Below are 72,089 nucleotides of genomic sequence, written 5' to 3' on the forward strand. Positions count from 1 at the left end.
GCGCTCGCCGCCGCCGCGCGAGGAGAATCGAGGAGGAAAGCGCGGCGCGGAGGAGAGTGTCGCTATTTTCAAATTATCAAGGGATTTTAGGACGGCGGCACGCAGGCCTGCCGCGTCAGGACCAATCAGCGCGTGAACAGGCGTGAGCACGGGAGCCATCGGGAGAGCTTACGGGTTACGGTGGCTGATCGCATCATTACTAAAACATTTTTTAGAACAGCTTGGCTCACAGCGTTGGCCAACCGGACTGATAAAGCAGCATCTTCACGGTTCATTTGTTCAACATTCCTATCAGTTGACATTTCCTGCGCGTCAACCCACCAAGCTTTCGTGGCTGCTGCTGATTCCTGCTTCGTCGCATGAGTCGCAGGCGAGCGGGTCGGGATTAAAGTGCCCGGCAATGTTAGTAACATCCACGCTACTGGGCAAAACAACCTCGCAGTACTAATTATGCTACGCTGAAGCGCTGCTCGACGACGATATTTTCGTGCACGTGCGACAGCAAGCAGACGAAAAACGCGACCCGAATGCGTCATCAGATTTTGTGTTTACGCAGTCACCAACCTTGCCAGCAGGGAGCGCTCGTGTGGCGTTTTCTTATCTTTGACGTCATCGCGCGCTCGTGTCCTGAGAGATCGAAACCGAAACTGGCCCTGATAAATGCACTGATAACAAATTAATTGATGTGTGCTGGGGCTTTTTGGGTCGCAGTCCCTCTGTTTTGGACCACTGTGGATCGATTAAAGCAAAAATACCGGAACAGAAAATGCACGTAACAATTGCAGATCACAACCGCCGCTACCAACGGATACAACGAATTGAGGAGTGAAAGCTGAGAAATTAATGACAATCGCCCCATACTGTGTATGTGCCAGAATTTTTAGGCCAACCAGCTAATCATTTGGGATATAATACAATTCGCTATCTCAGGGGCCAAATGGAAGTTGTAAACCTAATTGGATTTCCCATTGGAATCTTGAGCACCATTTGGAAAATCCGAATGGAATTTTACACGCAGTTGGAAATATTTGGAATGCCCAATTGGTATTTGCAGAGCCATTTGGTTAATCCAACTAGACTAATCCATTGGAGAGGTGGTGTCCAATATTGGGTCCAGATGTAACCATTTGCAGATCCCAATTGGCCCCAATGTTTTTTTTTTGACTGGGCAGGACACATCTCGAGCATTGGAGACAAGTGTGAATGTTGAAACAGAATTTTTTCAGCAAGGAAATATATGTCCTGGAAACACACTCGTCCGTACGTACATCGGACGTACACCTCGTCTCTCATGCGGATATACAAAAACGGACGTAGTCTGTACCTCCGACGGACGTACGAATACGGATGTTCGAAACCGGAGGTCGTACGTATGTCCAACGGACGTACAATTTCGACGAAGGACGTTCGGCTCTAGCTCGGACGTCGGTGGTCGAAATTACCCCGTAGCCCTCCACTATATGGCTCCTCTTTCTCTTTTTCCACTGTTACTCCCACCTTCCTCCCTACCCTTACGGCGCGGTCAGGTGTCCACAGAAACAAGTGTGACAGAGCTGCGCGCCTTTCCTTTCCTGTGAACCATTATTAAGGCGAAAGCCAATGGCTCATGTGGTGTTTGCCTGCCTGTGAAAAGGATTGCAATGTTGACACAGCCGCTATATTACAAACTAGCAAAACGTTTCGCTTAAATGTTTGTTCTTAGAGGTTGACACATATTTCGCGAAAGCCTTTAACAGCTAGCTGGACAAAATGTGTCCCGCTCTGTGACGGCTGTCGCGTGGCGTGGGATATTGCAGATGGCAGGAACGCTAGACAAGATGAGACTTCTGGAGAAAAATTAGAGGGTCTTTGATATGTCGAATGATATTGATATGAGAATGGCGAAATTGCAACCCTTCCCATCCTACTTGCCTGCCATGTTAACCTCTTAATTGTCAGCATTTGTTGCAGTGCTACATATAATTATAATTGGTTTACAGGAAAGGAAAGGCGCAGTATCTATCACACTTTCTCCGGCAAGTGTGAGTTTGGACGGTACATCGCTCCTGTCGCGTGGCGTTCCTTGGCGCGCGTTCAAATGTGACATTGCAGATGGCAGGGACGCGTCCCGCCTGGGGCAATCAGAACGCCGCAAAAGCGGGACACGCTTTGTCCACGACCGCATGAGCCATTAAATGCTTTCGCCTTAAAAAACGCAGTATCTGTCACACTTTCTCCGACAAGTATGCGTTGGATGTTACGCCATTTCTCCTGTCGCATGGCGTTCCTTGGCGCGCGTTATGTGTGGAATTGCAGATGGCAGGAACGCTAGGCAAGATGAGACTTCTAAGGCTTTCGCATTTCACTACTTTAGGCGCTAAAACCCCTCGTAATTTTTTGTAATTAATTATTTAATCGGTTTAATGCTCCGTGGGTCGTCATCCGCTGTGCTCGCTGCTCGCGACGCTCATCTCTCTATCTGTGCTCGGCCGGTTTCGTTCTCCCAGAGTTCCTGTTCCCCCGCTAGGGAATCACGTTGACGTCAAGATGGCGCTCTTCTTCGAGCAAGCTGTCAAAACTGCTTTCCAAAATTACCCCAAATCCACTGTAAAGCCTCTTCATTATGGAACAGCCGGGATCCGCGACAAGTAAGTGCTGGAGTCAGACTCAGCGTTTCAGCAGCTTCGCGAAAAGAACGTTTCGCGTAGCAATGCTGTCGTATATCTTGAGAACCGGTCCCTTTAAAGACGTGGCAGTGCTCTGCCGTCGGTTGGTGAATTAATCGCAGTATTTGCGCCTGGAACGGCCACAACATAAATTTCAGCACAGGTAATGTTCTGACATATAAAAATTGGATGCAATACATTATTTTGAGCATATTTGCTCTACCTGATCAGACTGGTGTGTTTGTTCCATATCCTCAGGATCATAGTATCTAGGGAAGTAACTTGCGAGCATAATTTTCACGTAGCTTTCGCTTAGACCGTATTATGGTATTATAGCCGCCTTAGGTGCCTAAGGCTGCCTATATTGGTTTGCGAACGCGGTTGCGCTGTCATTAGCCAATTGTAGGCCGGCGTAGTTCCACCTGCTGAAGCTTTTCTTCTAAACTGACGCCTTACATTAGCCGCCGTTCCGCCTATCTTCAACATTAAGAAAAAAATGAGTCCTTATTTATGTACTAGCTGCTTGGTTTAGCGATGGTTCTGCAGACAGCGCGGAATGTCTGAGCGCCGAGGCCGAGAAATCAGCCGACATGTATCGTTTCATTTTATTGGATTTCTATTACGCTATTGAACACATTTTGTATTCATGAACTTTATTCGAAAACGAAACTTGAGGCCTTGTTATCTCCACGGTTTGTGGACAGCTTGCTTGCAGCTTCGCAGCTCAAGTGTGAGACATTTGAATGGTTTTTGTTCTTGGAAGTGTAAAATTATAGTGAACGTTATGCTCTTGATATTTATTACTAGATATTATTCGTCGTTTTTTGACCTCATAAAACCACGTTTCATCCACTAGCCCATCGTGATTTTCTCTAATTGTGTTTTTAGACTGTAAGTGTTGTGTTGAATATATTCTATTTGACATAAATGAGGACATTGTTGAAATACCTGCTTGCTCTTGCAGAGGAGAAATTTTGGGATCATGTATGTTTCGCATGGGCATCCTTGCTGCGTTACGCGCAAAATACAAGAAAGGTATGCAGCCGTTTTTTAAGCTCTGCCTGCAGATATTGTTGATGTTATTGGCTCTGCATGAGGAGTCGTTCCCGTGTGCTTGCCTGCTCAGTTTGCATTCCGAGCTACCAAAAAGCGCAGCAAGCAGTGCTTTTATAACAGCTTTTTTCTTTTTAGGTTGAAGCACAGTGGAAATCTGGATAGCTTGAAGCTTTGAACATAGGAAAAATAACCATTTAATGTTTTTGTTGAAGCTGCTTAAGTCTTGCTTTTGTGCAGTGTGCTAAATATTATCCCTGTCTGACCTGAGTAATATGGAATCCACATCTTATCTGTTTTTGAAGCCAATAACAAGTGTTGTCACCTGTTTATCATGGTGTAAGGGCTGATAAAACCAGCACTACCATCTGGGTATTTTTGCCTTACCCCGCTGTGTACTCATGTGGCATGTGCTAATGGTGTACTCATTATGTCACCTGAGTTTGCATAGCAGGTCTTGTGCAACTGTCTTGTGTCTATCAGTTTCAGGCATTTAATCATCTCTACCAGCTTGCTATGTAATTTACATGCTATTGTAATTTACAGGCTTGTTTTGTGGTGAGTGTAAAAAAAATATGAACTGTATCTGACAAAAAAGAAATTCTATTTAGCACTTGTGTTATTGCACAGTAGCACCAGAGTGCTGTTTTTTATATTTGACCACATTGAATTTGATAGTGGTTGTCAGTGCATTTTTGCATGTTGTATTTCAGCCATAGTTGGTGTCATGATAACTGCATCCCACAATCCAGAAGATGACAATGGTGTCAAGCTTATTGACCCAATGGGTGAAATGATGGAGACCGACTGGGAAATTTTGGCAACAGAATTGGCCAATGCTGCGTGAGCTTCAATATATATGTTTATTGTTTCTGATTTTGACATTCTTTTTGTTTGCAGTACATATTACAGTGTTATCTGTTCTGTAACTGTTTAGTGTTATTTGAAATATCAGCACAAGTAAACTGGATTCAAGAAAGATAGGACAGTACTGGTATTCCGTTTGCTTGTGCTAATATTTTATGCAATGCAGTTGTGAACCAACTAACCCATCCTTATGCTTTGTTTTTCAGTGGCAGAGTCCTTCATTTTTGTCTTCCTCTGCACTGCATTTCAACCATGGAGGCAGCTAATTTTGATAAATGTAAACCGTTGTGTCCAACTAGCCTAGTTCACTACTTTGTTGCAGTAATTGGACTTTGATGCATGTATGGCCATCGACATACCTAGGTTTATGTGATGAGGGGGCACCTTTATTCACTTTGCATGTATCGATTTATCTTTTTGGCGAATACATTGTGCGTTTAACGTTTTTGTGCAGCACATTCACAGTCGATACCAGACAAATTGAACTCGGAGGGGATTGCAAAATAGTTTACTGTATCGATAATTTGATATTGTCAGGCATGCGAACAGAAGAGAACAAGGAATTGCAAAAGGAGGCTCTCCGGAATAGAAGGGGAAGAAGAGGAAGCTCACTATGTCTTGGTTAGCACATCAGGCTAAGGGGCAGAACCACTTTGTAAATAAACCTTAACAGTGTGGTGGAAGGTGCTGAAAGATCACCACGGATTCCTCTCTACCTTGTTCGAGCCGACGGCTCGCTGGGCTCCCCTCTTTGACACCCACAATGATTCAAGACGGCGATGCAAGGCAGCCAGGTCCAGCTGCACCCGCATGGCAGCATTACCATGAGCTGCGGACCTTTTCTGGCAAGGCTGGTGAAGACGTGGACGACTGGCTCACCAATTACCAGCGGGTGAGCAAGTACAATCGCTGGGATGCCACTGTAATGCTGGCAAAAGTTTTTTTTTTCTTGGACTCCACAGCCCTGACATGGTTTGAGAACCATGAAGCGTCCTTAACGAGCTTGGAGCGTTTTGAAGAGGAGATTCGAAATTGTTTCGGGGATACCACGGCAAAACGGAAATGCGCTGAGCTGACTTTATTCCAGCGAGCCCAAGGGCCTGGTGAAACATGCACAATGTACATAGAAGAGGTCCTGAAACTCTGCAAAGCGGTGAATCCGAGCATGTCTGATGAAGACAGAGTTGACCACCTCTTAAAGGGCATCGCGGTGGACGTATATAACTTTTTAATTACAAAAGAAAACTTAGATTCACCCACGGCCGTGATCAAGCACTGTCGTACGTTCGAAACTTTAAAGCTGCATCGCATAACCCCGAAATTCGGCCGTTTGCCTAACGTGACCACTGTTGCAAGCGTGGATTCCCACGAGCATTCACATGAGCCTCCGCATTTGGCCGACATGATTTGCCAAATTGTCCGTGATGAGCTCTCCCGCCATCAAGATGGGAACCGCGGTGCAATCTCCTGTGATAGCTGCTCCCTGCAGGCAGCTCTCATCCAGTGCTCTTCTTGGCGTTCTACCGCTCCTCCTCCCGTCCGTGACCACCGAAAAGACTCATATGGCCCTGCTCCCCCAGCTCGTACCCACTACAGGGCGCCACCTCCTCCGCAACAACCCCAGCGGCTGGACTTTGCTGATCGCTTCGATCCTGTTACCGAGGGCTATTATTTGGACCGTGCTCGTGAACCACCCGTCTGTTACCGCTGTGGTATGCTTGGCCACATATCCAGATTCTGCCGCCGCCGGAACCTGCCACCACGCTACCAGCGCCAATGGTGGAATCGCCGTTCTACTGTGAGTCCAGAAGTCCGTGACCCGGCCTATCTCCCTCCTTCGGGCTCCTACTGCTACGTACCACCACGCAACGACTCACCAGTTTCTGATCGCAGCCAGACTCCTCCTGCCCGCCGCTCCCGACAATCGCCTTCTCCCTGCCGTTCTTCTCCGCCACCGGGAAACTAGCCTGTGCGGCCGATGGAGGTGCGGTCGCCAGGTCATCGATATTGCCAATTCCTCTACCGGTCGTTATGCTGAAGAACCGCTTGGAAGTGTTAGTGGATGGTGTTTGTGTTATGGCCTTAGTGGATACGGGTGCTACAGTTTCCGTGATGAGCTTTAAGAACCGTCTCGGCCGCAAAATTATGTTTGGCTGGGATAGAACTGTCATATTTCGAGGTGTAGGGGGAGAATCGTTGCTTCCGCTTGGTATTTGTTATGTAAATGTAGCGATGGCTGGACACGAGTTTCGAACTGAATTTACGGTGCTCCCTCGCTCTACACACGACGTTATTCTAGGAGTTGACTTTTTACAGCAGTGTGGCGCAACTTTCGACTTCAACAGTGGCGAGATATCAATAAGCCCCAGCCTTCGATCGGCCCTCATAGAAGAATCGCCACGGGCGGTCCAAGTGTTTTCTGTCTTCGAGGATACCGTCGTTCCGGCGATGTCCGCCATCTTCGTCCCAGTTGTGTCTTCGGGTGCGGTTCCCGATGCATCCGATGCATCTGAAAGACAAGGAGAAGACGGCATTCGGGACTCCCGATGGGCTATATGAATTTAACGTGATGCCTTTCGGCCTATGCAACGCTCCGGCTACCTTTGAAAGATTTATGGACACTCTTTTGCGTGGACTGAAGTGGCAAATTTGCATGTGTTACCTAGATGACGTAGTGATTTTCGGGAGGACCTTCGCCGAGCATAACAGCCGTTTAGCTGTGGTCCTTAACTGCATGGAGAAAGGGGTCTCGTGCTGAACTCTAAGAAGTGCCACTTCGGTGAACGCCAGATCGTTGTGCTTGGGCATTTGGTTGACAAAGACGGTGTTAGGCCTGACCCACAGAAGATTGAAGCTGTCAGCTGTGTCAAAGAGCCCAAGTCTGTGAAAGAACTCAGGAGCTTCCTGGGACTTTGCTCTTACTTTCGACGCTTCATCCCTAAGTTTGCTGACATAGCCTACCCCCTCACATGCCTCTTGCAGAAAGATATTTTTTTCAAACGGACTCCTGAATGTGATTCTGCGTTTCGCCAGCTCAAATTTCTTCTTACCTCGCGGCCCATACTGCGTCATTTCAGTCCGACAGCTCCCACTGAACTCCACACTGACGCAAGTGGCATCGGCGTGGGTGCTGTGCTCATACAACGGCATGACGGAGACCAACACGTCGCTTATGCAAGTCACACCCTTAGCAAGTCCGAACGCAACTATACTGTGACGGAGCAAGAGTGCCTTGCCGTCGTTTTTGGCGTACAGCGGTTTCGCTCGTACCTTTATGGACGTTCCTTTACAGTCATCACCGATCATCATTCACTTTGCTGGCTGGTGAATCTACGCGACCCCTGCGGTCGGTTGGCCCGCTGGGCATTACGCCTTCAGGAGTTCAACTTTACAGTGTCGTACAAAAGTGGCCGCCAACACGCTGACGCTGACTGCCTCTCGCGGCTGCCTCTCGCAACTACCCTCTGCGATGACAACTTTGACGACTATCTTGCCGCCGTTTCCGTACAATTTCCGGATCTTGCCACTTTTCAGCGAGAACAACGAAAAGATCAAGACTTGGTATCACTTTTTGAAAAAGCTCGTGATCCGGCATCTGCGAACCCTTTCTGCATTCGCGATGGTTTGCTGTATCGAAAAAATTACTCGTCTGGCAGTGCACGCTTTCTGCTAGTCGTTCCGGCTAGCCTCTACTCCTCTGTTCTACAGTCTATGCACGATGACGTTACAGCTGGGCACTTGGGGTTTGCCAGGACTCTTACGCAAATTAAGGAACGTTTCTACTGGCCAAATATGCGTCGAATGACTCAGCGTTACGTGAACTCCTGCGTGCAGTGCCAGCGGTTCAAGCTCCCCACGACTTCTCCGCCGGGCCACTTACATCCGGTGACACCACTGACCACACCATATGAGCAAGTGGGTGTTGACCTCATAGGCCCGTTTCCCTGCTCGTCCAAAGGCAATCGCTGGGTCATCGTGTGCGTTGATCATCTCACGCGTTACTGTGAAACTGCCGCCATCCCTTCCGCCACCGCCGCTGACGTCTCGTTCTTCTCCACGCTGTCGTCCTCTGTCATGGGCCTCCTTGTGTAATTATCAGTGACCGAGGCCGCCAGTTTACGGCAGATGTTGTGGAGCAGCTTCTGCGCTATTGTACTTGCCAGTTGCGTCACTCTACGCCGTACCATCCCCAGACAAATGGCCTAGTCGAACGTACAAACCGGACACTGACGAACATGCTTGCGATGTATGTTGACTCGTGGCACAAGAACTGGGATGACGTGCTTCCTTTCATTACTTACGCCTATAACACCTCGAAGCATGAGACAACTTCCTATAGTCCATTTTCCTCCTCTACGCCCGTCCGCCTCGACATTCTCTTGACACCATTTTGCCGTTCTCTCTCGACACCGAGCCATCTGTTTCGAGCACCCTCTGCCACGCTGAAGAGGCTCGTCGGGTCGCCCGATTACGCACTCTGGCCTCGCAGGACCGCTTTAAGCAGCGCTACGATCGTTGGCATCAGGATGTCTCCTACCTTCCCGGCGACTTAAGGTGGCTCTGGACACCTCTCCGCAAGCGTGGTTTGTCCCAGAAGCTGTTGTCGCACTACACAGGCCCATTTATTGTGCTCAAGCGCATCAATGAGTTGAACTACGTCGTGTCTCGCCAATGTTCCCAAGGTCGCCCCTCTTGGAAAACACAGGTAGTTCATGTCGCAAGAATGAAGCGCTGCCACTCTCGCTCGGGACTCTGACTGACAGCCCAGGGGCTTCGTCTGTGAAGGGGGAAATGTCAGGCATGCGAACAGAAGAGAACAAGGAAGTGCAAAAAGAGGCTCTCCGGAATAGAAGGGGAAGAAGAGGAATCTTGGTTAGCACATCAGGCTAAGGGGCAGAACCACTTTGTAAATAAACCTTAACAATATATACAACATACCAATAGATGAGCTCCTTTGTAACCTAGAAGCATGAATACGGTGCATTAAGCTAGCGGTGCCCTTTATGAAGTGATGGGCTGACCGTTGCCACAATTGCAGCCTACCACTCACTGCTGTTGCTGCAACTTCTCCCCTGGTGTCACCTCACTCTAGTTGTGGGCGCAAGCATGCACTCCAAATATTTGGAAAGGCTAGATCGTAGCATTCAAGTTCACACTGCTTGCACCTTGTGTCTCTCGTCACGTTTGCAAAACTGTTGTTAGGGTTGAGTTCACATCAAAGCCACAGTGGACAATGCTTTGTGAAAAGCCATTGCTGACCTTAAGAAGTCTAATTTTGTTACTTCCACACTATAAACACAATAATGACTAAATTAAAATAGTGTACAGTTGATTTCTTCGTTCCTTCAGCAGCGGGGGAGGCCACATGAAAGCTCCCACAAGCCTTCGGTCAGCTAGGTTGGCTTCACCGCACAACCCGTACACTGAACTCTGGCTGTGCTGCATGACAGCAGTGTTGCAATTCACGCTAGACTGAAGGCCACTTTCAATCCGAATCCACGTTCACCTTGCCAAGTGGTTTAGCAGCGTTAGCCTTAGCAACAGAAGTCCAAGGCTGCGCAGCTGTCCCAAAATGATTGTGGGAATGCCATTAGGGGAAGTGCCCTTTGCAGGGGCACGGCACACAGTCCTGTATAGACCCTATTCGCTATCAGATTTAGTGGGCAGCAGTTGTGAAAACCCTATATTGCGGCAGCCACCGTAGCGTTGTGCGGTTCGAGGCTAAAAGCACTAGAAAAAAAATACCGACGTACCAGCACCGGCCTGTCGGCCGCTATGTGACTTGAGTAATTCGACTTCTCCCTACTGAGCGCTGCTCGCTTGTCGAACACTCGAGATGCTTTGCAGCGCTATCCAGCAGTGCAACCAGAGCTCTGATTTCACCAATGCCAGCATCAATGCTGGCATTATCTCTCTCTCTGATATTGCGTGTTGCCTGCCATGGTCGTCAGTAAAGCCACAATGACGTTGAGCTAATAACTTCTATATCGAATGTTCCACTAAACTGGAGTTTATAAACACGAACACCACTACTCTGTACTTTTGCATGGAATTTTCAAAGGGATATGCTGTGAGTTTGATATAAGCAATAATTCAATATGTCCAGTTTTGTTATATCTAGGGTTGACTGTAATTGCAAAGCCTTTTCGTTATTAGAGTAGTCAGTGGGTGCCACTACGCTTAGCTGCACCCGGTGTGGTAGCTAGAGTATCAACTCCCCTTCTCCCTTCTCCCCGCATTTTTTCTTTTCTCTTCCAGTGCATGTCTCTCTTGCCGTATTCTTCTTGAATATGGTGGCCCATACCTTACTGCATGTAATTGACTAGTAACCACATGTAATGCCTACTTAGGGAATTGTTTGCACGTTGATTAAGTAGAAGCAGAAAAGTGAATGTGTGAAATTGAGTTAGTGAGCGGAGCTGTGTGGCAAAATAAGCATAGCAGTGTTCTGCAGTGTGGATGAACGTGGCGACTAGAATGAAAAGTATAAAAGCCAAGAATAAATAATTAAGTAAATAACTAGTAATGGTTTGCAAATACTCCTTGAGAATTTAAAACATTGACAGTCATATTATTATGAATATTTAGAAACATATAAAATGGCAGTTGGGCAAGTATGAAAGCAAGATGTGAGGGTACTGCTGTCGCCCAGCTGAGCAGACTGTGGTGAAATATAGGCGTCCCGTCGTTTGTAAACACAGTAAATTAAATCCTTATCCTCTTAGTAGTTTATAAACAAACCTCTAATCAACTAATGCAATCACTGTTTGAGCATGGAAAACATTTGAACTGATTGCACGTAAATGGTAAAGAGCTACTGAAATGGTTAATAGCGCAAGACTAATTCCAGCATCCAGAAAACAACCAAACATATATGCATAGTAATGAGCTACTGGGAAAGGGATAAAACATATTTTCAAGAATGACTAGGTAATACAAATTTTTAATAATAAAAAGAAACTCTTTGAAAATATAACCTAATTTTTATAGATATGAAGGGTATCCTATAAGCCTTTTAGCTCAGTATGTTAGGTGCTACCTTTGTCCATGCACATTAATGGAAGGCAGAACATGAACAGACAGCCGCAGTTCAGATTGACTGAAGCACTGGAAGTGATGGCATGGCAATCTCGCCAAAGTTAATCTAGTCTGGAAGTGAAGGATTTTTTACTTCATTTCTTGCATAAGTTTTTTACAAGTAAAAAAAACATTACACAGAAATCTAGTAGTGGATTGTCAAGGAGCAGTTCTTAGCGAGTTCTGAGGAGAAAGCATTCTGCCTGTCGCATAGCTTAGAGAGTTTATATATGCCAAACAGATTCCAGGAGATGTCTATTCTTGGAAGTGGTATGAGAAATAAAATATTGCAGGATGTGGAAAGATGAGATTAAAAAAAGGAGAAGATGATACTTGCTGGGACACTCATGGCTTTATACCAAGGTGGAAAATTATCAGCTGAATGGAAATAAGAAAAAGTTAGGAAGATTCTTAAGCTTCACCTTGAGAGTAGACACAGTAGTGCCTTTAGCACTGCCTTTCCATTTTGCAAATTCTTTAACAGTTCTTATCTTGTTTATATTATTAAAATTCTTCAGGTTATTATTACTCTAACAATTACAAATGCACATTAGTGAGTCATATGAACCACAATGTGCTCACTAGGTGTCCCTCGGTGCAAACACCTTTTACAGCCTATGCGGTGTGCGTCCACCTAACATGCAGAAGGCCTGGGTTCGGACTCCAGTGGCTACAGATTCATTTTATTGAATTCCTTTTATTTTCTGAAATATCTTATTAGAGGAACCTCCTCACCTATTTTGGCTTCATGTGGACCCTCCGCCAGTTCGTTAGCTTTATTTGAGTGTGGTGTGTTTGAAATTCCCACGTAAGGCTATGTCATGGTGATGTCATGACTTCGTCAACCGACCAGGATTTTTCCCGACTGGCGTCTGCAGCGGCAGTGGCTTTTTGGCAGAACAAGCTGTGTATGCTATCGTGGAAAAAAAAAAATGCTATAGCTGTATAGTGTTTGGGAACTGATGTCTGAGGCATGTGCTGGAGTATTCACCCTGGAATTGAAGTTTCCTGATTGTGGCTGCTTTATCTTTGAATATTGGAAAATCAGTTTATGGAAAAATATACCTGGACCTTTGCTGTAAGAGTGATGTGCCATGATTAATTATGAAGAACTTATTTTCCTATTTGAAAGGACATTGAACTATCCGTTGAACATGGTGAATCAACATATTCAGCCAGTGCAGAATGTTACCATGAACATCTCGGTCAAGTTGCATGATTCTGTATGGTGCATAGCACTCACAAATGGAGTGCAAAGTAAACTCTTTACTGCGCACTGTTGCTGGCTTGCAGCTGCACTTAGGTTGCTACGGAGCAGTTGGCATGTCGTAGCAAAGCCTACTTGTTGGGCTTGGTTTGTCTTCTAGAAGGTACTGTGTGGCTTAGTGGCTTTAAAGTTCAGCCATGGTTCAGCTGTGGATTCCGAGGGCATGGGTTTTTCAGTCCTGGGACCTTATGCCAGTGGAGGCAAAACACAAAGGTATCCATACACGGTGTGATGTCAGTACTCATTAAAGAACCTAAATTTTGAGCTTTCTACTACAGTGTCCCTCATAACTCATGTGTCACTTCGGGATGTTAAATCCGCAATTCACAATTCTTAGATGTATTTCATGGCACAGCGAGCCAATACAGAGCATAATACAGGAAAGTGCTTCACATTCATCATGGAGCTAGTCTTGAAAGAGCAGTATTTTAATGCCATGGATTAGATTGCACAATACTGATAATCGCTTGGTGTGGTGAAGCTATGGCATGGTATTTTTAGATAAGGCACTTGCTCCACATGGAGTAAGACCTTTCCTGGGGCAGTGTTCAAGATCAGTATGGATGGAAGAGGTAATATATTGGAGATGCACATCGGAGGGGGGGGGGGGGGGGGGGGGGGCTCCATAATGCATTGCACTACAAAAGACCCTTGTAATAGCATGTCATGTGTATGCTTGCGTCTGCCATGGACAATAGCAACCAGTTGTAGCTGTGGCAATGGCAGAGTGTTGTTTCTGGAGTAGCAAGCTGCTGAAAGGTAGGAAAGAATTCAAGTTAAGAACTGCTGAAGCTATTTGATAAGAACTAAACGCTGCACTTAAAATTTTCTAGTCTTGTCTGGGAAAAAAAAAAAAAAAAAAAAAAAAAAAAAAAAAAAAAAAAAAAAAAAAAAAAAAAAACTGGCATTTCTTGTGAGGTGCCCTGTTTACTTTTGCGGTAAACTTTTTGGAGTTGGTTTCAGATAACTTTTTCATATTCCTCTGGAGCTTTTATTTTCCTCTCCTCGTGGTGCTATGTTCTTAATGGTGTACTGAGGCAGCTGCACTCTTTGTGATGTCTTTTGGTCTGTGCCACCAGGGACAGCTCTTTGGAATCAGTGCTGGATCGAATAGTGGCAGCAACAAACATCAATCTTCAGGAGCCCTCCAATGTATACTTAGCCCATGACACACGGGTGAGCAGCCCTCAGCTTGCTGAGGCTGTGAGCGATGGCGTCAAGTCCATTGACGGAGTCGTCAGAACATTTGGTGAGCAGCATGCGACTTTTTTTGTCTACTTAATTAGTAGTTACGAGAAGTTTTGCTATGAAAAAGAAGTCCATTTTCTTTTAAAACGAAACAGTATTTTTATTGCCTGAAAAGGGGCTTCTCATACTCTTCATATTGCCTTGTTATGCTGTCAGCCTATGAGTTTCGCATTTCTAAACTTCTGGAAAATGAGTGCATTGTGTATTTGCCTTTGGCCAGAGCAGTTGTTAATCTCATAAATCTAGGTAACTAAGTCGCACGCTTCATGGAGGTAATATTATGTCGCCTTCGAATAGGACACACGCATCTTACTCATAGTTTCATTCTCAAAAAAGAAGATGAACCCATATGTGAAGACTGTGGGCATGGACTGACGATAAACCACATTTTAATTTCATGTAAAAAACTCGAAAAGCTACGGAAAAAGCATTTCACTCAATTTTACACCAAACAGATACCATTCCATCCATCACTTCTCCTAGGAGAGAATGCAATTGTAGACATTTCATGTGTTTTTAGTTTCTTAGAAGAAACATCTTTCCTGAACAAGCTATGATATCTTAACACTTCATTCCTTCTAAAAAAAAAAAAACCATAATATACCTTGTGCTTGGCGCATGATAGCCTGAGTTGCTTATGCGCCATAAAACGCAACACAACACAACACCCCTTTCTGTTTATGTTGGACAATGTTAGGAAACTGTAGTAAGCCTTTGCTGCCTAATGAAAACTTCAATTGTTGCTGTGTATGCCTAATTAAGTAGGCAACTTTTTGCGCATATGTGTGGAAAATTCGTGGCTATACCCTGAAGTCACATGGCGACCACCAAGTCGCGTGACCTTGACCTTGACAGAGGTTACGGGCCACTTGGTGCCCTATGTGACATTGCCCCAAAGTCACATGGCGACCACCAGGCTTAACACAGAAGTTTTACCTCTAATCTCCCCCAAGGGGAAAAGCGTGCATGCCCAATGGCTCGTCCTACCTACCGTAGTGAAGCTTTCGCTTCAATATCTGGTGTTAGTGATGAAATTGCGCAAATAGATTCAGCATTTACTATGGCTGCGATATGAAGGTACATTACAACTGTCACCTTTGTGAACCCAGCCTCCAAGGTACTGTGTAAGATGAGCACTCCTGAAGTAGTGGCTGATGCATTAGTTTTAGTCATTTGGATGCGTGATGTTTCATGCTGGTGGCTTTTGGATTTATAACTTCTTGGGTAGGCTTGGGTAGGGTCTGTAATGCATGGGATGAGTTCAGTCAGCATGAAGTCTTGCCCCATGTGCACACTAATACACCCTGTCTGCTCTGTGAATGCTTTGCACCAAGAGTGTGGTTGCTAAATGTGAATGTGAACCACAACTTACTATCACAAGTGGAAGAATTTCTTTAAAGGAGCATGCACAGGGTTTTTAGAGTTCCTTGAAAGCTATGAGGATCTTGGATTTTTGTAACTGCTTCTCAAGTACCCTTAAACTGCCTAAAACATGTTTTTGTGAATTACCATTGTTCGAAAAATGGAAGTTTTATGTTAATGAATTGATAATGTTGTGAAAAAGTCTGTGTACTGGCAGTGATGCTTAATCCCCTTGGCACGCTGCTGGCTTCAAGAGCATGTGATTGCATCTCGTTGCTGAGGAAGCACATTTTCAAAATCTTTCCAAAATTTTCTCGATTGAATATATCATGGGGCAGATGTAGCTGCCATTTCAGCATGCAGAAAGGTGGAAAATTGCATTCTTACTAACAGTCTTAGGAGGGTGCATTTGAAAGACATAAATTAGTGTGGACAACAAAAAAGAAAGAAAAATAACATTTCCCAGCCTGCACTGCCTAAGGCACAGTGGGCTGTCATTTGTAAGGCAGGCAGGATGGGTTTAAAGTGATCTATTACCACAATTTTGTTTGTCATTATTAATGTTAAGTCACTTGGCTATTATTTAAATAAAATTTTCTGAACCATCATCATCAGCATCAGCTGGACTATACCCACTGCAGGGCGAAGGCCTCTCTCATATTCTTCCAATTAACCCGGTCCTATGCCAGCTGCATTCACTTGAACCCTGTGAACTTCTTAACCTCATCCACCCACCTAATTTTCTGCCGCCCTCTGCTGCACTTTCCTTCCCTTGGAATCCAGTTTGTTACTCTAAGCGACCATCGGTTATCCTCTCTTCGCACTACATGTCCTGCCCATGCCCATTTCTTCTTGATTTCCACTAGAATGTCAGTAACTTGAGTTATTTCTCTGACCCACTCTGCACGCTTTCTATCTCCTAATGTTACTCTTACCATTTTTCGTTCCATAGCCCTCTGCGTTATTCTCAACTTAAGTGCAACCCTTTTCGTTAGCCTCCATGTTCCAGCCCCAAAGGTTTCAGCACCATTACCACTAAGGGGCTATCGTGAACTGAACATTTCACATTCTAAGCTTTGTTCTGACTTTCCAAGTGGTTTATATAAATGCATTATAGCAATTTGGAATGCCCTTTTTGGCTCTACTTGTGCTGCTGTACCTTTGAAAAAAATTGTTTTATAATTTGCAGTTGACATGTTCTTACTTTCGAACAGAGCCAACAGCCATGTTGGTCAATGTGAAACAGTAATAATAGTAGTGGTAATAAGAAAAATTGCCTATGCTTTCCTTGGTGTCAGTGGTTGTTGGCTCCCTTCATATATATCTTATAATGAGCCTGTTATTTTCTCTATGTTTGTTTGCTGATGTTCTTACTTTTGCATTTCTTTGTGCTTTTGTAGTACTATGTCGCATGCTACTTATCCTTATGACTGTGTGCATTTTACAGCAGTGCCTGTTAAGTGCCCATTCCAGGGTTTCGTGCCTGTGTAGGGGTACAGTGAAATCTCGTTAATTTGACCTCCGTTTATTTGGAAAATTTGAACTAGAAGTACGGTCCTGACTGACGCCCATGTAAGTCTATGGCATTAGACGCTCGTTAATTCGGACAAGGGATCACGTCGGGATACTAGCTGCGAAGCGACCAATTGTCGAAATACACTTCCCCAAGCCTGAATTGCATGGGACAGTGGCAACAGAGTGCTATGGCAGACCTGATGATGACCGGAACTCCCCCATTGTCAAAATTCAACCCCACAGCATAGTTTCAGTTTCGGCACTATCTTGTCGCTGCTATCAGGCACGCGCACATCGGCCATTCATGCTGTTTTGGATACTGCTTTGCTCGTCACTGACATTTTGGCTTTATTTTAAAATGTCACACTATTCTAATGCAGTATTCACATAGAAGAAGCCATTAGGGATGAATGTGGATGATGTAGCTAATTGGAAGAACTTATTTGCATGGGTAGCAGAAAGGTGGGTGGGATCACATTGCTACCAAGTGAACTACCATCTAAAAGAAAAGGGTATTCGTGTGTTTCTGCTTGCATTCCCCAAAACACTACGTCTACAAATTTGCCAGGCACGCAAACGAAATGCTGCCAGCAGCTAAAAGAGAGTGGCTGCAAGGAGAGGGGAAGAGAGGAGGTGAAGGGCACTTCAGCCTGGAGAGGGTAAAGAGGAAGAAAGCAGCCAGGGAGAGAAGGAGAGACTAGGAAAAAGTGGCACACCAACGCAGTGCCTACATTGTGGTCTTAATCTGATGCCGTGTGTCTCTTTTGTATTTCGTTACATAGATGATAACACATTTAAGTAACCTGAATGTGTATATGCCTGTTAATTTCATTGCCCATCTGTGAATATTTGTTATCTCTCTTGCAGGTCACTTGACTACCCCACAACTGCATTACATTGTTCGCTGCAGGAATGATCCCGCTTATGGGGAGCCCACAGAAGAGGGTTACTTCAAAAAACTAACCAAGGCTTTTATGCAGATTAGAGCCAATGTGAGTTTGGAATGTCAGTAGGAGGTCAATGTTGATTTATTTTATTATATTTTGGATCTAAATGCATGAAGCAGTTTCAACAATTTGTGCTTTTTATGGCTACTGCTCTTTCTTTAGATGTTTATTGGGCACTTGCGATGCATACTTGTCACTTTTTATGTACTTTCCACTAAACTGTTGCTCGCGGCGATGTATGTTAATATGTTTGCCCTATATAATTATAATGGTTTTTACTCTTTGCCTTGTACTGCACGTTGTATTTAACGAATTGTTCCTATTGTACTTACTCCGTTATTTTGCCCCACTTACTCAATGCCCTTTTGGGCCCTGTAAGGCATTTTGAATGAATGAATGAATGAATGAATGAATGAATGAATGAATGAATGAATGAATGAATGAATGAATGAATGAATAAATAAATAAATAAATAAATAAATAAACAAACACAAACAAACAAACAAACAAATAAATAAATAAATAAATAAATAAATAAATAAATAAATAAATAAATAAATAAATAAAAGGTTTTACAAGGCCTTATAGAAAATTTTCCACAGTTGGCATGCTGTTAATATTAAGAACTCAGCTGAGAAAGCATTCTTAAAATTTTAGAAGTTTACTTTTGGTGAGGAGCCGCATTTTATCTGGTCTCTCGGTGCATCTCAAGAGCATGTTTTTCCTTCAGTGCAGTGCTAAGCTCCTCATGATTATGTCTGGGCCTGTTTGTTGTGAAAATTTTACAGCCAATAAACTGGCAGGTAATTGAACAAACATCTTATTTACACCGTGGCATTCGGATTTGGGATGCCAGTTGTCTTGATCTATCCAGAGTGACCTTGTTGTGTCTAGCAAGCACACAATTGATAGCTTGCTTTGTGTGGCAAATGAAAGAAGTCACATTCTAGCAGTTATTAGCAACATACTGTGGACTCTTTAATTCAAGGCACCAGGAGAATGCATTGCATTTATCAAGGGTTCTATTTACAGAGAGAAGGAGCAAAAAGACACATTATGAGCACTGTCCCACCATGGTGGCTCACTGGTTAGGGTACTTGACTACTGAATTCAAGGACGAAGTTTAATCCTGGCTTCGGCGGCCACTTTTGTCGGAGGCAGAAGCAAGCTACCTATGTATTGTGTGATGTCATTGCACGTTAAGGAACCACAGAGGGTTGGAATTTCTGGAGCCCTCCACTATAGCATTCCTCATAGCCTATGTAGCTTTGGGACGTTAAGCCTCATAAAACTAAGGATGTGTGAATATTTGATATTTCAGATATGGATCAAATATGTTTGTTATTCAGTTCATATTAGATTCAAGAAACTGATATTCAGAGTCTTCCAAATATTAAGTGGCTCCATGCGGTCTTAATGCCCACGCATATCTTCCTTGCGTGCATTGACATGCAGCTTCCAGTACACTTCAACTACGCGTTGGATATGCTCAATTTCACCGCACTGCATGCTTCACCGCAATTATTTACCATGGGCACTGTGCGGTAAAGCATTCTCAAAACATGACAGGGCCATTTTGTGAAGAGGGGCCCACTCTTACTACATCGGAGTGCGTAAAGGGTAGTGGAGGCCTTTATGATTTTGCAGCAGTTCTTCAATGTTTCTGACAGTATGTGCAAGGCGAAGCACTTCACAGCCTGCATACAGGATGTGACCCATTGGTGGCCCATGATGTAGTGAATGTGTCAAAAGTAGACTAATGATTAAAGGTAGCATATCTCAGATATGCTTACTATCAATGCGTGGTTTAAAGGAATCTTTTCTTTGACCTCTGCTCCTCTGAATAGTAGAAGTGACACTGATGCTTGCTGTAACAACAGCGAACATCAACACTTATAAGAACCCGTGAGCCATGCATCCCAGGTCTCCCCTTCGCTGCCCAACTCCTGTGAATGTGGACTCTCCTGTCTGTGTTTATACAAACGCGCGCCCTGCCACCTCAAGCCTGTGCACTTGCTTGTGTTTCAGAGTAAAACTTGTATTCATGGAATGCGTTTGTACTTTGAGTTTGCAAGGTTCCTTCACAGCGGGGCAGCTTGAAAAGAACTGCACTCATGTGTACAGATATCAGTTTTACTTTCATTAGCAGTTTTTCGCAGTGGGGTAGAGAATGCGTTCGTCCCCAGTTAAATTGCTACACTTCTGTAAATATATTAGATCTTCTGTATTTATTTATTTGTTCTTTTACCCACAGCGCCACATGTGGTATTACAGTGGGGGGGTACAGTCAAAATGCCAAAATGACAAAATGCCAACTACTCTTGCCTGATCTTTGGTAGAACTGGATTTGGCTACTAGCATCGTTTTATACAGAATGGTTTGTTTTTGGGCATACTTTGTTACTAGCCTTGTGTTGCACATTGTCTAGCTGTGCACATGTGTCAGATGAAGTGGAAATTTTTTTCTACTGTTGTGTAATGGGTTTCCATATGTCACTTCAGGGGTCTGCTGTGAGAAACTATGTTCCGTTCATTCGTCTTGATGGTGCAAATGGAGTCGGGGCTATGAAGATCAAGATGCTTGTTCCTCACTTGGCAAATCTCCTGAAGGTTGAACTATTCAACGATGGAACAGAGGGGCGATTAAACCATATGGTATTTTGCCTTTTTGTTTACTTGTGATATACATGGTTTTCCTGCCACTGTTTTAATATTGTTCTTCACTTACAGTGTGGAGCAGACTTTGTGAAGGTCTACCAGAAAGCTCCTGAAGGTGAGCTGTAGACCTACACTTTTGACTGTTATATAGATTGCTGTATAGATGTAGATTTTGACTTTTAATTGTTCATATAGCTGATTGCTTTTCTCTCGCACTGTTTTTTAGGAATCCCGCTTGATGTTGGAGTAAGGTGTGTGTCATTTGATGGCGATGCTGACAGGGTGATTTATTTTTACCATGATGAGAACTTCGTCTTCCATCTTCTAGATGGCGACAAAATTGCCACTTTGGTATGCCCCCACGCTCTGCTTTACATTTTTATTGTACATCAGTGGGAATATCTGAATCGTGGGCATTTTTCAGGTGGCCAGCTATCTGAAAGAGCTACTTGATGCAGCTATGCTTTCACTGAATGTGGTTATAGTTCAGACAGCATATGCCAATGGAAGCTCTACAAACTACATCACCAATGTGCTGGTAAGTCACTCTGCTTTGTTAGTCTTTTAGGGAAGCTTTTTACGTCAATTTTGCTGCTTTTGGTGGCGTCATCTATTGAATTTAACATGTCTTGCAATACTTGAAAGTGACAAATACAAGTTTTTTGAAGTTCGAGCTTAATCCAGAATAACTGACATTGCCCAGCACAAAACTGTTCACAGCAGTTACATTTTAATGCAGTCAGTCTAAATTTCTATAGTGTTCTATGGTATTACCAGTAGTAAATGAGACTTGTTGATTAGGAGGTGAGAGTTCACAAGGAATTCTGTTCACCATCTTGTGATGCTGTCATCCTCAGTTATACAAGGTTCATTGCCACTGACATTAGATCTTAGGAGTAGTACCCTCTCATGGCCAACCAGCATATTGCCAAAGCAATTTCTAAAGTTTCCCTTTCCAAACTACATATGCCTGTTCTCTTCATAGATGGCACTTGCCAGCATCTGACCTGCACGCCGACTCGATTTTGTTCTTCTTTAATTGCCTATTTTGGGAAACCATCACGGGCTCTGTGCTATGAGCAACAAGGGAAATCCAATGATAATTGGAACACAATGGCAAAATGGGAGGCGTTTAGCTCAGTACTGGCATAATCAAATTTTGCTTTAGGACATAAAGGCTGTCCTTTAGAACTGTTACCAACCTCGCTTGTGCTTTTTCTCTAGGAGCTAATATGTATGCATTTTTGTATTGGAATTTCAGTTCTCTGGTTGTTGCTTCGTTTATTGCTGATAGCTCGGGGCCTCTGTGGGTCAAGAGTTTGATGCTGGCACATAAGATGTGCACGGTCAGAAGCAAAAGTGGTATATTTCACATTGCAGGTGACAGAGTGAAGTGAAATTGCATTGCACTGCCATCTATAGCAAGTCTGGGTTCGTGACAGCTGATGGGGGGGCCTTTTTTTTATCTTCACACATGTCGGTTAGCTCATTTCATTGCATTGCCCTGCCCCCCCTAGTATGCCCTAGTATGCCGAGCGCAGCTGCAGCAGTAGTCCTCCTGTGGCTCTCTTTACAATTTGTGCACTTGTGCTCAAAATATAACCTGGCATGCATGTGGCATGATACAACCAATTATTGCATGATGCTGCTGCGTATGCTGGCTGTCATGTCATATTTTGAGTGCGCAATGAAAAATGACACAGAATGAAAGTAGAGTCACTACTGCTGCGCGGCTGCTCAGCATTTTGACGAGATGGTGCACGTTCTGTTGAAATGAACTAAGCGACATGCCTGCGAATAAGAAAGGCCCCTATCGGCTGCCCCAAACCCGGATGTCACCGGTAGATGGCAATGCAATGCAGTCTTGCTTCGTTCCACCGTCCGCCGCATGGATATGCTGCTTTTGCCTCTTGCAGTACTTTATTCTTAAAGGGGGTGGTAATTCACATGGGTCCTGTAATAGTTAGAAAGGGATGAAGTGTCTACCTTATTTGCACATGACTGACTAACATTGCATTGCTATCATATATTTGTATGTGTTTGCTGGAATATAGTAATGAGCTGCTCTGTCTGAGGGGTAATTCAGGATGAGGGAGTTAAGTTGTCTGCCTACCAGACCAGTATGGCAGTCAACACGGTCACAGTCAATGCAGTAATAGCGTGGAAGTCTCTTAAGCCATATGTTTGTTTGCTTTTATGATACATAGTTATAGTTTATGGTTTTGAGTGAGCAGTGGCTGCTGGTTCTTTCTCCTGCCATGGCCAGTCTCGAGCGGCGGCGATGGCAGCACGCTCTTTATGTCTTGCGCACAGGGGGTGTTTCCTGTCTGCCGCTGCTGTGAAATCGTAGCGCTGTGACCCTACTCATCTTCCGCAATAGAAAAGGTCGCTCGTGTGCGAAGCATGTAGGCACGTTTGCTCGGAGATGGCACCTTTGGTGCGCAACAAACTGGAAAAAAAATTGAGGTTGGCCAAGCCTACAAATGCTTTATGCATTCACTCAGTTGTGATATTCGCATTCTTCATTCTCGCCAACGTAGCGTTGTAAACTTGAGGAGTGCTCAGAGGGCTGATGGGAATTGTTGCCACTGTTTACTAGGGTTCTTAAGAGATCATGGGTGTGCTGGCTGTGAGGCATATCCTTACAGCCTCTGGCTGTGGTTGTTTATCAGAACTTTGCTGAAGAGCCAAAAGCAGATAAAAAAACCCACGTAAAGAACAGCTAAATGACTTGGAACAAATTTCTCAATTAATAGGGAATTGGTGAAAGGAAATGCCAGAGTCTTTCCAGACTGGGACTTACAGATGGTGGCACCGCATTAAACCATTTCACACTAGTCACACAGACGGCAAAAGGGTTCGGACACCGGGCAGGTCACTTATTCCAGCTGCAGAGGTATCACTTGCGCAGGTGTGTGCGTGTCATTGACGGATGCATATATTGCAGCAATGAAAATAAAGTTGAAATGTGCGACAGACTATGTACGTCCGTGTCCAGACCGAAGGAAATGCCGAAAGTACACTGCGGCCGAGAAGGTTAACCGCTGTCACGAAGTCAGCTTCTTTGTTACGAACTAGCCACATGGTTTAACAATGTAGGTGGTTGGGAAAGACATGTGCAGGGAAGCTTCCTGGCATTCTGTGTTGGAGGATGGTAATGAACGCTGTCTATTACTCTGAAGCAATGCGCACACCTCAAACGAAGGTGGGTAACAGTGAATGCGCTGGTCCAAGTTCACAAAATGTGGGATAAGAGTAGATTCTTTCATCTCTCGCTAACAGAACTTGCAGCAAGTCAACAGCCAGCCTGACGTGCCAACAGGCACGTGAAGCTGCCCAAAAATGTGGCACACGTGTGGAAGACAGAGAAGTATCCAAAAACGAAAAAATGCCTTCACTCTGGCACCCTTTGAAATAGTGCATGCAGGCTAATCAGGTACTCCTCCCTGCTTGATCACTAATTGTATTTGGCTGGCAGAATTCATTAAATCGCAGCGAACAAGATACGAAAAAAACAGCATGCAACACACTCACTCCATTTCCAATAGCGAACAGACCTGAGAGACCAAAAGTGCTCATGTGATAAGTTGCACTTCTACAGCCTTGTCATTACAATTTCAATGAACATGCTTTAGTATCATGTCATGCAGGAAACAAGGTTGCCGCAGGAAAAAAAAAAAAAGCTTTTGTACAACATAACAAACTCCTTGTCATCCTTACAATAGTATGCTGCTACTTGGATGTGTTTGAGGCGCACACTACATTATTTCTTGCAGTATTCATCGCTAATAGAATAATGCAGGGGAAGTTTTTACAGTCCGCACATACAATGTGGAATGAATGGAAGTGAAGGGACGCACATGTTAAGTTTACATTCCTCGATTTTTGCGTTATTTCGTTGTCGCTTTCAGCGTCTCTTTAAATCGGCATGAGCCTGTTTTAGCATTCACTTAGTATGTGCTAAGAGGGATAAGCATATTATGTAAAGTAAAGCTTCTCCATTTACGGCTGCAGTACGTAATATATACTCGGTCTAGTTATGCAAAACTGAAGGACGATTTCTGCTTTTTGTATTTAGTAACAGCCAGCTCTGTGAAGAAAATATAATATCTCGTTTGAAATTCACAAAGTACATGAATGCTCCGCTTTTTTTCGACACCTTGAACCTCACGAATGAGTGCTTGAAGGCGCAAAACCAAGCGCTCACCAGCTGCCGTCACAAAAGTGAGCGGCCAGCATTGGGTAGGTACGCCACGCCCCTCGTGGCAGCAGGGAGCACATCTCACTTAGAAGAGCTCCCATTATATCTGCAGCGAGTGCGTAGGCTGTATGAAAGTGCGCACCTCCGCTGCAAGAGTCCGGCCGTGCTCCGGCATGGGCAAATCTTTACTGCATAAACATGCAGAGTTATCCAAAAGTAAATTATGGTATGAAGCAAATGCAGGTGCAATTACAGTCTCCAACATTAGCTAAACTTTGGTATATTTTGGTGCCCTACTGCGGTGGTGCAGTGGGTTTTAGTGTGCTGTCTGTTTGTCATTTTAGGGCAGAACGTATAGAGTTGAATGCCAAACGTCACTGGTATGCTGACAGCTGCACATAAGGGCCATTCATCTAGGCCAAGTAGAAATTTTTTTTTTCAAGTATATTTGCGGTGCTGGTAGCATTGACTGACACAGTGCTGAATCTGGAAAAGCTGGTCACATCACATCGGGGGGTTCAGGCAGCTTTCTGGGTAGATGTAGTTTGATTGTTACTCAGTTTCAGTGCATTTTTTTCTGAATGTGCATTATTGACGTAGCTAACTTAAGTCAATCAGTACTGTGTATGAAGCAGTTTCTAGTGCAAATTTGAAGTACCCTTCCTTTCAGTCTTGCAACTTTTGCTCTGCAATTTTTTGCAGAAGTTACCTGTGAAGTGTGTGCCTACAGGCGTCAAGCATCTACACAGGGAGGCCCAGAAAGCAGATATTGGCATCTACTTTGAAGCCAATGGCCATGGCACTGTATGCAAGCATTCTTTTTAAATATTTTTCTTCCAGTTTTTGTTGTAAGCTTGTATGTTCTTGACATCATGGTATATTTGCTTTCTCTGAACAGGTACTTTTTAGTGAGAAGGCACAACAGGCTATTCACGACTTGGCCAATGACAGCAAGTAAGACTCGTTGCCATTTGATCCAATTTTATATTTGTATGGTTTTGGATCATCATTATGCCTCGATTTGCAATCAATTTCAGCCAATATGCTGAGAGACAGCAGGCTGCTAAGAAGCTTATGTGCACAATGGACCTCATAAATCAGGTGAGCTCCTTTAATAGCTTTATTATTATCAACATTCTTCTGTAGCAGGGTTGTTGTTAGGCATATAGTATTAAATTGAGGTAGAACTCAAACTAAACGTAGTGGAAAGTAGTCACAGCAATTCATCTTAGCACCATATTTGTAGCCAAATAGAAGAGCGTTGAAGGCGCAAAAGTTTGACAATTTTTGCTTGGTTATCAAGCCACAGGAGCATTGAAAATGAATAAATAAATCATTAAATATTCAATGCACGTGCTCACAGCTTGTTTAGAAAGAATCAGCATTCTTGCTAAGCTAATTTTAACGTGACCTAGCTAACAGCTTAGAGGGAACGTAAAGCATCAAAGCTGTTTTCTTGGATCAGTAGATCAAAATTGAGTTATAGAATTGCCAGTAAGAAAGCCCAGCTTCATTTTGCCACGCATCTCTGTTTTTGTTATGTTCACACAAGAGGACAAGCAGTCAGGGGACAAAATTGGCAGTAGCAAACTTTTCAGTATGCGCTTCTCCAGGTTGGGAAAATGGCATTCACCGCTGTTATGTCCTTGTATGATGCTGCTGCGTGCCACAAGCTCAAACACGTTCTATCAAGTGCACCGCTGTCGTTAAGTCATGTTGCCTTTCACTCTTCATAAACATAAATTGACAAAAGGCAGTGGGGAGAGCTTGACATACCTGTGATGGGACAAATGAGGGCTGCATCACGATATGAAAACTTCCGTTAAATGCACACCATCTCTGCTAATGGGGACAATGTGTGCGCATAATCTACCACAACACCAAATCTTGGAAATAATCTTCATTTACTTACCATTACTTTTATGTCCGATTACTAAAAATGGGCTAGTAAATGCGCCAAAAGAAACTTTCAAAGTAGCCAGGGAGCCAAACTGAAATTTTCATTGCCGGAAAGGATCGTAAAGTAGCCACCATCGGCAACTGTGGTAAGTAGAAAGCTTGTGAGAATATTTGCAGCATTCACTTTTTATTTCCTAAAATATAACCCACTTTCCCCTGTAATACCTTAAGCCCTGAGCATGCAATAAAGAAAAAAATGGCCAGGTGTAATTGTTTAGTTACCGCTAAACATTAAGCTGGGTGACGTAAAAATCAGCACCTTTTCTTGCCTTTAATGATGCTTCGTCATGTGCTCATTTGTTAGAGCCAACATATTTTATCAGTTCTAAAAGACCTTCCATCTTTAAATTGTGTTGACACCATTGTATATGGTTCAGCATTGTAGTTGTCAAGTGCAGTGAATCTCCGCTGTGAGAATGTGGAAGAGTTCCTCAAAAAAAAAAAAAAAAGTATGAAGAAAGGTTATTGTTTTTTGGTTATATAGAGTTCTCACTATTGGAGAAAGAGTGTGATCAGTGACTTAGCATGTTTTGTAATTTTTAATGGAGCATCATAGATGCATTGGAATGCCATATTAGCTTCCAGGCTGTGTTCTTTCTGTATGCTTACATGATATTGTCACGTAGTTGTGACGAGGGCGACGACACAAATGAAGGGTCGATGATTGCACTAAAGAAACTCTTTATTTGGGCTGACTTGCGCCCGCAAAAGAACTAAGCAACTCGGCGGCGGCGATAGAAACAAACGTGCTCGTCGATCGTCGAACAAAGAATGCCCGTCACACTCGGCAACGCTCAATTTAAAGGCTGCACAGAAGAATCTAGATAACGTCGCAAACAGCTACCAGCACGGGCTGGAACATTGTGGAAAGACAAGCGAGTGGCCGGAACCTTCGAGACAGATCTCGGTGCGTCTTGCGCTACAACAAAACTGATAAAGGTGTGACTCGCGACATCGGGCAGTAACAAACAAAGATTACAGAACTGATACGCGGTCCAGAATCAGAGTGATAAGCCTGTATGCCGGCGGCTGTTAAAAAAACAACAAATACTGTTTTGCAGGTTTCGCGGCATTACTCCCCCCTTAAAAAAAAAACATCGCCTCGATGTTCCAAAACAAAGAAACTTAAACATAAACACTGCAAAGTTTAAACACCACAGATTCTTCAACGCGCGTAATATGGCTTCAGTCGTACAACATGTACAATTTCTGGGCGTGCGCGTCGCCGTTGTGATGCTGACGTTCCGTCGGGAATGACTTCATAGTCCAGTGGTCCGACGCGGCGAAGGATTTTGTATGGCCCAAAATATCGACGCAACAACTTTTCACTTAATCCGCGACGGCGAATTGGTGTCCAAACCCATACTTGGTCTCCTGGATTGTACTCTGCATGGCGTCGTCGTAAATTGTATCGTCGGCTGTCGGTGCGCTGTTGGTCTTTAATACGCAGCCGTGCGAGTCGTCGGGCTTCCTCTGCACGCTGCAGGTAGGCGGCGACGTCAAGGTTGTCTTCGCTGGTTACGTGCGGCAGCATTGCGTCGAGCGTCGTCGTGGGCTCCCTGCCGTACACAAGCTTAAACGGGGTCGCTCTGGTCGTCTCCTGGACTGCCGTGTTATACGCGAAGATCACGTACGGCAAGATGGTGTCCCAGGTCTTGTGTTCAGCGTCGACGTACATAGCGATCATGTCCGCGATCGTTTTGTTCAGGCGCTCCGTGAGGCCATTGGTCTGGGGATGGTACGCAGTTGTTCGTCGATGGCTTGTGTGACTGTATTCCAGGATGGCTTGCGTCAACTCTGCCGTAAACGCCGTTCCCCTGTCCGTGATGAGCACTTCTGGGGCGCCGTGTCGCAAGAGAATTTGTTCGACAAAAAATTTGGCGACTTCTGCCGCGGTACCATTTGGTAGTGCTCTTGCTTCGGCGTAACGGGTAAGGTAGTCAGTGGCCACTATGATCCACTTGTTACCCATAGACGAAGATGGAAAGGGGCCGAGGAGATCCATCCCAATTTGTTGAAAGGGCAGGATTGGGGGCGGAATCGGGTTTAGTAGTCCTGCTGGTCTGTTCGGCGGCGTCTTGCGTCGTTGGCACTCACGACACGTCTTCACGTAGTGGGCAACTTCGGCAGGCAGTCGCGGCCAGTAATACTTCTCCTGGATTCGACGCAACGTGCGCGCAAATCCGAGGTGGCCTGCTGTTGGCTCATCGTGAAACGCCTGCAGAATTTCTTGCCGAAGGGTTTTAGGCACTACGAGAAGCTGCGCGGTCTTGTTAGGTGCGAAGTTCTTCTTCACGAGGAGGCCATTGCTTAACGTGAAGGATGATAAATGTCGTCTGAACACACCAGGAGGGGAAGCGGTCTTTCCTTCCAAGTAATCGGCTAGCGCTTTCAGCTCAGGGTCTGATCGCTGTTGTTCTGCGAAACTGCTGGCGCTTACCGGTCCTAAAAAGGCGTCGTCGTCATCGTCCTTCGGAGGAGCATCGACCGGAGCGCGGGATAAGCAGTCTGCGTCTGAATGCTTCCGGCCCGACTTATAGATTACAGTCATGTCAAATTCTTGAAGTCGTAGGCTCCATCTGGCAAGGCGGCCGGAAGGATCTTTCAAATTAGCCAGCCAGCAGAGCGCGTGATGGTCGCTTACCACCTTGAATGGTCGGCCGTATAGGTATGGACGAAACTTAGAAGTGGCCCAGATGATTGCAAGGCACTCCTTCTCGGTCGTCGAGTAATTGACTTCGGCTTTTGTGAGTGACCTGCTAGCGTAGGCGATTACTTTCTCCTGTCCGGCACTCTTCTGGACGAGAACGGCTCCTAGGCCCACACTGCTCGCGTCGGTGTGAATTTCGGTCTCGGCGTTTTCATCAAAGTGGCCAAGTACAGGAGGGCATTGCAGGCGGCGCTTGAGTTCGTCGAAGGCTTCTCCTTGCGGCGCTTCCCATTTAAAAGGTACGTCAGCCTTTGTAAGCTGCGTCAACGGTTCGGCGATCCGCGAAAAGTTTCTGACAAATCGTCGATAATAAGCGCACAGCCCAAGGAATCGGCGCACAGCTTTCTTGTCGGCAGGCGGTGGGAATTGTCCGATTGCAGCTGTTTTCTCCGGGTCTGGGCGAATACCGTCCTTGCTAACGATGTGACCTAGGAACCGGAGTTCTTCGTAGGCGAAGTGACACTTCTCTGCTTTTAGCGTTAGTCCCGATGACTTGATGGCTTCCAGCACTGTCTGTAGTCGTTTTAGGTGGTCTTCAAAGTTTGACGAGAAGACAACAACGTCGTCCAAATACACCAAACAAATTTGCCACTTCAACCCTGCCAGGACTGTGTCCATTACTCGTTGAAACGTGGCTGGTGCGGAGCAGAGGCCAAATGGCATCACCTTGAACTCATAAAGGCCGTCCGGTGTGATGAATGCGGTCTTCTCGCGATCTCTTTCGTCGACCTCAATTTGCCAATATCCGCTCTTCAGGTCCATCGATGAGAAGTACCTTGCATTGCAGAGTCGGTCGAGAGTGTCGTCGATGCGGGGAAGCGGGTAGACATCCTTCTTCGTTATGCTATTCAAGCGGCGGTAATCAACGCAGAAGCGAAGTGTGCTGTCTTTCTTCTTGACCAAAACGACTGGTGCCGCCCAGGGGCTGTTCGATGGCTGGATTACGTCATCACGCAGCATTTCCTCAACTTGATCGCGAATGGCCTGCCGTTCTCGCGGCAATACACGATAAGGGCTTTGGCGCAGAGGTCGATCGTGTTCGTCCGTTATAATGCGGTGCTTGGCCAGTGGTGTTTGTCGTACCTTCGATGATGACGAGAAGCACTCCCTGTAGTTTCGAAGAAGACTGCGAATCTGGGTTTTCCTGCTGTGGGTCAATACTGGGTTGATGTCAAATGTGGGCTGACGGAATTGGTCCGGTGCGTCTTCCAGTGGTTGGTCGTGGAGGGCGAATACGTCTTTGAGGTCCGCTAATTCGTCGAGAAAAGCGATGGTCGTGCCCTTGTTTAGATGCCGGTATTCTTCAGTGAAGTTTGTTACCAGCACCTGAGCTTGTCCTCTCCGGAATTTCGCGATGCCTCTTGCGATGCCGATACCCCGTTCCAAGAGCAATTGGATATTTCCTTCGACGATGCCTTCAGCGGTTTCAATGTCTGTGCTACCTACGCTGACGGCGACGCTTGATCGGGGCGGCACGGTCAAATCTCCGTCGAGGACGTTTAGAGCGACGTGTTGCGTCGAAGTCGTCGTAGCAGGTATGGCATTGTCTGCAGAGAGCTTGATGAGCTTGGATCGGAGGTCGATGATAGCCCTGTTTTCATTTAGGAAGTCCATGCCTAAAATCACGTCGCGGGAGCACTGCTGCAAGACCACAAAGCTGGTGGGGTAAGTACGCCCATTTACGGTTATTCTTGCAGTACACCGTCCCGATGGAGTAATCAGGTTGCCACCTGCGGTGCGAATCAGCGGGCCATCCCAAGCGGTGGTAACTTTTCTTAGCTGAGAGGCTAACGGTCCACTAATGACTGAATAGTCAGCTCCGGTGTCTACTAGGGCAGTGACTCTGCGACCGTCGACATCAACTTCAAGGTCACTTGTTCGCGTCCTCGCATTGCACGTGGGCCTTAATGTCCGATCTCGGCTCCGTCGTTTCTTCAGGTCATGGCCGGGGCATACCGTTGTTACTACGCTGGGCGGCGGTGTCTGCTTGCACTCTGGTCGTGTTGTCGGCGATGTCGTCGTGTGGAGCGGCGATGAAACGGTTGCGTCGTCGTTAGTGGTCGTCGGCGGCGGAGGATCTTCTTCTTTTCGCCGTTGAGCAACCTTACCTCCAAAGGTTGCTGCCTTTAGTTTCCCCTACGGGGGCTTGGGGACCTTCCGCGCACACTACCATCATAGTTACGTCCTGGCGACGCAAAGCGGGCCCTGTACGGCGATGGAGACCTGAATCGACGGCTTGGTGGCGCAATCTCACCGCTACGCAGATAGTTGTCGATTTCTTGCGGTCGTTCACCTGGGCGTGGTCGTGGAGCGTCGACTGCAAATCCGCGGAGACCGATTCGTCGGTACGGGCAGTGCCGCAGAATGTGGCCGGCCTCACCGCAGTGGAAGCATAATGGGCGGTTGTTCGCTGTCCTCCATGCGTCGCACTTCCTGGGGCTTGTTGGTCGTTGGTAGGCTTGGCGGGCGGGAGCCAAGGGACGGTTTTCAGGAACAGGCCGGTAGCGGCGAGGGCTCGGAAAGTCATCACGTCGGGGCGGAGGGCGACGTAATGCACCAGCGTAGTTCATCACTGCTGCCTCTTGTGCTGGAAAAGTCGCAGCCGTCGCTTCAGGAACGCCCAGCGCCTGCTGGACTTCTTCACGGACGACGTCCGCGAGTGTCGCCACCTGGGGTTGTTGCGAAGATGGCATCAGTCGGCGGAGCTCCTCTCGCACGATCTCCCGCACGAGGTCCCGAAGGTTCTCTCCGCTTGTAGATGCGCTGGGGTAGTGGATTGAGCAGTCCGGCTGAAGTGGTCGCTCGTAGTGGCGCGTTCGGGTGGCCAACGTCTTCTCAATAGTAGACGCCTCCGTTTCAAATTCCGCCACAGTTCTTGGCGGATTTCGCACAAGACCCGCAAAGAGCGATTCTTTAACGCCTCGCAATAGAAGTTTGACTTGCTCACCTTCGGTCATATTAGGGTCGGCGCGGCGAAAGAGGCGCTTCATCTCCTCAACATACGCCAAGACAGGCTCGTTAGGGAGTTGAAGTCTTGACTGAAGGAGGGCCTGGGCTCTTTCCTTTCGGACGGCGCTTGAAAAAGCAGTCAGAAACGCTTCCTTGAAAATCTCCCAATCCTTCATAGCTGCCTCATGATTTTCGAACCAAACTCGGGCATGTCCTTGAAGAACAAAGTAGACTTGCCTGAGTTTCGCGGCGTCATTCCAACCATTGAATTCTGCAACTCGGTCGAAAAGGTCCATCCAGTCTTCTGCATCTTCGTCCGGTCGTCCATGGAAGCAGGGGGGCTCACGGGGTTGAACGAAAACAACCGGTGCTGTAGGCTGGGCCATTGTCAGCGTCGATGTCTTCCGAAATCGAATGGGGTCAGGTAGCAGACCGTGCTCTGGCTGTAGGCCTTGAAGTCGGCGGCTGGCTCGGTGACCTGTAGGCTGGTCTTCCAGGGCGACAGGAACACGGCTTGGGTCTTCGCTTGAAGGATAAAAGGCAGCACCTCCACCAGATGTCACGTAGTTGTGACGAGGGCGACGACACAAATGAAGGGTCGATGATTGCACTAAAGAAACTCTTTATTTGGGCTGACTTGCGCCCGCAAAAGAACTAAGCAACTCGGCGGCGGCGATAGAAACAAACGTGCTCGTCGATCGTCGAACAAAGAATGCCCGTCACACTCGGCAACGCTCAATTTAAAGGCTGCACAGAAGAATCTAGATAACGTCGCAAACAGCTACCAGCACGGCTGGAACATTGTGGAAAGACAAGCGAGTGGCCGGAACCTTCGAGACAGATCTCGGTGCGTCTTGCGCTACAACAAAACTGATAAAGGTGTGACTCGCGACATCGAGCAGTAACAAACAAAGATTACAGAACTGATACGCGGTCCAGAATCAGAGTGATAAGCCTGTATGCCGGCGGCTGTTAAAAAAACAACAAATACTGTTTTGCAGGTTTCGCGGCAATATGAGGTTGTTAGCTTTTGGTTATCATTTGAAGCACATTGAAGTTGGTGCTTGATTTATTGTCTTTGCAGACTGTGGGTGATGCCATCTCAGACATGCTCCTGGTGGAGACAGTTCTTCATGCTAAGGGTATCTGTGGTCCTGAATGGAACTCCCTTTACACTGACCTTCCAAACAGGCAACTCAAAGTTCATGTAAGTTGTGCCCATACTGCTTTTGCCGTGGCCTGTCACCTTTAAGTAACATGGCACACTTTTCTTTAGGTTGCCAACCGCAACATAATTACAACCACCAATGCTGAGCGTCGATGCCTGTCACCTAGTGACTTGCAGCCAGCGATAGATCAGCTAGTTCAGGGCTACCACAATGGGAGGGCCTTTGTGAGGTAAGAGCTTTTTGAAAGGCATTATGTTCTATTGTTCTTTTTCTTTTTTTTTTTAACTTGTTCAAACCTTCACTCTTTGGCAAGCTCCTTTGGCTGCTGTCCAAAGGTACTCTACACAATATGTGAAGGTAGTTCTCACTAGTGCTGGCTATGACAACATGCAACCTCTCTGAAGTGAGGCCTCTGGGGCAACGTCCTTGTATAAAGTGTCGACAATGACGTTTTGCGAACTTCTATAATGCACACCCATAGCATGTGCAGTGCAGATTGCACTTTGCTGTTCCCTCACTGCTGAAGCATTGAACAAATGCCATGCTCAACGTCCCAGAGAAATCATATTACTCTTGTTACATCTTTTTTTTTTTCATTTTGTAAATATATTTTTTCACCTGTTTCAACTATATGCTCCATTTTTCCAACAATATTGCGCGAGTGTAGAACAAACGGTTGTAGAGTGCCCTGTGATGAAACGGACCAGTGAAATGAAATGCACATACAGTAGACCCCCTTAAGACGAATTTGAAGGAACCAGGAAATTATGTTTGTCTTGTCAAAAGTTTGTCTTAACACAAGTGTCCCAAATAAGATATGTTACTTGAATACACTCCACGTTCACTTAGTCGGTCGGCTTCAGAGCTCTGGTTTTGCCAAATGCCTTGCAGCCAACCTGCCTCATGGGTGACAGATGATTGGAGTGCTGTAGGAAAAAGTGCCACTTGCAGGGATACAGCGCACCGTTCTATATAACGAGTGATCCTCTGAACAGGAGGTTGATGAAATGCGAAAGTAGGGCTTCACTTATGCATGGGATATTCAAGGGAATGTTCTCGCTTTTGGATATCAACTGTAACTGGGTATTACTGTATTCAGTATGCTTAGGGCTCCGACTTCAGTTTTTCTCTTCTTGACACAGCTGCGATCCCGACCACGGTGGCTGCGTTTTGATGGAGTTTTTTGTGTACTGTGCAATGTCAGTGCACTTTAAAAACCCCACATGGTTCAAATAACCTGGAACCCTCCACTACGGCATCCCTCACAGACTTTAATCACTTTGGAATGTTGAACCCTGTAAACCAACTAAACTAGCGCTGAGAGTGTCGTTGCACATGATCACTGCAATTCATGGTTGCCGCGAATGTTAATCGAAGCACACATGAAAGCATTTTTTTTTACAATGAGTATTATAGAGAATATGCGTTTGAGTTTCTCGTGTACCACTAACATTGTCTGGTGGCTGTTGCACCACTCGTCTAATGCTATGACTGCGGCTACCGTGACTGAAGGAGCAGAAAGGTGGCTGAGTAATCACCAAAACTGAAAGCATACTGCTGTGTTCGCAAGTGCTAAACTGTGATGAGAAAATGTTGTTCTCTGCTCATTTCTGCCATGGCCATGAAAAAAAGAAAAAAGCGGCGATTCTTACTGCCACATGTATATACTAGTAGATTCTTTTTTTCTCTGTGCACTGCCTTATCATACTTTACATAATGTGTCCGTGCCTGTTGTGCATAAGGTAATGTTTTGTTTATTTACGGCTGTCAGTTGCACCAACCTAATTTGAGATTACGAGAGTAAGTGCGGAGCTTTGTGCTGAACGATCAGACCGTTGAGTGTGGCACATAGCCATTGCAAGATGGACAGAAAGAGGTCTCGGTCAACAACAGGAGAGTGAGGGCTGACGTACATGGTATTCTAGTGTGGATGTGGCAACCGTCCAAATCGAAATGGCAGACCAAGGCAGCCAGTGACTGATATCTGAATGTGCAGAACTTTTTCGAAAGCACTGGGAGGTTGGTAATGCACCAACTGGCGCGTGTTGATAATTTTTCCTGCAGTACACTATTGCGAGTCACCTACACTCTATGACAATTTTCTTTGGCAATGAAAGAAACGGTACAGAGACAGAGCACCCGTAACTGTGCTTACACCTAAAAAATCATAAAATAATTTCATGTAGCTATAATTTGTAAGGAAAGGTTTCGTCAGAAGCACTGCCAAAAACAGCTCACATTGGTCAGTGATGGACAGCAACTCGAGCAATGTTTACTGAAGAATCGGGGAGGCCTTGCACAATCTTTTAGCTCTGTTTCGAAAGCGTTTGCTATGATTACAAATACACAAAAAAGCAAGCACCATTTAGTTTGTTTTTTTTCCACAGGACAAAATCTAAGCACTAGTGAGGTTGGCTTCCTTGTACAGCACCACCTGCGGCGGCACCCAACGGCAGCAGGTCAAGTGCCACCTAAGGTGGCTTCCCCACATTGTGGTTATGTTGGGGGAAAGATAGTATGCTTGAACAAAGGCTGTTCCCATTTTCACCTTGTTTGTGACAGCCAACATGAGCACAGTATGGCTATTGAAAGCTTTCCTCATGATCTGCCTCCTGTGGTGCTGTTAACGAGTGTGATATTAGAAGTTTCGTGAAGCTTAACTTAAACACTTGACACATCACCACCGTTATTCACTTCGCTAGTGTGGTGAAGACTGCTTCCTACCATACAAGCGGCTGTCACTTGGCGCTGGGGGGTTCAATATGTCTATTCTAAGCCTAACTGCATTCAATGTATAAAGTGAAAATTACATGTGTTCACCAAAATGCTTTGGAAGACTTCAATATAGCCAATAATTCGTAATATTGGTGATTTTTATATTGAAGTTTAACTGTAGTTTAGCTTCAAGATTGTGCTTCTGGTTGCCTGGCGCATTGCTCTTTCCCAGTAACTTCATTCTGTCACTGGAGCAGCTTGCGTCATCAGTTGGAGCTACTTGTAAGACGACATGCCTAGCAAACTTGCTGTCATCAGAAAAATAGCTTTTTTTTTTCCGTAACTTTTGATGTTGAAAGTTCGCAGATGTGTTAAAAATACTACATCTTGAATGACAATATGTTATGTTTGAGAACAAAGAAAACAACTAATAACTGGAAGCGAGGACTAGTATATTTCGCTGCCTAGGATGAGTGACTTGCTTCGGCTTTGTGACTTTTGTTGTACTGTATCATGGAGTATAGTGGCCCCTTAGGTGTATGGGAGAGGCGCAGTAAGCGAGCCATATTTGAAAACGAGTTCCCGGCTATAGGAATTGCTTGCTGCTTGCTTCAAATAAAACATAAATCGCTTCAGGAGCACTAGGTGTTCGGGCTCGGTTGTTTGCATATCCCCAACACTTCTGTGCAGATTTTGTTTCTGTATACATATTAATGAATGTCTGATGGTTGTGTAGGCTTTTCTTCTTTTCGATCCAAGCTGGAGCTACTTGCTTATTGTAAATGTGGTACTTTAGGCCCTGCTTCTCAATTAATTCCCTTTTTTAAAGCATGTATGCCTCGAATGAGTGCATGTCAAATTTTTTTTTTTTTAGTCTGCAGAATACTGTACATATGATTTAAACAGCACAGACCACAGTACGAAGAACGACTGTACTATATGCCAGATTTTTGGCTGCAGCAGGTGCACTCATTGAGAGGGTAGTACATCAAACTAGTCGAACGTGGAGGAGACAATGCACAGCAACTTTGCTTTAGTGTGCTAGTACTAGGGTTTTCGCTCCACCGTAAAGCCATTGTCTCTGTGTCCGGTGCTCCTCACAGGCATGTTTCTGGCAGTTGACATGAGCGGAAACTGATTGGTTGGTGGGTTCACTGACACCATGAGACATGTCATGGTCGAATTGAGTCCACAGGGGCCTTTGGAACTCTGAGTAGTCAGACAAGCTGCTTTTGGGCTATGCAAGCTCGTTTGTACACCTTCGGTAATGCGGTGCTCTCTGTCGGCATCACTCCTGTCAACTTGGGCAGCAACATCATATTGTGCCAGCTGTGATAAGCTAGTTCAAATCATGCAAAACCATGAAAAGTCAAGATAAACAGTGCAACATTAGGGATTACCATACTAGTGCATGATAATTTGCGATAAGGCTCATGTCAAACTGCCCGATCATTTTTTTTTTTCAAGTTTTCACAGACTTACTCTTGTTGGTGAATACTACTATCGATGCTGCTCATTCTTGGAGGACGCAAGCTCAGGCTAAGGAGATTACAAGGGGGAGGGGGGGGGGGGGGGAGGCGGCTCTGTGCCTCCACCCTTCCACATTGTAGGTCACCTGTCTCGTATTCTCATCATTTATTAACAAGAGGATTGGGATGTAATTCTTCTAGTACCACGAAAACGAGCAATTCGTATGTGTTATTTGCTACGTATCTTGCTTTTATCCTTTCCTGAAGAATAAGCAGAGGACTTAGTTAAAGGCCCACTGAAAGGGGTGGTCACCAGGGCTAAGAAAAGTTGAAATACTGATAGATATTAAATGATCCATCACCCTCACGTAAGAATTTTTGATCAAGTTTGCATAGAACCAGAATTAACGACGATTGAAAATGGCGCCTGAATTTTACCTCTCAGTATATACACCGGAGTGTGCAGCAAGGACAGGTATCAGTTTCTCTACAGATATGTTCCATTGCTTTGTGCTCACAAGCAAGGTATTATGTGTTGCGGCAAGTAAATTGCAACTCGAGTGGGCAGATTTTTTCTCGCTAAAGCTATTTGAGTCGTCATAGTTCTTCAGAACTACAGTATATAAGTATTGCATACATTAACTGCACTTAGTGCATATAGTATGCAGAAATCCATGTGAACGTTGACACCACAGAAAGCTCGTCTCACTTTTGTGCGATACTGTTTCGCCTCTAGTGGCAACGTTTCATTTAGGATAAGGATTGTTTTCTTGACAGTGTACATATAATTTGATGTGCAGAGACAATGCACATTGCAGGCATCCTCTAACAAGAAAGAAATCAGCTCTGTTATCTGATAGAGAATTTCCTTATCTTTTAGAAAATATATCACACTTGGGTATTCACAGTTTCAAAAATATGTTTTGTCATTTTTCTTTGACACGTTGGCAGGAAAAGTGGGTGTACCTCGATGTGGTTTCTTCATTTCCAATACTTGCAGAAAGTCAATGCTTTGAAGTTTATGATCAGAAACTGGGTTTGGTTTCGGTTTCGAATTTACTCTTATGAGTAGTACATTTTTAAGGTACTAGGGATCCTCCTGTTGCTCTTCTGTTTTGAAGCAAACGCTTGTTTGTGGCTGTGCGGTAAGCTTTGGTGCTGTCCACCTGTGCTGTAGAGGGTGAGGTGTCCTAAAACCACATTTGTCAGTCTCAAAACAGTTGAGACAGTTGTCGATGGTGCAATTAGATGCTTTAATGAGGGAAATGTAGCACGAATAAGGGTGCTGAAACATTTGGGAGCCACTGTATGGTGTCAACGCTAACATCTGTAGACAGAAAGCTGGTCCAAGAACACGATTTCAAGTTGAGATCTGAAGCGAAGCAGGAAAGAAGGGACCGAAGAAACAGAGAGAGGGTATAGCAATGCTACCATTTTGAAAGGCTACAGCCCAGGGAATTTTTGAAGAACAAAAATATTATCAAAGACTTTATTGGCGTTTTTCTCAAAGCAACATTTTTGGAGCAAGCAAAAGAAATTCTCAGATGTGCTAAGAAGTGGCATTTACATGACTGGAATTAGAATCAATAAATAGGCTTAGTGCATCTCAATTTTTTTTAATGTAAAGAGATCAGTCATAAGTGGCAATTTTTATGCATCAACAAAAATAACCAAAATATAGTGTTGTCCGTGCGTAATTTTAGTTCCACTTCCGTAAAGTGTTTGTTGCTACCTTTGTACAAAGTTGCAATACTCTGCGGATAGTAGATCTTAAGGAAAAGGTACATAGGTAGAAAAAAATAAAAATAAATAAAAATACTACTTAAAATTCAAACTAATTATTAACTCTAATGCAAGCTGCATCTATCTTTAAAATTCCTTGCAAATTTTATTGCCATAGCTTAGCCAAATTTTGAAACTTATTTTCAAAGTCTCACTCGACCGTAACAATATGGATATTATTTTTTTTGTGCTGCTAAAATGCATTTCTGAGCTGCAATGAATACATGGAGCATCAACGTGTATTCATAATGGCAGAAGCGGAGTCTCCTTTTGTGTGCTGGTATGCACAGAAACTTATACACGACACACTTAGCTATTACAGTAATGCTACCATTGTTGTAAGGGCCAGAAACAGCCTTGGCGATCGTCTATCAACACTTGCGTTCTGCCATACTGAATGTTCATCTTTTTCTAGGCCATCTGGAACGGAAGACATTGTTCGTGTTTACGCAGAGGCCAGCTCACAGGTAAGTTAGAACCTTTTTTGGATACCAGAGGCCCACTCAGATATCTAACTACTGATATTTAGTTGTTCACTGGTGCTTGAATGCCATTGGAAATAATTGGTTATTAATGGCATTTTGTTTTCGGGAAGAAATCATACATTAGTCTAACTGCCATAAAGCGATTACACTACCATATTTTCTGGTTTATGAGACTCACCTTTGTATATGACACACCCCTCATATTTAGAGGTTTTCAACAACAAAAAATTTGTATATAAGGCGCACCTCAATTTATTCAGGTTAGGGTAATAGGACTTGACTATATATGCCTGCTTGACCATCGCGTGCTATGTGCTTGAAAGAAAATTTGTTACGTACACGTGCAAATGATAGAAAAGAAAGAGGCAGCACTTATGCACTAAAAGCTCTCGCTCACTGAGAGCAGGAACTTTATTATTACTTAAAGCCTTGAAAGGCTTTAGCTTGGTACGCGGTCACCGATTTATCGAGACAGTGCTCGGGCATTCTCTTTGCGCTCATAATCACTGCGCTGATCGTCGCTGCACGCAGGTGCTTTAACGCACGCGGCAAAGCAAATTCAGGAACAAATGTTGTAAATTGTAACTGGAACAGAGAGTTGGCTCAATCTGGCGTGTCTTGGCAGCGTGGAGAGGGTGAGGAGCATGGACATCGCCACCTTTTGGCATTCTGCCAGTGGGATGGCTGTGAAATTATAGAGCACTATGACAGCTGTAAACATTGTAATCTCACCTGTTGCTATCGTTACCGTTTCACAATAAAGTTCGCCTATGAACATTGCAGAAAACGAAATAAAAAAAAGCGTACATAAGACGCACAGTTGTATAGGACACACTAGCGAAAATTTTGTATAAAAAATCGTGTCCTATACACCAGAAAATAGAGTATATGTTTCCTATTAACACCAAAAATGAAGGAAGGAAACACTCCTCTGTGCTTTCCTTGGTTTCAGTGACTGTTGGCTTTCTTCATATAACCTGTGGGTGCAGAGATGTAGTTTGGATAGGCATAGTAGCACTAGGTGGCCTTTGAAAAATACATTTGCTGAGTAACTTTCAGCGGCACAGCTTTGGGATTTTGCCCACTGCAGGGACTATTGCATCCATCCACAAATGCTGAGGTTGATGGTTTGATTACCATCTATGGTGGCTGCGTTTTAATGGAAGTAAAAGCTCTTGTGTATTGAGATTTTGGTGCCTGTTCAAGAATTCCAGTTGGTCGAAATTAATCCAGAGCCCTCCATTGACGTCTGCCACTTGGACATTATCTCGATTTCAGCACATAAAAATATCTATTAATGCCTAGGGCCTGAAATGTGTGGTAATAGTTAAGCACATTATTTGTACCAGTGAGTTGGTTATCATGTGAGCACTGGAGGAGCAACACCAGGAGCATCGCAGGTGAATAAGATCGGAGAACTGCACACCTTTCTCTCTCTATTTCTTCTCTTTTTATATCGGCTTTACAGGTCAGTACTAGGTAAGCTAATTTCTGAATTTGAGGAGTCTCTTTGGAATGTTTCAGGATGCCGCCAACAAGCTTGCCTATGAAGTTGGCCTGAAGGTGTATGAACTTGCTGGTGGAATTGGTGAGAAGCCCAAGCTGTTGGCCTGAAGTGTAGTGGTCGAAACCACTGGACTTGGAAGTGAAGGGCTCACCCCTGGACGTGTGAAGCCATATGACAGCACCACTCCGGCCAAGCTCAGCCTTCGTAACAAGGTGTACATGCTTACAGTTTGCCTAAAATTTTGAAGAGTTGAAATGTCCTTCTTTTTTTTTTTTTTACAAGGACAAAAAAAATTGGACCATGACTTCATTGAGTAATCTGGTTTGGACATCCATTTTTACTGCCTTTCTACTCTGGTAATGTGCTATTCCTAATGTGGTCCTTAGGTGAACTAATGTGCTCATGAGGCAGGCTTGGCTTGAGAGGGTTTATGTGTGGCTTGTGGTAACAGTTGTCCCCAAGGGACCATAGATCATGTTTCAGTTTCTTGTCAATGTGACAGAAACGTCTCATGAGGTCAGCCAAGTTTTTGGAACCACCTGTCACCCTACTCTGAACTTCCACTCAGCATTTCAGGTTTGATAACACTTCGCTGTTGGCTTTTGTGATATTCCATTTTTCTTCTGAATGTTTTCAAACTGGTTTGTTGCCACAGCAGAAGTTGGAATGTGTGTGTGTATACATGAGTGTGTGTCTAGAAATGAGTTGCAGTATTCCCAAAAGTCACAGCCTGTACTAGGTATAATAGGAAATTACCCTGTGTATTAGCCTGGAAAGCTGGCCCAAGTAGTTGTTTGCACCTTTTCATGCAGTTGTACAACTACTATGCTTCTGTTTCATGCATTGTGCCTGGGCCTTGGGCACTCAGTGCACCTTTGTTGTGTTGGCTTAGGTTTTCCATTCCTCCTGTTATAGGTGCTCTTAGCCTAGTATGACCACACAAGAAGTGGCTGTTGAAATTATGTTGCAAGTAACTGAGTGAATACTGAGTGTGCTTAATGTAACTTATGTTACTCTGCAACCCTGTAGGATGGAGCTAGTGCACGTCTGTACTGGAAGCGTGCGTGCCTTTTGTACTTCTATCTACATAAATGTTTCAACATACCTTGCCGACCTAACTGAAAGGCAGGTTGTCTTTGGCAAAGCACAATCTTGTTGCTTTTATTCCAAATGTTGCATTTGCAAAGCACAAGTTTTGTTGTTTTTATCTGTTTTTTTTTTATACTGTTTGGTGACTAAATGCAAAGGGGATATTTTTTAGACTGACTGTTGGGCAAGCAACAGCTTCAAAATGTTAGTGTAATGTGAAGGTTGCACGTAATTTTTTAACACAGTCCAACAACGTTTGCTTGAGTTTAGAACACAGCTTCTGTGGACAGCCTTCCTTCCCTGTGCTATATCAATTCCACATTATTTGCATCATCCAATTTGTTCGTCTTCGGCATAGCACATTTGTTTCGAAGCTAGTTATTGAAGCAATGGGACTGAAGAAGCAATTGTTTTTTTTTTCCTAATTTTTTCAGCTTTTGTTAAGTTTGCTTTCTTGAAAAGGCAACTTGAAAGTATGGAACGCCTGTAGCAGCTTGACTCAGTGTTATTATGGACCTAGCTTTCCTGAACAATTCTCATTATTCCTTGTATTGCCCCTCATAGAAGGTCAACTGGGCTGTTGTTGTGTGCGTCCTTACAATTTCTGCCATACTGATCTACTAGTTTTAGCCCCGTAATAGCTAAAATTTGTACTCAAAATTAGTACCGAAGCAGTGAAACTTATACAGTCGTAAATTACGTCAAGCCAAATTTTGTGTGTCCGTCTAACCTGGTTGTACGTTTTTAACTGCTCATTGAATTGCAGACAGTGGTCTAGCCTTATTGTAAAAAGCGTAGCAAAAGCACTCAAGGAAGCCAAGTCACTAGTGGCTTGTTATGAGCTGAATTTATCAGAGAACATTGTGAATTTTAATGACTTTACACAGAATAATAGCAGGGTTTCGTTGTCAACATAGACAGTGCATTGAACTATCTGTACATCAAAATCCTTCCGCTTGGGGAAAAAATAGTGATTATAGTGTTGCCTTGAATGTTGAGCTCTTGTAGTCGCATTTTACCTAGCCAGGCGGGCTGTCTTAAGTGTCATAGTTTATCGTCAACATATTTTATCGAGTTGAAACTGACATGTCATTCACTCTTTTAATTTAGAATTTAAGTGCTGAAGGAAATTGAACTGAATACATTGACAAATGTTCATAATCTTGCTGCACAGGAATTGGAATAGAAGCACTGCTAATTGGATAAGATTTGGTATTTCCAAGACTCGATGTGTACTTGTGCAGTTTTTCTTTAGTGGCTTAGGTATTATTAGAGAATTGCACAACTGATGCTTTCTTTCTTTTTTTTTCATTTGCTGTATTTACACATAAATTACGCTACCGTGATTATAATATGAGGGGGAGTTTGAGACTTCACGAAAATCAAAGAAGAAATTTATGATTTATAATGCAATCATAGGCTGTTCAGGACAACTCTGTTTAGGGCTCAAAAAAAAGTTGCGGGGCTCGCAAAAATGTGAAGCATTGGGTACGCTTCGAAAATATGTGCAACATCGTCGACTGCAGCAAAGTCTCCGACGCGTTGATGCACATTCTCCCAAACAGCAGGGGCTGCCATCATTGCCACACTACCACTGCTACAAGTTGCGTGCTGCCTAGACCCATGCTCGTTCACCTTCCTTGCTATTTTTCTGCTCTACTCAACTGTTTCAGCATCCACTATTTATCAATGGCATCCGCCGGCTTTTTTCCTCATTTGTAGCCATCCTTCACCTGTGCTCACCGCACGACCTCAAGGTCATGCTGCGTGCACTGTCCTAGCAGCTTGCGAACCTGGCAGTGGAGGTTATTGAGGCTATCTTGAGAAGTCAGGGAAAATTTTGTGTTATATTATGTACTTGGTTCTGAATATAGTGCTAGGTGCATTCTGAAACTGATAAAATGAGCGAAAAACAAAAAACATGTTATATTTATGTATACGGTAATTTCATTCTGCCATGTGTTATATTTATGTATACGGTAATTTCATTCTGCCGTCAGACTAAAGTTTAAAACATTTGCATGTTGGAAGAAGTTTGCACGATTACTTAACTGATAACAAGCTTAAGCAAAATATTTGGTCACCTCAGTTTTACCTTTAGAGTAACTCACTATGCCTGCCAATAGTGTGTAGCTGTGGCAGGTGTATGCATGCATTTTGCTGCTTCACAACACATTTACAATGGCAGTATTTGAGGTGACAATCCACGAAACCTGAAGCAGAGTGTTAGAACTGTCACTTTCGGTGGCAGCCTTTTCTGGCTTATTGCCTTATTTCCCTTTCTAGCTCGGTAATTGTGAGACTGACCATCACTCACTGCCATGAGGCAAAGCTGGAGCAAGTATCTTTTCTTCTTTTTTTTTTTTTTTTACATTTTTTTTTTATTCTCGATGTAATGTCTCTCTGAGTGCTGGTTGCAGTTGCATACACGTTGTGATGTGAGGCCGTCCTGTCTGGTGCGCACATTTATTTTTTTCATACTTTTGCACAAGGTGCCCATTGCTGGTTTTCATAGGCTGTAGCAATCTGTGGCATCACTTTGGAAACCTTTGGGTGTTTAGTTGTAAGCATCCTAAATGACATATTTCCTGTATGTTCATGCTGCCTCAGCAATATGTAATGCTTTTTTTGTCAGTTGTCTTTGGCGGACGACAAGATGGATATGTATATTTATATATTTAATGGGATAGGTGGTGAAAGTGAATACTTAAAGAGTTGGGGCCTGTTTTTTTCCTGTGTCCCTTCCCTGTGATAGTGCTTTGTGGTGACTTTTGACAGGCCTCTCTCGTGCCAATTTTGTTGTTTTCTGTCTGGGTTGAAGTCACTATGGTCAGATACAGCTCAAGGGAAAAGTGGCCTCCATTCAATAGTGTCATCTGACACATAGAACGCCATGGTTAATCTGATTAAGGCATGGTGAACCTCCTTTCATCTGCCAGTACACCCTGTGTTTTCCCGTTAGCAGTTCCAAGGGGATCACTCATGAGAATCAATTGACGCCATAGGCTGCACGCAGGGAATCCCTTGAGGGACAAAAGCCGCTTTTTTCCTTGGGCTGTATCCAACTATACAGTTCTGCAATCCTTCTGGCTTGATTGAATAGTCCAGAGTATTTGTGGATTGCATTCAGCACTTACACCAGAGTGCTGGACACCAATCTCAGGTCCAGTAGGGAGCAAACTTTGAGCTTATTTGTTTGTCTCTTTGGTTGTAGTGTTGCGATGGCATATTGAATGAATTGGAAACCTAGTTCTTCGAGGTCATAAGCTGCAGCATTGAGCAGAAGAGCAAAAATTTATGTACTGTCAGCATCGAAGTTGCTTGTTTAAACTGTTAGCAGACTGTTTTTAGTGCGGCATTATAGTTGGGAGTGAGCAGTAAGACATAGTTTAGTTTTCTTGACACAAGGGTGGGTTGGAAATCATAGGGTATAACTAGAGGTTGGACTTTTTGGTTTTTATTTCTTGTAGATTCTGTGGGCCTTCTTCAATATTTGATCCAGAATGCAATTTTTCGTGTATTTTGGCGAACATAATTTTCCGAGGAAGAATTACATTTTTTTTTTTTTATTGCGATAGCAATATTGGACCAGGTTTTAAGTCGTCGCGTGGTCCCGGCGGAGGCCACGCACCTTGAACAGCCGAGGAGGAGGAGGAAAATGCTCGGTCACCGGCAGCTAATGCTTTTGCTCCACATTCGGTTCAGCAGCATTGAACCTTTCTCATTTATATGTGGGCTGGTAGCTTATACTCTCGCGTCATGCTCTTAAAGGATGAGCTTAAGTGTCCCCAATTATGTAGTACCTTATACAGATAGGGCGTGATAGGGGAATAATGTAGCAGGCAATAGAAGCTTGCCTCCGCCATTGCTATCGCAATTCAACGAGGGTTAACCAGAATTCAACCACAACTAATTTTTTTTTCAGTGATACAGTTAAACCTAGTTGTAACTAAATTGTAAAAAGTCCACAATTTTTCTTACAGCCGCGTTTTCGTTATGTGCAGTTTTCGCATGAAGACTTGAAAGGGCAGTGCGGAATGGAAACCAAAAGAAGAATTGAATGTTGAAAAAATGACCTTGAATATGTTTGCAGTTAATCCCGATTACTTGAAGTTATAGAAGTGGTGAAACATTTCAAGACTGCACTGAGAGAATGGCGTGACTGCAGCAGCAGCCTCTATTTCCACCACAGCTCGCACAAATGCGTCTATGAGTGGTGTGGGGATAGGGGGGGGGGTCAGAGTTTGCAAGGCTTGGGGAGAACGTGCGTAGCCACTTAAATGGAGGCGATTGTGTCCTCATACAGAGTAGAGTCACTGCATTCGATGCCACTATCTTGGAGGAGTGCAGATAAATTAGAATTGAATGAAATCTGAATTGAAATTGAGAACAGTCAAACTAAAATTTAAATATTGGTTTGAACTCAAGTAAAGAATTGCAACACGTACAGAGTAACAATTCGTGAAAGCAAAATAAAGATTGTCATCGGTGTGATCGAATTTAGTTCTTCAGCACAAGTCATTCAGGACATTCCAGACCTCCAGACCACATTCTAAAGCATTGCCCTCAGCTGCAAAGACATTTAAAGGCTGGGAATTTTTTCATATCACAAAAAGCGGGCACCCTCAAATAAGGCAGTGAAGTGATGTGAAGTCACGCTACTGGTAATGGAGGCACGTAAATGAATGCGACATGTGCACATTTGTTAGCTTTACAGTTTTCACACTTCCCTATCGCCTCATGTACTTTTCATTGAGCCTCATCCCACAAGAAACAAAAACATCAGGTTCATTTTGTTTGTTCAACTGGCTGACAATGGCACAAAACAGCCAAGCATGCTAATTATCGTAAATGAGCGCCATTTAATCTCCTGTCATTGGCCTACTGCACAACGGTTTACCACATTTCACAGCAATGCTCCTTGCGCCACAAACAGCGGCTTGTTCCAAGATGGCATACATGGAGAAAACGGCGGCATGGCGTTGGTCAAAGGGTGTTACCACCCTCAATGGCTCCTACCAGTGCACAAGAGCTATCTGCTTCAGAATCCTGCGAGCAACCGCGTGATGGAGATGGGCACACACTGTTCACCTTGTGTCTTTTTTTCATTTATCTGTTATTTTTGCTGCTTTTGAGCATGAACTGTAGTGCCACATTCCGAAAGCGAAAGAAGCGGAAGTGCGTTTGCCGCATAGATCAGCCGTCAGCGCTTAAAACCAACTGTGTTATACTAACTGTGGTCACTCGTTGCAATCATAAATGTCCTTCTCATGATAGTTCGTGTTTTATCATCATGAAACTTGCGTGGCTCTGCCAAATGTCCGGTAATTTGGCACTAGCTAAGAGGTAATCAGCATAATGAGTTCGTTATATCAAGGTTAAATACTGCAATATGTTCATTATATGCAGTTTTCAAACACGCATGCTTCACTATGTGAAGGTTTGTTACATAGAAATTTAACTGCATTATAGCAGCCTTCCCCACCCAGTCACATGTAGCTCACCTCAGGTGATTCGTTAACAAGAAGAGTTTATTTACAAGCAATTAACACACAATTGTCATGTTAGAGAAATGATTGCTGTATGCAAGTACTGGTGCTTGAAATAAAAGTAAAGGTATGAGGTTTAGCGGTAAGGCTGTAAGGTAAAAACAAATGCAAGTTTAATTTAAAAAGCTGCATTGCTAAAAGAAACCACTCAATGAAGTGAAAGCAAAAAGAAAGCAGCTAATTTATACCCTTGCCTCACGTAGGCAAGTAGAACCAGGTTTTCCTTTTAGTTACCTTCTTGCTGCTTGCACCACACTGCTCGCTCTTGGAGTCGCAGAATGAACTGTGAAAACAGTAGATGCTTGATAAGAACAGTTTCAGATTGGAATGAAGGAAAAAGCAACTGGGGGAAAAATGCAGAATGGGCCAGAGGGCTGTCCATCATGATCTGTGGGAAATGGCAACAATGAAAGTTTCTCTAAACCATTGCAGAGGCCAGGGCATGATACTTTTTCGCTGCCCTTGTGCATGCTTTCAAGTTCACGGTAGCTTGTCATGGTTACAAACCTTGTTCTTACATGTGGTGCAAAACCTTGTTAACCAGCCAAATGTTCTGGTAAGGTGACACAGTCTTGAGCAAACAGTGCCGTGCTGGTAAGGGAAGCTTTTCAAGGTAGTGGAGCATCTCAGTCTTCACCTGGAATTAGTCTAAAGCAGCGGATCAATGTTTCAAAACACACCTCGATGACTGCTTAATTGAATGATCCCATTGTCTTACTGTGCTGCTAGGTGCCGCACTTGGGTAATTTGCTATTTATTTTAGTTTTAGTTAGTACTTATAGCCAGCAAGACCCCGGATTAATGTGAAGGATACTGATCTTCTTTGTCTCAATGTGAATTTAAAAAAATTAAAGGTAGTTTAAGTTGGCCAAGCAAGGATATACACTCGACAAGTTTTCCTTCATTTAGCTTTGCTTTGCCACATCTTGCCATGTATAGCAAGGTGTATAATGGGTACTTCAGACTCTTATTAGAATGAAGAAGGCCAAAGTCCTTTAGTGCCATTTTGTTAGATGGTATAAAGACAACATCCGAAGCACAGAATGAACGACTGGCAGCTTGGCACGTAAAGAAACCGGTGTACCGAGATGGCACAGTTATCTAATGCAGTGGCCAGAGAGGCTGATCTCTCTGCTGCTGCTTGGGTTGAAAACCCACTAGTGATGAGCTTTCTTTTTTCTTTTTTCTCTCGAATGATTGCTCAAAGGAGGCTTCACAGCTACCTCGGCGAAAACCAAGGATGCGGGTAGTAATGCATCTACATTAAGAAAATGAAGTTTGCACTTTTATGTTTTTGGATTTGGTTCAAACCTCAAACTCCAACCCCTAGGTATAACCTCGCGGTGGTGACTGTTTTGGGCGGTTTGGTTATGAAAGTTTTATTTATTTTCTCATGTCGCACATTTTGGCTCAATTAGGCCTGCCGCTGATGTTATTTTCTTTTGTATTGAACATCTTTTGCAATTTTGTTAGGTGCTCATATGATTTGGTTTATTAATAAACTTTATTGTAGTTTATAATCTGATGTGGGTGATGATCTTTCTGCACTGATCTAATGCTTGCTGCTTGGGATCACATTATGCTTACATTTTGTTTGGTTTTCTGTACTGGTGATAGGTGCTCATATGGATGGCATCTGGCAGTATTATACATTGTATTATATCTGATAAAGGTTGTATATGGGCTAATTGATGTAGCATTACGCCGATAAGGAAGTTTTTGTTGTGCTAAAAAGTTCACAGGACTACATTAGGAAGGGGACAAGTAAACACAGTGAAGCATAGCGAGAAACTCTCTCTCAGAGTTGCTGGTTGCGTTTCATTGTGTGTACTTGTCCTCTCCTTTAATTGGCCATGAGCAGTGGGAGGCGAAGCTGGCTCACACAGAGCTCCCCCTTCAGCGCCAGCTGATCGGTCAGGCCTGGAGGGCTGTATTCGCCAGTGGTTTCCCGGACCTGGGTGAACCACCCACATAATTAATTTGTATCAATAAAGTTTATTCTCTCTCTCTCTCCTTTGTGTGGTCCTGTGAACTTATTAGTAGTTTAAAGACTTATTAACCAATGTAATGCAAATGCATGGCATACAGTAAGTAATGCTCAATAAAGCCAGTTAGTTGCCAGAGCACTTTAACAGTGACCCGAATTTCAGTATTTTTCAGATGCCCGTCATTTTGTTCTACATTGACTTTTTCAGTTTCAAATATTTGTCCCGTGGCAAAATTGTCTGAGATTTAAAAGTAGAGGGATGAGTCTCATTTGGAGTTGCATACAAAGGGAGCTGATAGCCACTGACACCAAGGAAAGTGCGGGATTGTTTCATGGTGTTGATGAATGTGAAATAGTAATATAATCTTGGAGATAATTGGCTGAAAAGTAGAAAAAGAAACAACCACTGTCATTGGTGGAATCCAAACTCATGACTTCTGAAACTTGCTTTTGTGTTCTACCAACTGAGCTACAGTGATGGCTGTTCAATCTACTTTTGTAGGTGTTTGTTTCATTTAACATATCTTTGAGAATGTGCAGCAAGTACTTCCTGTATTACCGTGTCATGTTGAACATAATGTAACAAAGGATAGGAGATGTGTGATAATCCTTTTATGCTACCTATGGCATCAAGTCTGTCATAACTGAGGCCTTTATCAGACTAATCAGTAAAGCGATGTTGGGAAATGACGGGCTCATTATGAGAGATACGAAGAGAGCCAATAGCCATTGACACTAAGGAAATGAGTGGCTTTTTTTTAGACAGCTCTACTGCATTTATTTGAGAGTTTTGCATTAGATTATATTGGAGAAACTTTATTGATCAAAAAGGTCAGTAGGTTGGGATTGGTGGCGCCCTAAAAAAGGGGCGACCTCTCCCACTCAGTCTGCAAGCTTGGCTAGTGTGTTCATGCCCGGCTCTCTCCGGAGCCTCACAGAGCCCTGTGAGGGTGCTGGTAGGAGATCTTTTGGTGGAGTTTCCCATTATTCCAACTCTTAGCACCTCATGCTTACCACAGATGGCGCCATTTACTTGTGCGCCGCATGTTATATCTTGAGCTTTGCAGCAAACGTCTTCGTCGTGCCCAGGAACGCGAGCACTGTGCTATCACCTCAGCCAATCACGCCTCGTGTAAAACTGCAGCACACACTCGCGCTGTGCATTGAACATCGTCGTCTTCATAAAGTTCTATTTGCGCCGCTCTTTCATTTAACCTAGGTAAACACGCCTTACACATGTGCCGTCTTGCTACATGCCAATCATCGAGTCGTGACAGCACTGCTAAATCAGTTTACATCAACATGCAAACAAATAGGTCGGGACAGCATTATGAAATGAATTTGCACCAACATGCAAACCAACAGGTATGTACCCTCAGCAGTAAAGTACTCTTACCCACTGTCGAATATCCATTCATGTTTGACAGCGTCGAACTGCTCAGTTTTTATAGTGTTGATGAATGTGAATCAAAATGTAATCAAGATAATAGATGTTAAAATAGTAAATGACGGTGGGACAAGAACCCATGACCTCCATCCAATCTACAACCTCTGCTCCCATTGGGCTATGGTGGTTTTTACGTGTGATGTAAGAGCCCCATGTCTCAGAAAACCCGCTATTGTCAGCGTTGACAGTGAGGCGGTGGCGTTCGTGACCTAGTTATTCCCTAGATGCCGAGGTTCGGAGAGCGCTGGTTGGGCGGTGGGGGTGATGTCATGCACCACGTCGTCTGTGGAGACTCCAAAAATGAATGCGATTAGCTGCAGCGCGCTGTTGCGAACGTCGTCGCAATGGCCGATCGCAGCTCTTTGCCTGCGTCTGTCAGGTTGGATGTCAACAACAGGCCGCGTGCGGCAAACGCACTAGCGGGCTGCAACAGCTAATGCGAGCACGAAGAGCATTAACGTCACGATGATGTAGGAGGGCTGTGTAGTGTCCTGGAGGTGCTGGCGATCTGGCCTATTAACGTTAGCCCCGCCGGTCTGCCAGCGCTGCGAGTCAAGCAAGATGGCCTGTGCCGGCCGCTTGCATCGAAAAATGCTTTAGTATTGTCACAATAAGCTGTCAATCATCCTGACTTAGTCACGCCGGGCACGTGAAAAACGTAGACCGCCGCCGCTAGTTATAGTGGCAGATAGTGGTTGTTAGCAGAGACAATTTACCGCGGCCGTCTACAGCTACCGCGCGCCGTCAGCACAGCACGCGCTGATTGGTCCCTGCATGCGGAGTCCACCGGAATTTGATAAGGACGTGGCGCCATCTGTCGTCCTCGGAGTGATCTGCGCATGCGTACTGATGCTCGCGCGGTAGCGGTAGCGCTAAACCACCACCTAAACAGTCTAGTGACAGTCATGATGATAATGACTGACAGTGACGTCATCACGACGTCACATCCGGCCATGACGTCACCAGGCGATTCACGCAGGGGTGTGAAACTCCCTATACCTCCCAGCGGCCACGAATTACAGACGCTAGCGCCAAACTCCCCATTATAGGATTATAGCGGGCGGGGGCGCGTAAAAAATGGACTTGACGGGGGAGGCCGTATAGCGGACTGGTCCAAAAAAACGGTGCGCTGCTTCAAGCAGCGCGGGTCGCGCGCTCGCGTGCGCCCGCGCCCGGGAAAACGCTCTGCCCGTGGATTTTCTACCGCATCATCGTTCTGCCGCGGCGCGACCATGCGACCGGCTCGCGGCAGGAACAGTGTGATGGAAAGAAAAACCACAAACAGCGCTCTCGAGGGCGCAGGCGCTCGCGAGCAAGCGTACCCGACCGCAGCAAGAAATAGCACAGAGAACAGCAGATATCGTTTCTCTTTTTTATTAGCTGCACGTGAAACAGAAAATGAAAAGATGCGACAAGGTATCCCTCACACACGCGCACTTTACATAGCTAACAGTTTACAGTAGCGTTATGTGTTCTGCGCTAACATTGTAATCTTGCATGCTTGCTTTGTCACTACAAAAGAACACAGTTTGCCGGCACTGCTTCTGTCAGCATGTGTACAGTTGATATGAAATTAAATAAATGATGCACATATTCATTCTACGCATTCCATACCATCAAAGCAATGTAGAAACATGAGCAAATACCTGCATTCTAGTTACCTAGTGGTTGGTATTTGATGCAAGTAATCACATGTCACTGCGCTATACATAACCAAAATGCATGATTAAAAATTGGCTGTGGCTAAAGGTACGTCGGACGGACCCGATCAATGGTCTTAAAGGTACGTCCGACGGACCCGGTGCGTTTTTCTTCGGGATCCGTCCGACGGATCCGGGAAATATTTTTCAGAGGTACGGCGGACGGACCCGATCGGTAGGGTTCTTCCGACGGACCCAACGCATTTTTCTCCGATATGGGCCTTGGGATCCGTCGGGAAAGCCGGACTCAGATGTGGTTGTAGCAACAACATGGTAGCCATATGTAGCCAAATCGAAGTTGGTATGAGGTGTACGTGCGAGGTGTAAGAAGTACGTACTACATACTGCATGCGTGAAATGTGAAATTACAAAGAATAGTACAGTGGCAAGAATAGTGCCTAGAATGGGTGATATACTACGTGATGTCATGATGATAGGTTTACGTGAGTTGGACCGCGGCAGGGTGGCAAGCACGACCAGAGCGCAAGCGCATGTAATCGCGGTGTTGACGGCCAGCCCGCGGCCCGCACGCCCGCTCATTTGGTCCTCGTTATTATGTGGATTAACGTCTACGACGGTCGTTATGTAATTATGTAGTTTTGATTCTTCAAAGTTTCCTCACTTCCATCTGTGATGAGATTCGTCACGTAACGCATCGCTTTCTGCTCGCATTGAGGTTTGATGCTGCAAGTTCTACGTAGTACAAGCGGCGCTGAAAAAGCTGGGCACCGCCGGCGTGTCTCTAGCCCAAGCATCGCGTCATTCGTGTTTGTTGTACAACTGGAGGTGTGGTTTGTGCTTACCGTGAGATGCTGTGATTACGGATTACGTCCTACTAGAGTGCTGTGTGAGACTACGAAGAGTGCTGTGATGAGTGCGCCGATGTCCGGACGGACATCAGTGTGTCCGTTTATGATCGGCGATGTTGCACGTGCATGTCAGTGTTTATTAGGTGCAGTGGTAATTTATTTACACGCGCTGTGCAACAATCAGACGAAAATAAGTCATCGACAATTTGTTAGCCTGTATTACAGAGCTCAAAACTCGGAAAATGGGAATGCACGATGCAGTTTTCGCATGTTGGAGTGGACCGAAAAATAAGTGCCCAGCCCACACCGCCGGGATGCGTATTACTACAGGTGAAATGGTTCAGGTTTCTGTAAAATAGCTGCCTGGCACAGCACCTTTCTAAATGTTCAGGCTTTGTACTATTGTTGAAGGCCACTTTATCATTAATAAAGGAACGAATATGCTTTATGTGTTAATGACTAATGCTTTTTCAACATATTATGTTCATTTTTTTTTTTTTCGTTTTTCCTTAGTTTCCTTTGTTTTTCATGCTAGACAAACACAAATAGTACACTTTTAAACTTGTCAGTCCAAAGCTGAACATGAATATCTGCCATGCATGTGACAGCTTCAATGCTAGAAAGGTTGACATGTATAGCATGTACGTACACGCTGCGACATCTTAGTGGCACGTTAGGCTACTTGCCCCAAGGTCGTGATGTTTAATACCAGTGATGGCAGTCGCACTTTGGTGCAGGTGAAATGCAAATGCTTCTGTTTTCTGCAAGATGTCAATTCAAAGTACAAAGCCCAGGCAGTCAAATTAGTCTGGAGCTCTCCACTACGGTATTTTTCATAGCTACATATGTCACTTTAGGATGTGAAACCCTACATGCCACAGGTAGGCTGCATTGTTTTTTAGATTTTGTAACCTCTCATCTATGTTTTGCAACATTTGGCTAATTTTAGTTCCCAAACAGTTGCTAAAGATGAAACCGAAGCAGTTCTTGGCATGGTTTGCTGCTTAGATTAATTTGCTAATTGCAGTTCTTTGAAACTTGCATCAATGCTGGACAGTTCAAATAGCAAGCAGTTGAATTACAGAAATGATCTGGATCATGCATTTCAGTTCTGACAAGTGGAAAGTAACGGTCCCCTCCTTGCATGCATAGGTGCCTTTAGACAAATACATACTCGGGTGTGTGATTGTGACGCATATCAAGGGTCAACAGAAGGCCATGTGGAGCCAGTGTGATATTCTTCATGAAGGCTAAAGTAAAATTGTACAACAGCTGCTGTACCACGCAGAAAAAAAATTGATCATTTAGTGTATGATTAACTGACCATGAATAGCATCTTACTCAGAGTATGATGTGATATATATCTGGTTTAGCATCCCAAAATAATTACGGCTATGAGGAACACAATAGTTGAGGGCTCCGGTATAATTTCGACCATATGGGGTTCTTTTACATGCACTGACACCGCATGGTGCATGACGGCCTATTGTTTCGCCTCTATTAAAATGTCCCTGCTGTGGCTGGAACCAAATCTGCATCTTTGGGTTCAGCAGCCAAGCACTCTAACTACTGAGCCAGCACAACGGGGCCAAGTATCAAAATGCATGCCATTACATTTCTTTCTAGCCTGTGGTTTTCTTCACAGAACTAATGTATACAAGGAAAAGTAAACAGCAAGAAAACACTAGTTTTATTGCACATTATATTCACATTTCAGCAAACATTCTCTAGGAAAAAATTTCTCATAATGTTTTCATGGAAACCATGAACAAAACAAAACAATGCACTTACTCCACTCGAATTATTAATGGGCAAGGTTGCATCTATGCTACTACACTGTGCTTATCACAAAACCACAAGCCCCATCTGCTTTGGCCAATCACTTGATGGAACTAACGGAGACAGATGTCGCACACCACAGACTGGTCGTCTCGCAACATATCTCTGCATATGTTGCATTTCAATTTCATGCCTTTCCACTTAGTTTCAACTGTTGCCAGCATTACTAGTCACCCATCTTTTCTGAAATTCCTTTTTACGCTGTTGGGATCAGCATCCTTGTTAACGATGGTCTCTGGCATTTTAGATGCTATCATTTTCACATCTTCCTCATCTGGAAGAACGAAGGAAATGACAAGCTTTGAGCAGACAAAAAATTAGGGAGACTCCTAATCTCCACCTGTAAGGGTATGGTGTGCCAGCGTTAATGGTTCTTGTCTGCAGATCCCACTGTGGATTCTCGTTAATTTACATGCCCTTTGCTACAAACATTACTACTAATTCCTTAATTCATGTCTCTGTTATCTCAGATATACTCATTAGCATACGGTCGTAGGCTGCCCTGTTAGGTGATAGACAACCTGGCATAGACCTCTGTAAGCCTCAACCTTTCTTAATTGGAGCTGAAACGTTGAAGCTGAAATATTTCAAATATAACTTTGTAAGCTTGGCTTAACAGCTCCTGCCATGTCGTGTGGCCTCGTGACATTTGGCTCGTGGCACTTTTGGCTTGTGCACAGGGGTCATCTGTTAAACACTGGTTAACATGCATGAAAAATACATTTTCACACAAACTGGTGGCAAATGGTCAAGTAAGTGGTGCACTGCAGATTCTGAAATGTATACCTATATTCATGCAAGGATCGCATCATCACATAACATGATCAAGAGTTCTATCAGTACCTGTAGTTACATAGCATTTCAATGCCCATTAAAGGACCACCTCAGACAATGGTTGTTGTTATCTCAAGACCTGTTCTAACAGCGTACTGACGCCATTCCACTGAGCGATGGACATGTATATGCATACCCTAGATAGCTCATGATTGTGGATCTAATTTATTTCTATGACTTCCAAGGAGTTCCTGTCGTCAGAAACTTTATGAAATCGGGAAAGTAGTCTTGAAAGGTGATGAAAAGAAATAACCAGGTTACCTTGACGCAATGCTAAATTACAGAGGGTGAATATGCTGCATGAAGATACCAAGAAGCTTGTACAAAGAAAAGTGAGAGTGAAATGGCAGGATTTTTGAAACATTGAAATAAACTACAAACTATACTTGTCAAACCTGCCATTAAGGAATGGAAATCATGCAGTAATCAAAAACACAACATGGAGGACATTTTAGGTCATCTTCACAAAACACATACCCAAACCTCACACACAGCTTCATACTTATGAAAGAGGACAAACCAATATGCAAGGAGTGTGGAGATGAACTAACAATAAACCATATCTTACACATGCGCCAGAGTCGAGAAAAGAGGAAACATTTTGTACAATTTCCAACAGATCCATTTCCATCCCAGCATGATCCTAGGAGAGACGTGCAAATTTCCTGCATTTTTGGTTTCCTAAAATGTTCCTAGACAAGCTACATCCTAAAGAACATTTTAGTCATTACACACAAAATAAATACATTAAACCTTGTTCTTGGTGCATGGCAGCATTAGTCGCTTAGGCACCATAAAAATCAACACAATGCTGTAAGGTATACCTTGGTTGGCTATGTTATATGAGACAAGCTTTCGGCCTGGTGTGGTCCTTATTCACATGACAGCGCTGTCATGAGGGTCTATGTCCCAGCGATCGGAAAGTGACCTATTCCAATAATTTTACAAACTGAAGGTGATTGTACAGATTTCTAAAGACTGGAGTGCTGAACTGTTTTATCAACGTCCGCCTGCTTTGACAGCCTGGAGTGAAACTGTTGAAGAGAATACATTTTTGAACATTTAACGCGTTTCTGAAGGCGTTGCTTTCAATTACGGGGCCAACAAAAAGCAGGTGAATGTCAAACGCCGCCTAGATAGGCTTTCTAGCAAGACAGCGGTGTAGCGTGGAAAATCGCTCCGCCGATCCATCGCTGGCGCCGCTGACTTGAAAGGCGAACTGTTCAAACTTATATAGCTACTGACCACACCTGAAACACTGAATTGCGCATGATCAAGGCAGAATTTCTCTAACACTGAGCACCATGGTAGCTATCGATTTCGCGCCCAATATTGTGAAAATCTGTCCTCTCTTCGATCATTGATACGTCCACGGTTGAACATTTATGCGCCTCGGGGTAGGCCAGCCGTGGGAACATGGATGCGTGCTTGTAGCAACGATCGCTTGCATGGTACACTCTGCAAAATTCCAAGAGTCAGCTTCTTCAACGAAATGTGCAGCGCACATTTTCTACCGCGTACCTAAGCCCGGCGATGCATGCATATCGATCCCGATCGTTTCAAAGCTGCGCGGCCGTTCAGTCGGGTCACGCTAACCTCGAGCATGCGGGGGTTTAAACTACATGTACGCAAACTTCAGCGACAAGAAAAAGATGCAGCCTAAGCACTTTAGTCTAGTAATCCCCTATATACCAAAGAACATTGCTGTTCACAGGGAATTCGGATCATTCACGCTTCCGGCTTTCCGGTTGTGCACTCTTGCGGTGCGGTGCAGTAGGTCTTCACCTCGACGAGTCGATGTGCAGGCCTCTAGTAGATTCGGCATGTCTTCTGCCACGGCTCTGAGGTAGAATTTAAACGAAGAATTTAGCTAAAAACATCCTGTTTTCTCGGTCTGCATGTGAGGAACGAGCATAATGCCATTTCACATACATACTTTGGACTGCCGAATGTTCAGCTGCACGACGAGGTGTGTGTGTGTTGTGCCGGCGCTAGATATTCAGAGGTCGATGCAGGACCTAAGACAGCGTAAATGCTAGGAATAGCTCGCTCGCATTACGGGCAGATCGAGGTGATAGTTTAGTGCGAAGCGAAAGCTGCTCGTGAATGTGCGTATCTCGATGCCAGCTGGTGGAGCTGTGCGTATCTCGATGCCAGCTGGTGGAGCTGGTGCAGTACGTAGCATATCGCCTGCAGCTATGTGCTTGACAGCGATGTTTGCCGTACACAACCCTAAGTGAAGACCGTGATCTATGTTAGAACGGATGCACTCTTCGTAGCACCTCATCGAGAGTCGCGGCTAGCTGATATCATAGAGGATGAGATCCATTCACGCGCAGCAAGCGGAATGGGGCCGCGTTCGACGTGCATATAGCCATGAGCCTGTATATCGACGTCCGCCGTATCTTTACGAGAATCGAATGGATCCGTCGGACGTACCTTTAGACACTTCGTTAAAAATTTACACTACCCTTCCTGGAAGAACAGTCTTCTTCGAAACGCACGTCTCTCCACAGTACATGAAGGTAACAAGTTCAACACGAAACACAGCGGATATCGCCGACTGTAATGGCCAGCACAATCAGCAGACGAGATGGGTCCACGGAACTGGAGGTGCACGCAGACAAGTCTCTCGTCTCACGAAGGAAGGGGCGAAGAGCCAGCAGGAATGAGATGCACAGAGTAAAAGAACCGCGACGAAAAATCGCGACTTTGGCCGATAAGCCAACACGCAGAGAATTCACAGCGCTAGGCTACGCAGACGACCGACGCAGACGACAGTTCTAATTCAAAACGAGCGGAGTCGTAGAGGGGAAAATTTAGGCGCGAGGGAGAAGTCCTCCTCTCAGCTTTTTCTTTCCTCCTTTCGCCCCCGCTTGGGAGAATTAGACGGGACGGAAGTGCCCCTGACTTTCCGCGGCCTGATTCACGCATATGCGAAGCTGACCCCGCCGGGCGTCCGATCCAGACGTCTGTGCGGCGCCTTTCATTTGGCGCTTCCTCGAACGCCGCACCACAGTATACAGAAGCAGACGCAGTACAGCGGGCATCAGTGGCGTTTCAGATTGGTTTACAGGAAAGAAAAGGCGTATCTGTCACGGTTCTTCTCGGACACCTTAACCGAGCCGTAAAAAAGGTGGAAGTAAAAAAAAGGTGCCGTAGTGGAGGCCGGCTTCGGACCACAGCGCAATAGAGGATTTCGCCTTATCGCAGTTTAGTAGTCCAGAGAGCCCCCTAGAAGTTTTCTTCGTGTAAATGAAAAGCCACTGGATACAAGACTGTCAATGAGTAAATTGAAGATCGCTGGTCAACACTGACGTGCTGTTACGAGTGATCCTTTACAGCGCGAGCGCATGGGCGCTGCCATATTTGATCATGTGACCCTTCCGCCATCGCTGGCCTCCGGGCCTTCTGGCTTCTGGTTTGACGGCTTTCGGCGCGCTAGTACTCGGCTGCACGGTGCGGCGTACCCGCTATCGCTGGGGACAACGAGCTTATAGACAGCCGAAAAACTTCCTGTGAATGCTCATAGTGTGTGTGTAGGTGCTAAAAAATGTTTAATTTAACCACGTATTTCATTTATTGCATCCTCCTAACTATCTGCATTGGCTAGAACGTTTCCACAAACCGTCAGCCGTCGACTCATTTTTTTTTATTTTTATTTTTTTTTTACCAATTCCCTCTCTTGCGCTGTCAGTGGAAAACATTTTCTGTAAAACTGAATAGATTACAAACTGATTATTCCCTCAAACATTTTTTTTTTAAATTTTCTTGCGCAAAGGGCGAACGCATGCTCAGACTATGCTGGCTGAGACGCATTATGAATGTTCATTTAACATTGTGCACAATACTTACTGCTCAATATGGACGCGCGTGTAATCCCCGACAATTGATAAGATATAATTTTATCTCCTGTAAAAGTCCTGGCTTCAAAAGACTATTACGCTGCTTGAAGGCCGCATCAGGCGCTCATACAGCGGCGTTCACCTGCGCTCGGGCGGAGGTGACTGGAAACTGCACCGGAATCCAGAACGCACAGTACGCAGCCCAAGCAAGCGGGGATATAAAAAAATCTTATCGTGGTAAATTTCATCATTGGCCCGTGCATTAGTTTCATAAAAGCAACAGTTATTACATGCATTTCAGCAGTACTTGTCTAATTAAAGTTTGGTTTTGTTTGTGCGGTGTTACGTCCCAAAGTGACTCGGGCTATGAGTGGAGGACTGCGAAAATTCCCATCCCCTTGGGGTTCTTTAATGTGCACTGATATCGCACAAAACACGGGCGCCTGGGTTTTTGGCTCCAGCGAAAAGCAGCCGCCGAGGCCGATCTCGCGATTCGATCCCGCATATCCTAGGGAATAGTACCTAATTAAAGTAAACAGATTCACTTCCATGCCCACACTAACTTTCCTTCTCTGCGAAATCAATTCGTATAACTGCATGAACATTAATAGCAACGTCAAGGTACCTCTTAACGCCCTGCGAAAAAAACTTGGCAGCAGTGCGAAGACTCAATATCCAATTCCTGAGAAAACGTCAGGTTCGTTCTCGCATTGCCATGGCTACTGCCTGTGCTAAAACGAGCTGGGGCGTGAGGTATAGCCATTCTCTTCAATTCACAGGCGCTTTCTTGTCCCAGAAAGGAACATGAACTCGTGATACATGCCAAAATAGAAGCCTGGGCGAGTTGGTATGTATACATTCTAAAACAGCGCAAAAGAACAGGGAACGAAACGCTCGTGTTCGTTCTCGTGTTGTACGTTGTACGTGTTGTAGCGCTCGTGTTGTACGTTTCGTTATCTCGTCCCTGTTCTTTTGCGCTGTTTTAGAATGTCTTGCTTGATACATCTCCCAGAAAAACGGTTGCCTAGGCCATGATGTGCACCTTATAGAAAGCGTCTTCTGTTCTTCCGCCAATAAACAGCAGGGTCATTAGCTCTACTTCCTCGCAGAATACTTCGACAATACAGATGACACCTGCATCAAAGCAGCGCTGTTTAAAAGTCAGCTGGTATTCTTACACAAGATACACAGCAGCAGCTAGCACTGCGCGCCGATACGTTCCGAAGGCCAGCAATGACGGCCGTCCTAGTGGCGCCACCTGTTAGGGAAGGGTTGAACTACTCGCTGTAAACGGTCTATAGGCGGGTTAGCACGGGTGTGACCTAGTCGGAGCTGTGAGAGAGGAACTAGTTGGTATATCGGAAAAAGAATGGTACCATCGGATAGAGCGTCAAGGAAAGGTGTGAAAATGACAACTTGATATGGGTTAATTGGGTAATTAGATCCAATTAAGTGTGTAATAGGGAGCCAAGATGGCCGCCGACCAAATTCCGGTTTCGATCCGCTTCTGGTTACGTGTCTCAGTCGACAACCTCTTGTCGTTCTTTTGAACGCGTCAAATTTCGCCGGCGTTCTATAATTGTTTTACTGGAAAGGAAAGGCGCAGTAGCGTCACTCGCGCAATTTCGATGACATCTCGCTGAGCAACCTGTGGGCTTACGCATTTCTCTAGTGCAGATTCTGCAGTTATCTCGGAAAATTACTAATGGGCTTCCCAGTATAGCGCGGTGACGAAATCCGAACCTTTATTACAGCGTTAGCCGGTTCGGAAGTGCCGCCTGCTGCCGCTTTGATGGGAAACCTCCTAGGCCTAGCGACGACTAGGGAAGGTAGGGAGCTCAGTTTGTGCCCGGCGCTCCCGCGGGTGTCGCCGTTGCTGAAAGCCCCGCACAAATGCATGCGCAGACATGCTGTTGTGCGAGTACACTAAGTCAAGGAGTTCTGATAACGTCGCTGTTTTGTCTTTTTTGGTGGGAATATCAAGACAAGAAGCGCTCATACACTACTGCGCGCCGATGCCGGCTATGAGCGTGGCTTTAGGGAATCCGCTCAAACATCTCGAATCCTTTGTATACGTTGCGTACGTACGTAGAAACTGTCCTTTGCGTGAACACGTTAAACCATCTGCGAGTTGCTCTCGTTGAGAACAAAGCACGAAATACGTTTGAATATGGCCACATGTATGCAAAAACGCCGCGTGCTTTTTTTTTTGTATATTGCAGACTACTTCCCAGTCGAGAAAAAAAAATTCCAACAGTCTCACTTGGATTCAGATATGTGCAAGTGGTTCAATTTGATTCCAATTGGAATTGCCCTTCCCATTGCTCAGACCTGTTGGACTTTCTATCGAAGAAATGGTTTTCCAACTGGTTTCAAAAGGATTCAAATGGAATACAATTCCACTGGTTCAACTTGGGTTTTCCAACAGTTCCATTTGGACATTTCTGGCTGTGCATTACTGCGCAATATACACAGGCTTGAACAATAGAGCGATCCCACCGACCAATCTGCGCATGCGCCGGTTTCCCGGAAGTTTGTCCGCCGCCATGTTAGTTGTAGTCCGCTGGTCAGCGCGTGCACATGCCACTGCACTCCTGGAATCACCGCTTCACACGAACTTATCGCACATTTCTCAGACTTCGCCGCCGAGAAAAATTTGTCATGTCATTATTTTAGAAAATTGCGCTGACTATTTTATGCGGGGTAAACTTTCTAACCATCCTGTTGTTCTTTTAGCGATGGCATATACACTTTGTATGGTTGAAAAGGCGTCGGCATAGGCGGCACCACATCTGGGAAATAATCGGGGGCTGAGCAAAAAATATCATGCCAATTTGTGGTTCTAGTGATTGATGACCGATTGGTGTGTGATAGGCGATGACGAGTTAAAGAAATAATTGTAATTAACTGATTAATTGAATTAAGAAATGAACAAAAGTATTTGAAATAAGGGCATTCAAAAGTTAAAATTATCAGAATGAAAAGCCAATGCTTGGTGATGCTCATTTAGAAAATTCAGAGTGTGTAATTCATAAATTAATTTAAGTAATTGAAAAATGAAAAGTTGGAAAAGGGGGTTCAGAAATGTCAAAATGCTCAGAATGATGACTGGCTGATGGAAAACCTTTATTGAGAGACAAGGGAGGGGACGTTCTCAGAATTAAAAGGCGGTTCTTGATTATTGTAATAAAAAATATAGAGCATGCAATTGATCAATTATTTACTTGAAATAATTGAAAAAAAGAAATTAGAAAAACAGGATCGAAGGTGTTGAAATTCTGAGAATGAAAAGCCAATGTTTTGTGATGTTAATAAAGGAAATTTAGAGTGCGTAATTGATCAATTAATTGAAATAGTCGCAAAAATGAAAAATTGCAAAAACGGGGCTTCAAAGATGTCAAACTGCTCGGAAAGAAAAGTCAATGCTTGATGATGCTGATTAAAAAATCTAGACTGTGTAATTGATGAACCAATTAATTGAAATAATCGAAAAAATAAGAATAGGAAAAGGGGGCCTAAAGGTGTCAGAATGATAGGAATCAGAATCCAATGCTTAATTATGCTAATTAAGAGAAGTTAGAGCGTGTAATTGATCAAATAATTAATTAAACGAATTGAAAAAATTAAAAGGGTAAAAGAGGATTCAAAGGTTTCAAAATGCTGAGAATGAAAAGTCAATGCGTCAAGATGTTAATGAAGAAATTTCAGAGTGTGTGTTACGAATTTATTCTTTTAAATAATTGAACAAAATGAAAAATGCTTTCAAACATATAAAGCTGCTAAGAATGGAAAATCAATTTTTGCTGGTGCTAAGTATTAATATATAAAGATAAATAAAAACAAAATAGAAATAAAAAGCAGACAAAATAAATATAACACAACATAAAAATGAAAGCAAAAACATCCGTGTGTGTGAAACGCTATCGAGTCATAGCCGTAGCGATGGAGCTGAAGTGATCTCTTGATTTTGTTTCTGTTGTTACCGAGTGATTACGAAGTGCTATCCTATCTTTGAGCCATGTATGATTAGTTTGAAGGAAAACGATTCTTTGGAGGTTTTGTTTTAGCACGCGCGTGCTTTGCGATGCGTGTTATGTTATTTTAGCTTAGTGACGAACGGCATAGGGATGCAATGGAGGTTGGCGACAGTTTTGAATTGTGATCATGGAGGACAGTTGGGCTAGTTGGTGTGTATTCGTTAATGACCGCGACATTGCAACTAGCGTGGAAAAACACAAAGGAGAACGACAAAAGGTACCGACGGGACAGCACGTCCTTTGTGTTTTTCCACACTAGTTGCAATGTCGCAGTCATTTTGAATTGTGGCGCCAGTCCTTCGTGTCTTAATTGTCATCTGGATTTTGCACAAAGCCGATATTTGCTAACAGACCTTTGCAACAGTGATATCTACTGACTTCTAGTAGACTAGGTGACGTGTCTTCGTGTCCGCGCGAAAACGGTGAGATTTCAGAGATACCGCTGTGAACGTTTACCTGAGTTACGGCCAGAGTGACCTGGGTAAGTAGTTGCAAGTGACCCGTGTAGCACGTTACGTCGATAAAAAAAATAAGATCTTGACGTACCATTATGATAATAAAGTTAATTAATCAATCCATTGCACACTCCAATTTTTTTTAATTGGCGTCATCAGGCATTGGCTTTCAATTCCGAGAACTTTTACATCTACCAAGCCCTTTTTCGTATTTAGCATTTTTTAATTTATTTCAATTGGCTATTGATCAATTGCATTTTCTAAATATTTTAGATAGCATCAGGAAGCATTGGCTTTTCATTCTGAGTATTTTGACACCTTTGAAACCCTTTTTTTCTATTTTTTTCTATCTCCAATTCACCAAATATTCAATGAATTATAATGATTTTATTAACTCGTCATCGCCAATCACACACCAATATGTGATCAATCACTACAACCAAAAATCAGCATGATACAATTTTTTTCCGCAGACCCCGAATATTTTCGACACGCGTTGTCGACTACTACTACTATTACGACGATGACGGAGCCGAAGGCTTTTCGACCGAACGAGCTGAACAAGCTACACTTAAAATCGGAGTTGCTTTCCCTTGTTCTATTGTAATGGCATCCAGGAACGTAACAGGTTAATTTTCCCAATGCACTCGGGCATACACAGGAGCTAAAAATTGTTCGGAAACGCGGCACGCAGGCACTCCAGGCGGGCAGAGCGGCCGAATGACTACATCTACCAGCATGCACCGCGGCAGCGGCGTCGTCGGGAACCTGGCCGGTGGGACCGGTCTATTGTTGATTTTGTAATAGAAAATGTCAGTAGCTTGACCTAAGAAGAACGTTGGCTTGACTTGATGAACTGTACTCACCACTTATGCCATCCAGCGCGATAGAAATAAATTAGATATCCACGCTTAACGGGCAAATAACATTAGCTCCACCATTGAGGTCTAATAACTGGAATATATATATGCTTATTTAAAAGTATACTACACGTGTAGGAGTATGTTTCTCTATGTGCTTGTGTGCGACTTATGTGTGATACGTATGTGCCTGGCTTGTCTCAGTGATTTATTTATTACAGAACTTTCATTTCACTTGTGTTGTAAAATATCAGCTAGCACTTAGCCCTCATGTACACCTCAATTGCCACTTCACATGAACATTACAAAATATGAAAGGTTTTACGAACATTTTTTTTTTATTTTGCACAGGAGGTATATTTTGTGCCATATACCGGACTGCCAAGGGCATATTGATCGCATTTTGTCCAAATTTGATTTGGCGTCAGTTGGTCCAACCGGGGGCAAAATACAACTGGAAAATTCAAATGGTACCAATTGCAATTTTTTTCACTAGGAACCAACGTTTTTTTTTTTTTTTTTTTTTTTTTTTACGGGGCTTATTGCGAGAAGTAAACACTTGCAACACGTTTGCTGGTGCACCGTATGCATGGACGCGAATCAAACCATATGTAAGCGACGTACCAACTGTTTTCCATTCGCGCTTTCGTGAACGTGCCACTTGTTGCTGGTGAGCGTCATCGGTCTGTATCGCGCAAACCTTGAGAAGTGCAAAGTTTCTCTTCACTAGCCTTTAGAGTTATGTATGTAAACGACGTGTCAGGAGCTGTTTGACTTTTTTACTATTCATTCATTCATCATTAGCCTGACTATACCCACTGCAGGGCGAAGGCCTCTCCCATATTTCTCCACTTAACCCGGTTCTGTGCTAGCTGCATCCACTTGACCCCTGCGAACTTCTTAATCTCATCCGCCCACCTAACTTTCTGCCGCCCCCTGCTACGCTTTCCTTCCCTTAGAATCCAGTTTGTTACCCTAAGCGACCATCGGTTATCCTCTCTTCGCACTACATGTCCTGCCCATGCCCATTTCTTCTTCTTGATTTCCACTCAGTAACTTGAGTTATTTCTCTGACCCAATCTGCACGCTTCCTATCTCTTAATGTTACCCCTACCATTTTTCGTTCCAATAGCCCTCTGCGTTGTCCTCAACTTAAGTAGAACCCTCTTGGTTAGCCTCCACGTTTCAGCCCCTGCTGTGAATTGCTTCGCTTAAAGCATGAAAAAATTATATCGGCCTATCCATTTGCTTATTCAGGTTCAAATATCACACAGATAGAATTGGCATTTAGTGGCAATTTTCGTTTTACCTGTGTTTGACGGGTATTTGCCTGAGTCGGTCTCAGTTATTACATCCTGATCACCCGCAATAACGCGAACGAAATGAGCATTTGATTGGATTGCATTTATTGGCTGCACCCTTGTTAACAGGCAGGCAACATAGCGATGTCTTAACCTTGAATGTAGCACATATAGACAAAATGCATGCGCACAATAGCACAGTAACACTCTCGCATGTTCTTCATTATGCATGCACACAGTTTGGACATTAACGTCACCACTCATTCGCTTCTTGGTCGTGTCCACGGAGTGAGATAAGCACCGACTCTGGCCAACACCCCCTAGTAGCGCAAGTCCCCCTTTCCACTAGCCCTACGTCACGACAGAGATCTGGGGAAAGATCGCCGGCGCCTGGAACGACTCGGCCTGAGTGTGCGTGTTTTCAGCCCGTGTTTGCTGTGTTCTTAATCCGTGCTGCATAGGCGCTTGCGAGCAAGTATCTACATTGTCTGGGTGTTGTGCGCTAAACTGTCGCTCTAACTATGCCATGGATCCAAAGCGCAAGTGTACAACTTTCCGTCGGACTCGGCTCAAAATGCAGCGTGGATAAAGGCTGTGCCGTGGAAAACCTTATTACCGATGAAGTGCAGTGTGGTAAGAAAGCGTTCTTGTTTGCTTCCTAATACTCGTGCTGCTATTCACCACTATTTGATTTAGCACAGTGTATTAAAGCGTAGGCGTGCTCATATCGAGCACACAATTTGGACATCACAGCTACTAATAATCGAGTAGCATTCGCCCTGTTTTGAGTGCGAACAAAATTGTTTTGCGACCTAAATTATTTTCTTATGGAAACAATTTTATTTCGCTAGTGACCACGTGATCGTAGTTGCCGTAGTAAATGACTGGTTTAAAGCCGAGTTAGCCGCTCGCTGCGTTAATATACTCATGACAATCGCTGCTCCCAGCTTAAGGAGCTTTTTTATATTTACGGTACAGCATGGTACAGCTTTGTGACCAGCACTTCCGTGAAAGCGACCTCGTATTCACGACAAGCTACAGCGAGTGTCGTCAAGGTCACCGTTCTGAGTAATATATCTGCCTACCATTCTTAGCTTTATCTATCCATCTAAAAATAAATTGCTTTCAGATGAAATTTGTGCCTGTCTTGTTTATTCAAGTAACTCTAAAGGTGAAAATTTCCTCGCAACTTCATTTCTGTCATTGAAATAAATGCCAGGTGGATTGTATCAAACTTCTCATGTACTTCAGAAGACTGGCATTGTTAGATAACACAGGTAACACAAGTTTATCCCTCTTCATCGCTAGTACTAAACATTTCAAGAGGTAGCTCCAGAGCAGCTTTGAATAAAAAAAAACGCAACCGCGTAGGGTGAAGCCGACTTTCAGTGTGATCTCACTACGATGACGTCACATAAGCTTGAACAGGCCTTGTAGTAGTCTAGGTGGTGTTGCTCTGGCGCGCTGCAATGCATTCGGCGTAGGCCGATTTTGCTACGCGAACGCCAAGCCAGCGTCCGGCTCTCAGCTTCGCACTGTACTCTCCCTCCGCTCCCCTTTCCTCACCGGCGTGGCTTTGGTCACGCTTTCCTCCTCTCTCTATCCTCCTTGCAGAAAGAGACAAATTGATGCGCACCTCTGGACAGTGTTGCGAAACTAAATGCCCTCGAGCTCGCGGCGACGTCAGCGTCAGCGCAGAGTTTCTAGCAAAAGGCAGCTATAGCGTCATCTGGCGTCGCTAGAGAAAAGCGTTGTGGTTAAAAAGCGCGGAGGCAAGCATGACACGTTCCTTTAATGGTGCTAAATGGCGCCACTGCTGCCCTTTGGCGAAAAATTTACGTTTGAGTCTTTTTCTCCTCAGTCTCGTCGCAGACGGTTCTGGTTGCTCATCATGCGCAGCCAAACCAAGTTAGCACCATGATCAAAATTACCTCGTAAAGAAGGGGACAACAACTCGCAAACTTTGTGCGCAGTTTCAGCACAAGTGAGCCTCCGGTTGAGGCGGGAGAATTTTTCAAACGGGGGTTCGATAAAGTTGGATGGATGGAATATAGGAGGGTCCCCTTTGAAATGGGGTGGTAGCAGTAGCTATCATGCTCATTTTTCTCCGTATAGCTTAATTATTGTTTTAGATGGGTAACTCTACCATCATTCTATTTATTGAATTTTTGTTCTACATTACTAACATTATATGTCACTTTTCTGCTTTTAAGCCACTAATCTTCCAGTCGTTTTTTGCTAGCTTCCACCGCCGGTTTATTCATCCGGCCACTGGTGTCTCTAAACCCCAGAGCTTCAGGGAGAGTGACTGACTGCGCCTGCATTAACTTCCGGATGGATACCATTACATTCGAGTATAATATGGTCAATTGTTTCACTAGAGTTACCACATACAGCACATGCGTCATCTTCATTGTTAAATTTCTTTTTGTAGCTGCGTGTTCTAAGGCACCCTGATATAGCTTCAAAGTGATAAATCTTCAGTGAGTGACAAATCGTAGCGCCAACTAACGGATCCGCCACCAAGCTTTCTCCGACGTAGCAAGATTTCGCCCTTCCCAAAAGCAGAGTCGGCGCTCCCGTCTATCTTACTCCGTGGTCGTGGCCATTTGGCGACCGCCAACGTTGAGCTGGAAGAAGCCGAGTGCCTGTGGTAGCGTGGTACCATCTTTGCAGCCCGGAGCCAGCCTCCCGACAGCACTCTGGCTGCGTTCCAGCCTTTCTCAGGTTGGCGCTGTGGGGCATATGATTTCATTATAGCAAACGTAAGTGCAGGTACATGCACGGCTTTCCAGACTTCTCACACCATAATTAAGCGGTTGTAAGCCGCTTCCCTTGCGGAGAATATGCCCTGACCTCTGGGATGTTCGCCTCAGGTGCGCCACGTGATCAACAGTCTAATCCTCCTGTACGTTGAAAATCACACCGAGGTGTCGGTACTCCGTTGTTTGGGGCAGCAGTTCTCCACATGGCAGTGCCAGGGAGTCGAGTGCCTCAGAGCTGGAGAAGGTGACCACTGCGGATTTCCTTGTGCTGAACTGTAGCACTAGTGGAACCATGGCCTCGGCACATTTGGTGACGAGTTCCCCGCCAATGTTCCCCGCCAGTAGTAAAATATCGTCTGCAAATACCAGGCCTGGCAACACTTGCCGCTCCCTTAGTCCCTCACTCACCCTCTCTACCGCAAAGCCTACCCCTGTGGCTAGCAGTGGGCGCTCTACTCTGGCTGTATACAATTACATGTTGAGTAAGGGCGACAGAGGGCATCCCTGCTTTAAACCTTTGCCCACGACTACCTCGTTTGAGTATGCGGCTACAACCGTGCTATCTGCATAAAGACGTCTGAGAAACATAGTCGATGTTTGAGGCATCCCAAGCGCATCGAGATGATGTAGCAACGGTTCATGTGGCACACTGTCATGGGCTTTCGTCACATCGAGAAAACAGCTAACCAACCCTTTTTCTTCCTTGCGGGCTACCTCTATGCACTGGTTCAAGGTAAACAAGTTTTCCTCGAGGCGACGGTCTCGTCGAAAACCGTTCCGCGCAGCGCAGTTCTTTAAGGTGACCGTCCTCCCCAGCCCATGCGGTCATCCAGGCCTACGACTTGGGCGAAGACACGGTACACCACACTTGTGATTGTGAGTGGTCGGTATTCACGAAAAAGACCAGGGCCACCACCGCTTTTCGGAAGTAGGATACCCTTGCCGTGGAGCCAGTCTGTAGGTACTTTGCACCGGCCAAAACCTCATTGAAGAAATCGGCTGTGACCGTACCTCAGCACCAAGGACTTTCATGAGCCCCGCCAAGATACCGTCAAGACCACAGCCAGTTGGCACACTTATCCTGGTAATGGGTCGATCGACGGCACGCCGCGACACCGTCCATTCCACATGATCGGTACTAGTCGAATCTGGTTGAGTTGGGGCCGAAGGGTACAATGGAGGTTCATCTCGCGATGGTGACGCGTATAACCAGCTGATGTTGTCGGTTAAGGTTCGATGGAGGTCAATTGTTTTGGTATCCGTTTATTCTTCAAGAATTTTAGACAGTGCAACTTTGAAATCAATTTGCGGCACATACCTCCAGAATTTATCTGTTGCTTCTTGGCCTGCCGATTTGATTGCATGGAGCGTCCGCTGGTTAGCCTCTGCTACCTTCTGCTGCGTGATGGCTTGCATCTTTCGTTTTCGAAGCAAGTACCTTGGACGTCCTCACTGTTTGGATTCTTTACAGCACGGCGGTGATGCTGGTTGGCGACTCGTCGAGCCTTCAGTGTTGCCTGCACTTCCCCGTCCTACTAACTCTTGCTGCCAACCCCTCGATGCGCGTTGACTGTCTTCTCGCGTTTCCGCATGATCTTCATGATCTTACAGAGCTCGTCTATGTACTGTTCGCACGCTTCTGCATTTTCGCGATGGGAACTTGCTTCAAAATCCCTGGCTACTACTTCAAATGCTGCATCCGGAAGATACCGCACGGCGCCTTCATTCTTCTTGGGCTGTCGTCGCCAAGGGGAGAGCCCTGATATGATTATTGTCACTAGATCCCCCAGCTGTATCGGCCCTCTTCGTCAGTGTTGACTTTCTGCAATATTTTTACAAGGTTCCGCGACACTACGGCATAGTCGATGTAGGAGCTCCGGCCTCGCGCACACCATGTGAATGCGCCCTTGCAGTCGGCTAGGAGATTGGTAATTTCGAGGGAAAGTTTTTGGGCCAGATATAACAAAAATTTCCCATTGTGGTCAGAG

General features: G+C 44.6%; 1 protein-coding gene across 1 annotated transcript; it reads left to right on the plus strand.

Moving 5' to 3' along the window:
• Positions 1–2,496: 2,496 nt before the first annotated feature.
• On the plus strand, positions 2,497–49,742 carry nst (phosphoglucomutase 3-like protein nst). The gene is made up of 16 exons (XM_084591113.1): positions 2,497–2,627; positions 3,610–3,680; positions 4,412–4,541; positions 13,989–14,158; positions 17,902–18,026; positions 20,483–20,635; positions 20,711–20,753; positions 20,865–20,989; positions 21,063–21,176; positions 25,542–25,643; positions 25,738–25,793; positions 25,877–25,940; positions 33,542–33,664; positions 33,734–33,855; positions 40,008–40,059; positions 41,602–49,742. Exons 1-16 carry the CDS (start codon positions 2,527–2,529, stop codon positions 41,689–41,691), a joined length of 1,641 nt encoding a protein of 546 aa, XP_084447239.1. The 5' UTR covers positions 2,497–2,526; the 3' UTR covers positions 41,692–49,742.
• Positions 49,743–72,089: the final 22,347 nt, after the last annotated feature.

Source organism: Amblyomma maculatum, chromosome 1, assembly GCF_055883805.1.
Source record: "Amblyomma maculatum isolate TAMU_Amacu chromosome 1, ASM5588380v1, whole genome shotgun sequence".
Lineage (NCBI taxonomy): Eukaryota > Metazoa > Arthropoda > Arachnida > Ixodida > Ixodidae > Amblyomma > Amblyomma maculatum.

Bases quoted from the DNA above. Each gene is read 5' to 3' on its own strand.
- nst (XM_084591113.1), top strand. From the start codon at position 2,527: ATGGCGCTCTTCTTCGAGCAAGCTGTCAAAACTGCTTTCCAAAATTAC. The intron at 18,027-20,482 runs GTGAGTTTGGAA...ATGTCACTTCAG, and splicing joins TTATGCAGATTAGAGCCAAT to GGGTCTGCTGTGAGAAACTA. The intron at 25,794-25,876 runs GTAAGACTCGTT...AATCAATTTCAG, and splicing joins GACTTGGCCAATGACAGCAA to CCAATATGCTGAGAGACAGC.